The sequence below is a fragment of the Phaenicophaeus curvirostris genome, chromosome 24, assembly GCF_032191515.1.
Source record: "Phaenicophaeus curvirostris isolate KB17595 chromosome 24, BPBGC_Pcur_1.0, whole genome shotgun sequence".
NCBI classification, from domain to species: domain Eukaryota; kingdom Metazoa; phylum Chordata; class Aves; order Cuculiformes; family Cuculidae; genus Phaenicophaeus; species Phaenicophaeus curvirostris.
In genome coordinates, this window is record NC_091415.1 from 5,455,521 (window position 1) to 5,524,754 (window position 69,234).

Below are 69,234 nucleotides of genomic sequence, written 5' to 3' on the forward strand. Positions count from 1 at the left end.
GAGGAGAGGAGAGGAGAGGAGAGGAGAGGAGAGGAGAGGAGAGGAGAGGAGAGGAGAGGAGAGGAGAGGAGAGGAGAGGAGAGGAGAGGAGAGGAGAGGAGAGGAGAGGAGAGGAGAGGAGAGGAGAGGAGAGGAGAGGAGAGGAGAGGAGAGGAGAGGAGAGGAGAGGAGAGGAGAGGAGAGGAGAGGAGAGGAGAGGAGAGGAGAGGAGAGGAGAGGAGAGGAGAGGAGAGGAGAGGAGAGGAGAGGAGAGGAGAGGAGAGGAGAGGAGAGGAGAGGAGAGGAGAGGAGAGGAGAGGAGAGGAGAGGAGAGGAGAGGAGAGGAGAGGAGAGGAGAGGAGAGGAGAGGAGAGGAGAGGAGAGGAGAGGAGAGGAGAGGAGAGGAGAGGAGAGGAGAGGAGGAGACTGCAGACTGGAAACCATAAAAGCAGTTATTTTAGGTGTTGAATACTCAGACCTGAGAGCATCACCAGGGTGCAGCACTGGGGTTTGTGACACCTTGACCCAATCCTGGCCAGGTCCCAGCCAGGCACAGCTCACCTCGGAGCCAGAACATTAAACGGTGAGAGGGGAAATGCATGTGCAGGAGGGTGAGAGGGGCTTTTGGTGCAGCACTATGAGCGAAAAGCAGCTCATGGGAAGCAAACAGCTCATGATTGAGAGCTTATGTTGGCTTTTTCCCCTCAGCCCACAGGAGGATGTGAGCTTTTGCTTTGCTGCTTGTGTTTTTCCCCTCTACACAGGGATTTTCACCTCTAGCGAAAAAAAAATGAGAAAGGAGATTTGCTGGGTTTTTCTCCTTTAAATGCATTTTGAAAACATCTTTAAAGAGTTTTTTTTTCCTTCTAAACTGCAGGTAAAACCATGCAAGAGTAACCAGTGAGAGCACAGGAGAGAGGAGCAAGGGCAGGGACCCACTCAGGCTGTGCCTCCCTAATCTGGACAAGTAGTAACTTTTTCAATTGACAATTTAAAATCAAGAAGTAGAGCCTGCTCTTGCAGTTACGGTGTCCCTCTATAACTTGATGCCAAAATTTCCCTAAATTTCCCTAAATTTTGACTAAATTGTCACCTCCTATGGTTTAAAGTCACTGGGAGACTGGTAACTCCCACCAGGCTGTGCTGCCCTGATGTCTGGAGTGTTCCTCCCAGATGGGAATTGAGGATAATAAGAAGTTCTTTGGAGGTTTTTTCTTTTTTGTTGCTGTTTTTTTTCTGCTGGAAGAAAATAATTTTCACTATTTACCAGTGGGAGACATCTAAAAATTCATTTAAAACTGTAAATCCAAACCCTTTGTACACGTTTTCAAGCTTGTGGGAAAGCCTGAAGCAGCTAATAAGGTAAAGCAGCTTAATCAAAGTAATCCACACCATAAAACTATATATTTTTTAGCACTTATGAAACACTGTGCTTTTTTTGCTGACTTTCTTCCCCTCACCAGTGTGCCTATGGGGCCCCTTTCTACATCGCAGCCCAGGATCCCCAAGCAATGGGTATTACGAACTCACCTGCCTGGGCAGACCCAGCGTTCCTGCTGCGTGAGTGTTGTTTCTTAAATCATAGAATCATAGAATGACCAGGTTGGAAAAGACCCACCACATCATTCAGTCCAACCATTCCCATCAATCACTAAACCAGGTCCCTCAGCACCTCATCCACCCGTCCCTTAAACCCCTCCAGGGAAGGGGACTCAACCCCCTCCCTGGGCAGCCTCTGCCAGGGACCAATCACCCTTTCTGGGAAAAATTTTTTTCCTAATGTCCAGCCTGAACCTCCCCTGGTGGAGCTTGAGGCCATTCCATCTCGTCCTGTCCCCTGTCCCTTGGGAGAAGAGCCCAGCTCCCTCCTCTCCACAACCACCTCTCAGGGAGTTGCAGAGAGCAATGAGGTCTCCCCTCAGCCTCCTCTTCTCCAGGCTAAACACCCCCAGCTCTCTCAGCCGTTCCTCATAAGGCCTGTTCTCCAGACCCCTCACCAACTTCGTTGCTCTTCTCTGGACTCGCTCTAGAGCCTCAACATGCTTCTTGTGGGGAGGGGCCCAGAACTGAACACAGGATTCGAGGTTTGGTCTCACCAGTGCCAAGTCCAGAGGGAGAAGAACCTCCCTGGCCCTGCTGGCCACGCCGTGTCTGATCCAAGCCAAGATGCCATTGGCCTTCTTGGCCACCTGGGCCCCTGCTGGCTCATGTTCAGTCGCTGTCAACCAACACCCCCAGGTCCTTCTCCTCCAGGCAGTTTCCAGCCAGACTTCTCCTAGTCTGGAGCTGCTCAGGGTTGTTGTGCCCCAAGTGCAGGACCTGGCATTTGGCCTTGTTAAACCTCATCCCGTTGGTCTCAGCCCATGGATCCAGCCTGTTCAGATCCCTTTGGAGCCTCCCTAGCCTCCAGCAGATCCAGCTTCCACCCAGCTTAGTGTCATCCGCAAACTTGCTCAGGGTGCACTCGATGCCTTCATCCAGGTCATTGATAAAGACATTGAACAGGGCTGGACCCAGCACTGAGCCCTGGGGACACCACTTGTCACTGGCCTCCAGCTGGAGTTAACTCCATCTCCCACCACTCTCTGGGCCCTCCAGCCAACCAGTTTTCCACCCAGGAGAGTGTGCGCCTATCCAGGCCAGGGGTGACAGTTTCTGAAGCAGAATGCCTCATAAATAAATAAAAGCACTGCTTCTGATGTGTAAAAAAAACTAAATAAAACCAACCTGGTCATTGCAGTGTTTTATTTTCACCAGATTTACAGTGTTTTGTTGCAGGAGGAACAAGCGCAGGAAAGCTTTCACCCAGCATCAGATGCCCAATCTGAATTCCTTTGCTCTCTGTGATAACACAGCATCTGCCATACCAAGTTTCTGGTGTCCTTTGGGGTCTTTAGAAAGAGGAGCAGTTGCTGTGATAGCATCAAACCCCCCTAAATCCCCCCGAACCCCACCAAACGGGGGGCACAGAACAGGAAGATGACACAGTTCCTGGCCCCCAACCCCAAGGATTCCCCAGGAGCAACCTCTGAACCCCAGAAATAAGCTTTGCTTTGAAGCAATTTTCTGCTTGAAAGGAAACGAAAAGGGGAATTATTTAGCTGTAAGTGCTGGTTATTCTTTTTTATTTCTTTTCTTTATTGGCCATTATTTATTACTCCCAGGCATCACTGCAGGAAGCAGAAGGGAAGCTCAAGTGATACAGGACTTTTTCCACGATGTAGTTTTAAGAGGAGAACTGATAATATGTGTCTGAGACAGCTTTTAGCACATTTTCTTAGCTTTAATAGCCCGTTCTCCTCTCAAATTCAACTGACATAAAGACAGACTCCAGAACCTCACACAATTCCTGAGCACCAGGCAGATGCAGAGGCTGGAAAGTATTTTTCTACATCCCAAATAGCCACGTCTGGCACCACACGGCTCCGGCCAGTCCTGCTGCAGCCTCTTGCGCTGCTTGAAATTTGGGGAAACCCACTCCTGTCTTCCCCACAGCTATTTGATCTCAAGTTCTTTTAATTGCAGGCATCATCCATCACCACCTTGAAGAAAAAATACACTGATAAGACACAGCCAGGCAATATCACAATGGGAATTATCTTAGAGAGGGTTTATCCAGTAGGAATTGCAGGGAAACTGCGAAAACTCTCTGCAAAAGGAAATTTCTGCCCTCTATTTTTCCATCCTTCCTAGTGCAAGATTGAAAAGTGTAAAAATAATTCAAGTCAGGGCTCCACCACCGCCTTCAGCGCTGGGCTCAGCCTTGCAGATGCTTCAGCAGATGAAACGATGTTGGTCAGCTTTGCATCCCAAATTTTACCATGTGCCAAGATAAAAACCATGGAAGGAAGGTCTTGGCTGCTGGGTCCTCTACATCTACTTTCACTCCTCCCAAATGGCATCACCCTTGATTTTTACTGTATGAAATAAAGGAGGGAGGTGCAAGCTAGCTCACAGCACCCACTACATGCAGAAAACACAACTCCATCCTTCGATCCTGTCCTCTGCAGAGGATTTGGAGCCAGATCCTGCTCCAAGCTGGGGCAGAGCTTTGCTAAACCATGTCAACGCAGCATAGCCTACAAGAGCCTCAGTTTCCCCATACAACACACAGCTTAGAACAACACTGTCTGCCTTGGAAAAGCACTTTTGAAGTTGCCTGGTGCTATGTGGGCACCTGATGGCCATGGGAGAGGGCAAGAAATGGGTTTTGGGGACTCACAGCCAGCGAGCTGCGAGCATTGCCCTAAAAATCAATGTTTTTGAATTCAAGGGAGCAGCGGGTAGCGGCCGTCAAGGAACTTGGAGCATATGAAGTTGGGCAAACAAGGGCAGGTGTGGTGCTGGCGCTTCCCGAAAAAAGGGACCTGCGGAGAGAAATGGGAGAGATGAAGGTGTCAGGGCTCTGCCGCAACCGAAAAATTATCTAATGGGATCAAAGTCCTGAGAAAATCTCTGGCTTTTCTCAGAGGTTTAGTGGGAATATGCCTGAAATTAATTTTTGATCCCTCTGAAGCTCTCTGCTCTTTCCTTGTGCGAGCAGAAGGGGCAGCGTCATTAAATCTTGCTCCCACCATACAAAATCAATATGGGAATACAGAGTGGGATGCTCCCTCCTTAGTTGGGGATGCTGATGTTAAATCCTCACAGAGGAGGGACTGCAGCAGTGATGCGCTTCAGGCTAAGCCCAGTGCGCTGGGGTTTCTTATAAGACAGAAATCATGGCACTGGGGCAGCTCTGTGGCATTAACTTGGCTTCTCCACGCTTGGCAGAGCATTTCCAACTCAATTTGGAGCAGCGTGGTGAGTGCTTTTCTTTAAGTGAAAGGGGCAGGGAACTCAGTTCCCAGCTCCGAGTCGAGGTTTATAGCACCCATGGGGCATCGAGAGGATTTCTGGTGGTGCAGACAAGCAGGAGGTTGCTCAAAATACTTTAAAGGTTGAAACTAGCTGCATCGTGGCAGCTTGGAGACTGCTCTGATGCTGCTTGGAGCCTCATCCTCACAGCCGCCCAACACCAACCCCCTTCTCCATCCCAGGGCTTTAATGGAGCTTTTCTCCCATGTGAAGAGCTTGGTGCCCTTTCCCTGGTCCTTGTTCCCCTCTTCCAATCCCCCTGGGCATCCCCAGGCTGGTACCTTGTGGCTGAAAGGGTGGCACTCGTCCCCCTCCTGCCCCAGGGGTGTGCACATCCGCAGCCCTCGCAGCCAGAGGCTGATGGCACAGCAGGTCCCGCTGCCGCACTGCAGGTCTCGTTCGCAGGCCTGGGGAGAGGGATGATGATGGATTAGTGAGATTGGCCTGGGAAAGCATCCCTGCCCTCTTTTGGACCCCCTCCATCCAGCGGAAAACTCAGCCTATGCCAGGCTGCTGGGTGTAACCTCTTAAGAGGGATTTGAGGAAGAGGGGGTTGTTGTTCCTAGCTCTCTTCCCATTTTTGGGTTAAGCTAGTGAGGTTTTGGGGCAAGGTGCAGGTTGGCTTGGGAGGGATGGGGTCTGCAGAGTGAAGGGGGAAATCCCTCGCACACACAGTGATGATGGGAGGGACATAGGAAAAGTTTGTGGCTGCCCAACTTAGAAGCAGTGTTGGTACCAAGTCAGAGCTGCAGCACTGAGAGAAGACTTCACCGTCCAGATCCTTCATTGTGTGCACACATAGAATCATAGAATCACCAGGTTGGAAGAGACCCACAGGATCATTGAGTCCAACCATTCCTATCAATCACTAACCCATGTCCCTCAGCACCCCGTCCACCCGTCCCTTAAACCCCTCCAGGGAAGGGGACTCAACCCCCTCCCTGGGCAGCCTCTGCCAGGGACCAATGACCCTGTCTGTGAAAATTTTTTTCCTAATGTCCAGACTGAACCTCCCTGGCAGAGCTTGAGGCCATTCCCTCTCGTCCTGTCCCCTGTCACTTGGGAGAAGAGCCCAGCTCCCTCCTCTCCACAACCTCCTTTCAGGGAGTTGGAGAGAGCAATGAGGTCTCCCCTAAGCCTCCTCTTCTCCAGGCTAAACACCCCCAGCTCTCAGTTTTTCCTCATCAGGCCTGTTCTCCAGCCCCTTCACATTGTGTGTCTGAGCCTGCAAAACATGCTAAATGATGCAAATGCCAAGTGCTGTTTGTGTTGGTGGTGGTAGCAGGGAGCAAAGAATGCCAACAACTCAGCCTCTCCCACCCAAGGCAGACCAAAAATGGAAAAGAGTCACCTCTTCCCCTGGGATGGGGAAACTGAGGCACGGATGCAATGCTGTACCAGCTCACCACCACACCTGGAAGCCCATGAGGTTGTGCAGAAGAGGTGGATGGGGGCACCTTGAGCACCAAGCAGGCTCATTTTTCCTCCCCAGGCTGTATTTTCATCACTAGAGCAGTTCACCGCACCCTTGACACCTCCTCTGACCCGGTTTCCTGACATCGGGTTGGGAGCACAACAAGAACTGATAGGACTCACGCTAATCCCCACTCTGGGTTCATCCCCTCCTTGGACACCTCTCTCCTTGGGGCCCCCAGGAGCTCATACAGATGAAAAGGTATGGAATTTGCAGCTGGGTTAAAAACAGGAAGGCAACGGATAGAGCAGGGTAATTTTGGGCTGCAGCCCTCTTGTAGGGGGGAAATAAAGGGATTTTTGTAGACTTTTCCCTTTCCTGAAAGGAGTCTGATTCTCCTTGAGCATCCAAAATACCTTAGAACACCCAAATACTGTTAAAAATCAGGGATAAGGAATGAGGGACTCTCCCCTGCAAACTCCAGGGGCTGAGGCAGGCAGCCAGAGAGCTGCACATCCAACCTCTTTGCCCTGGTAGTACAAAAAGAGTCATTTAAGCCCTAGGAATAATTTCAAGAGCTGCTGGGTCTACTTGGCTCTGGATGGAAGTGAGTGCCACTGACCTGGTGTTGCAGCTCTGGGTGCAACTAGGGGTTGGGGACATCCAGCCAAATAAACCCCACAGGCTTGAAAGGAAGAGGTCTGAAAACAAGGAAAGTCTGGGAAAAGAGGAGCCAAGAACAAGCTGAAGTCAAACACAAAACGCATCAACTGGGAAGAGGTGGAGAGTCAGCTGGGATGCAAATGCTTCGTTTCAGGTTTAAACAGAAGATTTTGTGCTGGCAGGGGAAAAAGGAGGGGGTGTTAGGCAAGCCTGGCTAAAATCAACATCTGGACTCCCGCAGCACCACAAATCCTGGATTCTGTCCCCAAAACTCACTGCTCCTCTTGCTTTTAGCATCACCCTTGGGTTGGCTTTTACTCAGCAGCACGAAGCTCTTGGACACACTGAGCCCCAAAAGCCCATTAACATGACAAGGTGAGCATCGTACCCCTCTTTGCACCCCAACATCACCCCCCTCCTTTAATAATTTCTCTTAATTTGGGAGTGAGAAAGACAACCCAGGGTGCTCAAGCCCTCACCCTGACTGGGGACATGGTCTGGGGGGTGCCAGTAAAGATATATTAGTTTTTCCCTACTGGAAAACTCCCAGAAATCCCTAATTTTCCTGCATGTCGGGTCTGAGAAAAGAAGCAGAAAGAGAAGCTCATCGGAGAGACTTTACACTCATGTTGGCTGTGGGAACCGCATCCATGCATCAGGAAAAAAAAAACCAAACAAGAAATAAATTGGGGGATAAACCCCAAAGTAAACAGCGAAAGGCACTGATTCCTGCCCTATAGCCCCAAATAACAAATAAATATAGAGGTAAATAAATCAATCTCCAAGGATAGAATCGGACTTACCCCAGTGATGACAGCGCAGGGGCAAGAGGTGATGAGCAGGAGCAAGCAGAGGGTTTGGAGGAGCCGGCTCATGGTGCCAGGGTGGGATCTGTCTCCCCTGCGGCACCCAGGTCTGTGACAGCTCCACGCCTCCCACCCTATATAACCCCTACCAGCTCCACCACCTTGGTTTTTTTTTTCCTTCCCCTGGATGATCTCAGAATGAACAAATGAGACCTGAATCTCTAACGGTATAGAAGAAATATTAATAAACCACGGAAGAAGGGGGAAAAAAACCCAACACCTCTCCCACCCGCATCCACTCCCAGGGTTATTTTTCAGCTAAGCCAACACAGCTGGATTTGCCAAGTACACCTCTATATCCATATTTATCCCTGAAGGATGTACTTAAGAATTTAATTAAGAATTTGTGATTATTTAGCTAAAAGAAAACACAAGAATAAAGTTAGCCTCCTACTTCTCAGCTCGTAAGAGCACAACATGTAATGATGGGGTTCTTTGATGAATATCCTGTAGGAACAGAGACTCAGCTGCATTTATTTGTGAGAATAAAAGAAGGAGGAGAGGGAATATTATCTTTTTCAGTAACGAGGGTGTGTTTGAGTCTGAATATTACATGTAAATAAGTTGATTTATGAAGTGTATCTCCTCTATCTCAAACTGCATCTCCTAGGAGCACAAGGGATTAAGACCAGGAATTGCCGAAGTGGCTGAGAAGGCAGGGAAAACTGGAATTATTGGCTTCTTTTTTAATCTGTATGTTCTGGGAGGATGCAAGGGAAAACATACGAATGTGCTTGGGAATGAGGGGTGTCACCAGAAACACCCACCGGCCCCCATGGTTGTATCCAGGGAAAGAAATCTCTGCAGCCTCTGCAATGTCCACATGGAGCTGGGGCCGTTTGATAGCCACTGCTTTGTCCCACGCTGCCCTCTTGGGAGTCCAGCAATCTAATAATAATAATAATAATGATGATGATGATAACAACAATACGATAACAATAACAAGAAGAAGAAGAGGAAGAAGTAGAAATAGAAGAGGAAGAAGTAGAAGTAGAAGAGGAAGAAGAAGAGGGAGGAGAAGGAGAAGGAGAAGGAGAAGGAGAAGGAGAAGGAGAAGGAGAAGGAGAAGGAGAAGGAGAAGGAGAAGGAGAAGGAGAAGGAGAAGGAGAAGGAGAAGGAGAAGGAGAAGGAGAAGGAGAAGGAGAAGGAGAAGGAGAAGGAGAAGGAGAAGGAGAAGGAGAAGGAGAAGGAGAAGGAGGAGGAAACCTTTTCATGGGTCTACCTTGGATTCAGCTGAGGATCCTCAAGACCATACACCTAATGTCCTCAGCCATGCTGGCTGGGGCTGTTCAAGCAGAGATTGTGGTTCAGAACCTTTGCACAACAATGGCAGGAAACAAAAGTTCACTTCTGCCACTGAAAATAAAGCTGGGTTTGAGATTCTGATCCAGTGAGATGGATTTTTCCAGCCCTGGATTGCTACCATCCCATGGTATGGGGTTGGTAGTGAGCCTACAGGACAGCTGGGGAGGAGCTCTTGATCAGAGAAGGCAGGGATAGGATGAGGGGGTAATGGTTTTAATCTGAAAGAGGGGAGATTGAGATGAGATTTTAGGAAGAAATTCTTCACGATGATGGTGGAGAGGCCCTGACCTAGGTTGCCCAGAGCAGTGGTGGCTGCCCCATCCCTGGAGGTGTTCAAGATCAGGTTGGATGGGGCTTGGAGCAACCAGATCAAGTCGGAGGTGTCCCTGCCCATGGCAGGGGGTGGAACTGGATGGGCTTTGAGGTCCCTTCCAACCCAAGCTATTCTCCAATTCCATGATTCTATAATTCTACCAGGGTTCCCCACCAGCATTATTAATTTAGTCCCTTCTGGCTTTTCCCACTGAGGAATAAACACTCCTGAGCCTGATTTTGGAGGTGCTCCCTGCCAGGAGGAGCTGCAGCCCCAGCCTCACCAAGCAGATGGAGCATCCTTGCCAGATCTGGTCCATAGGAACAAATTAGGGACCAGGAGCAGTTGGGGGGCTCAGTCCTAGGGGGAAACATGGCCTGAAGTGATAGGCTGGGGGTTGAAATTTGGGGCTGATCAGAGCCACGCCATTTAATTGGGCTTTTCAGTTACATTTCTTTTGTAAAGTATCAGTCCGGTGCTAAATCATAGAATCACGGAATCACCGGGTTGGAAAAGACCCCCAGGATCATCGACTCCATCCATTCCTATCAATCACTAAACCATGTCCCTCAGCACCTCATCCACCCGCCTTTTAAACCCCTCCATGGATGGGGACTCCACTACCTCCCTGGGCAGCCTCTGCCAGGGACCAATCATCCTTTCTGTGAAAAATTTTTTCCTAATGTCCAGCCTGAACCTCCCCTGGTGGAGCTTGAGGCCATTCCCTCTCGTCCTGTCCCCTGTCCCTTGGGAGAAGAGCCCAGCTCCCTCCTCTCCACAACCTCCTTTCAGGGAGTTGCAGAGAGCAATGAGGTCTCCCCTCAGCCTCCTCTGCTCCAGGCTAAACACCCCCAGCTCTCTCAGCCGCTCCTCTTGTTCTCCAGCCCCTTCCCCAGCTTCGTTGCTCTTCTCTGGACTCGCTCCAGAGCCTCCACATCCTTCTTGTGGTGAGGGGCCCAGAACTGAACACAGGATTCGAGGTTTGGTCTCACCAGGGCTGAGTCCAGAGGGAGAAGAACCTCCCTGGCCCTGCTGGCCACGCCGTTTCTGATCCAAGCCAAGATGCCATTGGCCTTCGTGGCCACCTGGGCCCCTGCTGGCTCATGTTCAGTCGCTGTCAACCAACACCCCCAGGTCCTTCTCCTCCAGGCAGCTTTCTAGCCACTCTTCCCCTGGTCTGTAGCTGCACAGAGTTGTTGTGCCCCAAAATTCATTTAGTTTAATGTAGCCCAGGCATTTCCCTGCGCAGAGTCCAGCATTTCTGATGTAGCAGCTGCTCTACTGCTTTGTTCAAGTCTCCTCCATCTGATATTGAGTTAATTAATCCCAATCAATCCCCCTGAAGTCCTCCCTTCCAGAAATGCTGCAGCCAGGAATGGCCTGAGAGTGGTTATTTCAGGGGAGCTTCTTTTAGGAGATAGTGATGGAGGGATGCAGCCCCTGGCATGTTTGTGGTCTCGTCCTGTGTTTCTTCTGGGAGAAAAGAGGGGAGAAAAGTCCTAAAAAAAGGCAATATAACTCCCAGCCTTTGCTGCAGGGTGGGATGCAGTGGGGGTCCCCCTGGGCAGGTGAGATTGGGGCGCTCGGTGCTGCCCGAGAGAGCTCCCAGCTTAACAAAAGGGGAAGAAAAAGAACATAAAAAAAATCCTGCCGCACTTCACTTCCCCCATCAATAACATTTTAATTTTCTGACCTGACAAGCCAAGATCTATTGCCAGGCAAAGGGAGGAACGGTTTCAGACGGCACCTTATTAGCGTCACCGAGCTTTGCAATGCATCCACCATAAATTACCTCCCACTCTGCAGCGGTGGCGAGGCTGGGGCCAGGCTGAGCATCGCTTTCAACACCGTTCTGCACGCTGGGAATGGGATGGGGGTCTTGGCTACTGTATGCGTGGCCCTAGTCTTGGCTACGAGTCCAGCGTGGCCCTTCTTGCTCCAAATATTAGCCTCCCACCAGCGTTCCTTTGTTGTCATGTCCCTACATCCTTTGATGTGGTTCAGATGCTCTGGCTGGAGAGGGAGGACAGGGGTGTCATGATTAAAACATCACTTGAATTGCATTTTGTAAATCCTCGACAGTCCTGGGTAGAGGGAGCAAAACACAAATAAGAGAGGGGAAAAAAATCCAGGAATGGTGTTTCTCAGGGCTCTGTGCTTTGTTTAATATCTTTAGCCATGATCTAGATGAGGGAATTGAATGCTCCCACAGTCAGTTTGCAGGTGAAACCAAATTGGGTGGGAATGTCGATCTGGTGGAGAGCAGGAAAGCTCTGCAGAGGGTCCTGGACAGGCTGGATCCATGGCTGAGACCAATGGGATGGGATTCACCCAAGTGCCAGGTCCAACACTTGGGTCACAACAACCCCGTGCAGCTCCAGGCCTGGGGAAGAGAGGCTGCAAAGCTGCCTGGTAGAAACAGCCCTGGGGGTGCAGGTCAACAGCAGCTGAACATGATCCAGCAGTGGCCCAGGTGGGCAAAGAGACCACCAGCATCCTGGCTTGGATCAGCCATGGGGTGGCCAGCAGGAGCAGGGAAGGGATCGACCCCTGGACTCAGTGCTGGTGAAGCTGCACCTTGAATCCTGGGTTCAGTTTTGGGCTTCTCACTCCAAGAAGGACATTGAGGGGCTGGAGTGTGTCTGGAGAAGGGGAACAGAGCTGGGAAGGGTCTGGAGAACAGGGTGGGAGCGGCTAAGGGACCTGGTCTGCTTAATGTGGAGAAGAGGAGGCTGAGGGGAGACCTCATTGCTTTCGGCAGCTCCAGAAAGAAGGTTCAGCCAGGCAGGTGCTGTTCTCTTCTCCCAGGTGACAAGTGATAGGACAAGAGGAAATGGCCTTGAGTTGCAGCAGGGAGGTTTAGGCTGGATATTAGGAACAAGTTCTTTACTGACAGAGTGGTGAAGCCTTGGCAGAGACTGCCCAGGGCACTGGGGGAGTCTCCATCCCTGGAGGGGTTCAAAATTATGTAGATGTGGCACTTGGGAATGTGGTTTAGCATGCACGGTGAGGTCAGGCTGATGGTTGGAGCTAGTAATCTTGGAGGCCTTTTTCAACCTCAATGACTCCATGAGAATGCTGCCTGTGCAGGGATGCTCTGGGGGGCAAGGGGGTGCGTGTCCTGCACCTGCAGCTGCCCCCCAGCTTAGGGCAGGGTGCACACGTGAGCCTGCAGGGGCTGCTCCATTGCATGGAGCCTGGGAGGCTCGCAGGGATGGGGACAAGGCAGGGCGATGGGATCGATCCGGGTCTTTAAAGCAGTTTTCCCCAGGGAGGCTGAGTGGGAACCTTCACGCCATCAACCCTTAGCAAGTTTGCGGATGAAACTAATCTGGGTGGAAGCGTGGATCTGCTGGAGAACAGGGAGGTTCCAAAGGGATCCGAACAGGCTGGATCCATGGGCTGAGACCAACAGCAGGAGGGTTAACAAGGCCAAATGCCGGGTCCTGCCCTTGGGGCACAACAACCCTGAGCAGCTCCAGACTAGGAGAAGTCTGGCTGGAAACTGCCTGGAGGAGAGGGACCTGGGGGTGTTGGTTGACAGCGACTGACCATGAGCCAGCAGGGACCCAGGTGGCCAAGAAGGCCAATGGCATCTTGGCTTGGATCAGAAACAGCGTGGCCAGCAGGGCCAGGGAGGTTATCCTCCCTCTGGACTCGGCACTGGTGAGACCGCTCCTCGAATCCTGTGTTCAGTTCTGGGCCCCTCACCACAAGAAGGATGTTGAGGCTCTGGAGCGAGTCCAGAGAAGAGCAACAAAGCTGGTGAGGGGGCTGGAGAACAAGAGGAACGGCTGAGAGAGCTGGGGGTGTTTAGCCTGGAGAAGACGAGGCTGAGGGGAGACCTCATTGCTCTCTGCAACTCCCTGAAAGGAGGTTGTGGAGAGGAGGGAGCTGGGCTCTTCTCCCAAGGGACAGGGGACAGGACGAGAGGGAATGGCCTCAAGCTCTAACAGGGGAGGTTCAGGCTGGACATTAGGAAAAAAATTTCACAGAAAGGGTGATTGGGCAGTGGCAGAGGCTGCCCAGGGAGGGGGTTGAGTCCCCTTCCCTGGAGGGGTTTAAAAGACGGGTGGACGAGGTGCTGAGGGACATGGGTTAGTGATTGATGGGAATGGTTGGACTCGATGATCCTCTGGGTCTTTTCCAACCTGGTGATTCTGCGACTTTGCGATTCCGTGAGCCCTTTTGGCCCCGCGGAGCCGCCGTCCCCTCGGGTCACGTGGGTGACGCCGCCGCCCGGCAGGGCGGAAGTGCGGCCCGGCGGGATGGAGGGGACGCTGGAGCAGCACCTGGAGGAGACGTAGGGGCCGGGGGAGACACGGCGGGGGGCAGGGATGGGTCTGGCCGTGCCCTAAGGGGCCGCGGGGGCGGGGAGGGAGCCGGATTCGGCCGGGGGGTGGGAGTTCCCGCCCTCGCTGACCGCCGCTGTCCGCCTCCCCTCGCAGCATGAAGAGTCCGGCCGTGGTGGGCGTCCTCTGCACCGACTCGCAGGGCCTCAACCTGGGCTGTGAGTAACCGGGCACCGCGGGGGATGCACCCCGCTCCCCTCCCCGGTGTCCCCAGGGCCTCCCAGGCCCCACTTGCACCTCTTCCCCCGCAGCAGGAGGGGACCGGCGCCTCTCGCTGCTTCAGTCTAGATTTTGGGGTGTTTGGGGGGTTACAGGGCAGAAGATGCGTCAGGGAATGGATATCTCTGGCCCTGGGATGCTGCTTCCCCCACAGCCTGAAGGAAAGCAGAGCTTCCCTGTCACTTCAGTCCAGTTTAGGTAGTTTGGGGGGTAACAGGGGGGAAGCTGCATCAGCTCCTGGGGAGGGGAATGGACACCTGTGGCCCAGGGACACTGTTTCCCCCACAGCCAGGAGGAAAGCGGAGCCTCCTTCCTGCTTAAATCCAGGGTTTGGGGTGTTTGGGGAGGAACAGTTAGGGGAGAAGCTGCATCAGCTCATGGGGAGGGGAATGGACATCCCTGGCCTGTGGAGACCTTCCCCCATAGCCCGGAGGAAAGCGGAGCCTCCTTGTCAGTTAAGTCCAGTTTAGGTAGTTCAGGAGGTAACAGTTAGGGGAGAAGCTGTGCCAGCCCACGGGGAGGGGAATGGACACCTCTGGCCCCAGGATGCTGCTTCTCCTACAGCCAGGAGGAAAGCAGAGCCTCCTGATGCTTAAATCCAGGCTTTGAGGTGTTTTGGGGGTAACAGGGGAGAAACTGCGCCAGCCCGTGGGGAGGGGAATGGATACCTCTGAGGAGAGCAGAGCCCTCTTGCCACTTAAGTCCAGTTTAGCTGGTTTTGGGGGTAACAGGGGTAACAGAACATCTGCGTTGGCCCACAGGGAGGGGAATTACCCCATCCAGCCCAGGGGAGGCTGCTTTTCCCCCCCCCAGCGCTGTCACAGCACGCATGGTTGACCCATCATCTCCCACCTCTCGCAGGCCGAGGAACCCTCTCGGATGAGCACGCCGGCATCGTCTCCGTCCTCGCCCAGCAGGCAGCCAAGCTCACCTCCGACCCGACCGATACACCCGTGGTGTGCCTCGAGTCAGACAGCGGGTGGGTTTCCAGCCAGGGGTGCCCCTTCTTCCCAGTCTGCATTCTCCCCGGAGCCCTACAGCAGCTCTCCCCTTTTTTCAGCTAAAGTGGGAGGCATGAAGGAAGCCCCATCTGCAAAGCCACGGGGGTGAAGGCAGTCACTGCCATATGCATGGGAACTCCTTAGATTACTGGTACCTCAAGGAGCAGGAGCTGTAAAAGCAGCAGGAAACCTTTTAAATGGTGGTGGCTACTGCAGCTCTGTGCTTCTTGGGATCCTAATTAAACCCACACTGGAGCCAGTCAGCAAAGACTTCTCTACCACTACAGGAAAGCTGGGGAGTTCAGGGAGCGCAGGGCTAGGATGAGAGGAACAGTTTTAGGCTGAAAGATGGGAGATTGAGATGAGATCTTGGGAAGAAATGTTTTCCTGTGAGGGTGGGGAGGCCCTGGCCCAGGTTGCCCAGAGCAGTGGTGGCTGCCCCATCCCTGGAGGGGTTCAAGGCCAGGTTGGATGGGGCTTGGAGCCCCTGATCCAGTGGGAGGTGTCCCTGCCCATGGCAGGGGGTGGGACTGGATGGCCTTTGAGGTCCTTTCCAACCCAAACCATTCCATGATTGATGATTCTTCATGGGAGCAGGCAGAAGGGACACAGCAACTGGTCATGGAGTCTCCTTCTCTGGACATATTCAAACCCACACTCCTGTGCAGCCTGCTGGAGATGAACACACTTCAGCACAGGGACTGGACAAATTCCACGGGTCCTTTCTGTTCCCAGATTCAATGACCGGCAGGTCTAGCACAGAGTTGGTGGTTGCTGCAGCCACTGAGTGACGCCCCTCTACAGTTTCCCACCAAAGTCAGCTCCTCCTTGTCACAGCTGCTTCTTTTCTTATTCTAGGAATATCATGATCCAGAAGCATGACAGCATCACTGTAGCGGTCCACAAACTGGCATCCTGACCCTGGGGAACCTGCGCAGCGCTCCATTCCCACTTCCGTTCCAGCTACTCCTTACTGGACAACCGCTCTCCTCTATTGCTACAGCACAGAACATGCTTCTAGTATAAAACCTGGGCTGAAGGCTCTCCCTCTCCACTTAACACCTCCTGTGCGGCTAACGGGGTCTCCAACTCGCGTTCTAGCAGTTGTGTTGCTGAGGGTGAAGCGTGGGTCACTCACCAAGATGAAATGTTCGGATACTGCACGCCCTATGCTTGTGCAGCCTTTCTTTGGAGAAATCAATAAATTACCTGCAAAACAGGCCTGTTCTTCTCTTTGCTCCTACTGTCAAAACTGTTGCCTGTTGCTTTGCCTTGCTTCCAGACTTCTTCTAATCCCCTTTTCATTTGAGGCTCTGGAGCGAGTCCAGAGAAGAGCAAGAAGCTGGTGAAGGGGCTGGAGAACAGGCCTGATGAGGAACGGCTGAGAGAGCTGGGGGTGTTTAGCCTGGAGAAGAGGAGGCTGAGGGGAGACCTCATTGCTCTCTCCAACTCCCTGAGAGGAGGTTGTGGAGAGGAGGGAGCTGGGCTCTTCTCCCAAGTGACAGGGGACAGGACAAGAGGGAATGGCCTCAAGCTCCACCAGGGGAGGGTCAGGCTGGACATTAGGAAAAAAATTTTCAGGGAAAGGGTGATTGGGCACTGGCAGAGGCTGCCCAGGGAGGGGGGTTGAGTCACCTTCCCTGGAGGGGTTTAAGGGATGGGTGGACAAGGTGCTGAGGGACATGGTTTAGTGATTGATGGGAATGGTTGGACTCGATGATCCAGTGGGTCTTTTCCAACCTGGTTATTCTGATTCTATGATTTGCATTTCTCTGGAGTAGAGGAGCAGTGCACAAAAACTTGAATTAATGGAGACTCCTTCACTGGAAAAGGTACAAACTTTCCAAGGAATTTCTTCTAGTAATGTTTAGCCTCCTCTAGTTAAACGTTCTGTGCAGGAGTTACTTGCTGACTACGCCTTGGATTGAAGTTCAAACCTAAACGTGCTGCCCTGCGTAAGCTGTAAGTGGATGATGGCAACATCCTCACAAAGCCTGGCTTCTCTCCCTCTTAGAGATCAAGCATTTGAAATGGGGCAGGGAAACAATCCTGCAGAAACGTTTTCCCCTTTAAAATCTGCCATGCTCACATGCTTGTTACAGCAAGACCAGAGGAGGCCACAAAGATGATCCAAGGGTTGGAGCACCTCCTGTATGATGACAGGCTGGGAGAGTTGGGGGTGTTCAGCCTGGAGAAGAGAAGGCTGTAGAGACACCTTAGAGCAGCTTCCAGTGCTGAGAGGGGCTCCAGGAAAGCTGGGGAGGGGCTCTGGGTCAGGGAATGCAGGGATAGGATGAGGAGGAACGGTTTTCAGCTGAAAGAGGGGAGATTGAGATCTTAGGGAGAAATCCTTCATGAAGAGAGGGGAGGCCCTGGCCCAGGTTGCCCAGAGCAGTGGTGGCTGCCCCATCCCTGGAGGGGTTCAAGGCCAGGTTGGATGGGGCTTGGAGCTTCTGATCCAGTAGGAGGTGTCCCTGCCCATGGCAGGAACTGGATGGGCTTTGAGGTTCCTTCCAAGCCAAACCATCCCATGATTCTGTGGAGAGCAGCTCAGGAATATAGTTCAGTGGCAGATAGGAATGGTTGGACACGATGATCCAAGAGGTCTTTTCCAACCTGGAGATTCTATGATTCTGTGATTCAAGTCAGAGTGTTTGTTTCCTCACAGACATCTCACAGCTCCCAGTACAGATGCTGCACCAGATGCTGGTGCTGCTGGTAGCACCCCTGAGCCCCCCTTTAACCATACTGCAAAAGCAATTCCACTTCAACAAAAGATTCAGGCACGTTCCCTACTATAGGGAAGGTTCCTCCATAGGCTCCGATAACCCCCTGTCCTGGGCTCCTACAGCAGGATAGAGCATCGCTTACTCTGCCAAGGCAGCAGAGATCGGTATCACGATCCTACAATTTTCTCTGACCTCAGGAACACCGACTGGGGTGAGGGGTCATCAGAAATGGGGGGAGGAAGCGTGTGTTTACCCGTGAGTTTGTGCATATTTACAACAGAGGCATGGCGCCAACTCAAATCCTGCACAACTACCAGCTCTGCTCAAGGGCTGCAGCAGCACGGCTGCTCCTCTCCAGCTGCCGAGGGTCTTAGCTGGAAAAACCTTGAGCCTTCCAGGCTATCGCCTCCTAAACGACGCAGTTTCCCTGACCAAGGGCCGTGCAGCAGACACAGGGCAGGGGCTCTGCTCCCCTGCAGCCACCAGCAGCCCCAGGCTTGGCTTCAGACCATCATCGCCACCCATCGCTCTGCTCAACGCCCAGAGCTCTAACCCTTGCCAGGCTTCCCTTCCTCTTTCCTCCCAGCAGGATTTCTGCTCCAAGAGCCCTGGGTTTCCTGCTCCCAGCTGGGGAAGGGGAGGGACTCCTGGCCTTGGGGCCCCACAAGCCAAGCTCTGCCTCCAGGGAGAAGGAGGAGGACGTCCACACAGCGCTTGCCAGGCTCCATGTCCAAGGACAGACACCCTCGTCCTCACCGGAGGCAGATGAAGAACCAGCCTTTTGGATGCCAACTCAGCAAGGGGGGATTTAGTCTCTGGAGCAAATGAAGAGACGATTCCTCTTTGCAATCGACTGTTTTGGGGAGGATTTTCCAGCATGCAGCAGCAAGGAGGTAAGGGAAAAGTTTCAGGTTCCTCAGCTCCGACTGCTCTAGGGTCCAGCTGCTCTCTTGGGCAGGATCCTGCTGCTGCCAGAGGTGCAGGATGGATGAGAGGATGGAATGAAGCAGAGGAGGATGGGGAAGGGAGAGCTTCCCACGAGAGCTCAGATGGATACAGAGACAGGGACTTCTGGCTCAAAGCAACCGAACAATCCCCTCTAACGCAGCAGTAAAGTGCTTGTCACTTAAAATCCCTTAAAGATTCAGTGGTTATGGGAAGGAGAAAGGATATTACACCGTCTGCAGGCAGTGATAACGTGCAACTTAACAGCTGCTGCAAAAAGGTTGGTAAAAGCTTCACCCACCCTGAAGAGTTTTTGCAAGTTGAAGGTAAAATAGCGGTTCCTACCTCATTAGCAGCAAAGCCAAAGGGTTCAAAGGCAGCTGCTGCTTCCACAGAAGTGCTTTTTGCAGGTAAATTGAAACAGCAGTTGAGGAAGGTGTTAATGTGTCCTGAAATTCTTATTTCCAGGGGAAAGGAAGGAGGATGAGCCAGAGGCTCCAGCAGCCGGGAAGAGCCCCGGTGCCAAAGCTGCGGACAGAGGGTGGGCGTGGGGCGTGGTGATTCACTTCTTCTTGGTAAGCAGAGAACAAATTCCCCTAAACCCTCCTGAAGCTGGGGCAGACAGAGAGTCTGGAGCTTCACTCACACAGAGCAGAGGACAGGACAGGCTGATCCCACCAAGCTAAGGACAAAATTCATGTACCATCACCTGCTTCACCGGGGACTGAGCCAAGACATACACCTTCCATATGAAATGCCACCTAAAAACATCTCTATGATGACAATGAAGGTGCTCAACCCACCACCCAGGGCCAAAAAGCATTTTTTTTCCCCTACTCATACACAGCATCGCTGAGGTGTCAAATCCCAAAGGGAGCCTCATACCTTCTGTAAGGGTGGAATCCCATCTTGGGGCAGCCCAAGATTAGCTCTGGGATGGGTCTGCAAGGAGAGGCTGCAGGAGCAGCACACACACACTCGGTTCTGCTCTCCTGGGAGGACCAGACACCTCGGAATCTCTTACGGGCACCAATTCTCCATGCCGCAGGCTCTAACACCACACACCATCCCCAGCCAGGAAAGAAGGGAAGCACAGGAAAGCTTTCATTTCCACTCCATCCAAAGTAACTCACTGCCAATCATTAACCACCCGCTACCAGGGAGGAGGGAGGGGGTTAAAATTAAGGACATAAACTGTCCTTTGGCCCCACGGCCTGGGAACCCACTCCAGCTGATGTCCAGCCCTGCTCCACTCAACACTTCATTGACTGGTAGGGATCTTCAATAGTGCTGAGACCAGTTCAGATTATTTTTCAGTATGGAAAAATAACTCACAGAGCAAAAACAACCCTCCAAGAGTCACGCTCTGGTGTTATTTTGTTCCTTTGCTTTGGAAAAGTCAGTTTGCACACATAGCTTGTTGAGATCTGTTAAGATTAAGCCACAGTGTGGCCACCACAGGTCCACGCTGCTGATATTCCCCAAACACACATGACACCAGGTACCACGTCCAAGTCTGTTTCTCCTCAAACACAACGAAACATCCACACAAGAAAAGCAGAAGGAAAAGCTTTCTGTCCTGTCCTGATCCTTGTGGCATCTCTACAACTACCTGAAAGGAGGTTGTGGAGAGGAGGGAGCTGGGCTCTTCTCCCAAGTGACAGGGGACAGGATGAGAGGGAATGGCCTCAAGCTCCACCAGGGGAGGTTTAGGCTGGACATCAGGAAAAAAATTTTCCCAGAAAGGGTCATTGGGCACTGGCAGAGGCTGCCCAGGGAGAGGGTTGAGTCCCCTTCCCTGGAGGGGTTTAAGGGATGGGTGGATGAGGTGCTGAGGGACATGGTTTAGTGATTGATGGGAATGGTTGGACTCAATGATCCGGTGGGTCTTTTCCAACCTGGTTATTCTATGATTCCATGATCTCACCTCCATCTGCTTCCAATTCAGGTCAACGTCCTCGTGATAGGGATGCTCAAGACCTTTGGGATTTTCTTTGTGGCTTTCCAAGAGGAGGTTGGGGGCTCCTCCGAGCAAGTCAGCTGGATCGGCTCCATCATGTCCTCCTTGCGCTTCTTAGGAGGTGAGCTGCTATTCATAAGGACGGGGACAGTGCTTCGACCTCGAGCCCATTGCCTTTGATATAAGAGGCACTGAGGATGCTCTGCAGATCCCATGCCCACCAGAGTGCTGCAAGCTGGACACGCCTGGTACCCCGTGTGTCTTAGCAGGAGCATTGTCCAAGGACGGGGATGCTGCGTGTGATGCTGCCTCACTGGAGTAGGTTTATCACACACACTCAGAGCAAAGCCTCACTCCTAACACCAATATTAACACCTCTGAGCAAACCAGGTGCTGAGTAATTCATGGCAGCCAAGCACAGTGTGAATTAGAATCATAGGATCATTAAGGCTGGAAAAGACAACTAAGCTCACCCAGTCCAACTGCCAGCTCAGCCCCACTGTGCTCGCTAAACCATGTCCCCAAGTGCCAAGGTCACACACTTTTTAAACCCCTCCAGGGATGGAGAATCCAGCCTCTGCCAGGGGCAGAGGAAATTTTTCTTAACATCCAATCTAAACCTCCCCTGGTGCAGCTCAAGGCCATTTACTCCTGTCCTACCACTTGCTAGTTGGGAGAAGAGACCAACAACCACCTCACAACGTCCTTTCAGGTAGTTCCAGAGAGAGATGAGGTCTCCCCACAGCCTCAAAGGAAGCAGGCTCAGGACATGTGAAACTTTGGCTTTGATTCCTTCCTCTTCCCTGGCTCTTGAGCTCCCCGAGTACAGGGCAAGATCTCTTAGCTGCTCTCCTGAATATTAACCCACTCTGAATTTCTTATGTCTCCCTTCTTGGGTGGAACACGGGTCACTCACCAAGCCACCAGATGCTATGACCCCAGTACAAGTCCCCCAGCCCTACAGAACTTCACTTGGCATCTTCAGCCTCAGTCTTCTCCCTCCTTTCCCTTCCAGCCCCGCTTGTGGCCGTGGTCTGCAGGAGGCTGGGCGAGCGGCCGACCTCCATCATCGGGGCCAGCTTGGTCGGAGGGGGCTGCCTGCTCAGCACACAGGCCACCAGCGTCCCCTTCCTCTGCGTCTCCATGGGACTTCTCCTGGGTGAGCAGCCTGCGCCACACAGCCGGGCAGAGATTCACCTACATACGATGAGTAAAACCAGCTCCTTTAACAGTAGAATCATAGAATCGTAGAATCACCAGGTTGGAAGAGACCCACCGGATCATCGAGTCCAACCATTCCCATCAATCACTAAACCATGTCCCTCAGCACCTCATCCACCCGTCCCTTACACCCCTCCAGGGAAGGTGACTCAACCCCCTCCCTGGGCAGCCTCTGCCAGGGACCAATGACCCTTTCTGTGAAATATTTTTTCCTGATGTCCAGCCTGAACCTCCCCTGGTGGAGCTTAAGGCCATTCCCTCTCGTCCTGTCCCCTGTCCCTTGGGAGAAGAGCCCAGCTCCCTCCTCTCCGCAACCTCCTCTCAGGGAGTTGGAGAGAGCAATGAGGTCTCCCCTCAGCCTCCTCTTCTCCAGGCTAAACACCCCCAGCTCTCTCAGCCGTTCCTCATCAGGCCTGTTCTCCAGCCCCTTCCCCAGCTTCGTTGCTCTTCTCTGGACTCGCTCCAGAGCCTCCACATCCTTCTTGTGGTGAGGGGCCCAGAACTGAACACAGGATTCAAGGTTTGGTCTCACCAGTGCTGAGTCCAGAGGGAGAAGAACCTCGCTGAAAAAAGTAAAGCATCCTCAGAGCCTTTCCATGAGGTGTTGTGTGATACCCCAAAGCTGAGGAGCATAAGACACCAATCTCAAGATGCTAGACCCAACTAACCTTGCTCTTTTTCCGGACCCAGTGCAAATCTTGGCTTTTTTAAAATGCCTTACTACAAGCACATACCCTCAAAACCCCCAGATATTAAATACCACGCATGAAATCTTATCTCTTCATTGACTGCAACAGCAGAAATACCTCCACTTTCAGCGCATGAAGGACCCTGGGACAGCAGGACATCAAAGTTCTAAAGCTCAGAATAGAAGTAGTCACTTTTTGGGTGCTCAACAAAGCTGAGGAGGGAGTTTTTATAAAGGCAAGTAGTGACAGGACTAGGGGGAATGGCTTTAAATTGGAGAGGGGCAGATTTAGACGAGACAGAGGGAGGAATTTCTTCATTATGAGGGTGGGGAGGCCCTGGAACAGGTTGTCCAGAGCAGTGGTGGCTGCCCCATGCCTGGAGGGGTTCAAGGTCAGGTTGGATGGGGCTTGGAGCCCCTGATCCAGCGGGAGCTGTCCCTGCCCATCACAAAGGGATGGAACTAGATGATCTTCAAGGTCCCTTACAACTCAAACCACTCTACGATGCTATGACATCTCATTACTCCCCTTTCTGTAGGAATGGGGTTTGCCTGCCTTTACCAAGCAGCTGCAGTGATGACAGCCAAGCGCTGCAGGGCACGTCTGGCTTTCTCCAACGCCATCGCCCGCTCCGGGATGGGGCTGACATTTCTAATTGCACCGTTCACTCAACTTCTCATCGATTTTTATGGCTGGCAAGGTAAGCGCATCACCCGTTTATCCAAATTCATCAGCATGAAGAGGCTGTTGGAAGAAGGATAAGAGGAGCTTCTTAAAATTTAAAATTGGATGCACTGAGGAGCAGCTCGGCCTCTTCTAGGACAGTTTGGGGACATCTTGTTAATGATTAAACACTTAATCAGTCATTAAAATTAAGTCACAGTCAAAATACAGCTCTCAAACCAAAACCAAAATTGCAAATCCCTACTTTGACTACATGGTTTCAGGTAATATTGAAGGTCCATCACATGTAATGGATTTCTAACATGGGAAAACAAAAGAAACTCCCAAATCCCTGAGAAAGCTTTGGATTTGTTGCGTGCATCAAAGCAAAAGGGATTTTCAGATGGTAGGTGGTGGTAGGGAGCCTACAGGAGAGCTGGGGAGAGGCTCTTGTTCAGGGACTGCAGGGATAGGATGAGCTGGGAACAGCTGAAAGAGGGGAGATTGAGATGAGATCTTGGGAAGAAATGTTTTCCTGTGAGGGTGGGGAGGCCCTGGAACAGGTTGCCCAGAGCAGTGGTGGCTGCCCCATCCCTGGAGGTGTTCAAGGTCAGGTTGGATGGGGCTTGGAGCCCCTGATCCAGTGGGAGGTGTCCCTGCCCATGGCAGAGGATGGAACTAGATGGGCTTTGAGGTCCCTTCCAACCCAAACCATTCCATGATTGATGGTTCTATGATTCATGACTACAAACCAAACCCTGTTCTAGAAAGACCATTTCCTACTGCTCCTTCCTTCCCATACCATGAAAAAGCATCTTCTGTCTTCCCTTAGGTACCCTCCTGATTTTTGGAGGCATCATGTTCAACCTTGTGCCCTCCAGCATGCTGCTGCGCCCCATCAGCACCCAACCACCTCCACGCTCCTCTGCCAAAAATCACAACCATGAGTCTCTAAAAGCAAAGAAGGATTCGGAAACTGTCACCGGATGCTTAGATGAAACTACCAACAGGGAAATACAGCTCTGCAGCGCACAGGACCTTTCCACCACAGAGGGACGCCTGATGTCCTATGTCTCTGGTCCAGCAAACACATCTGCTCTGGAAGAGCTTGAGAAATCACCTGTAGCCAGCTGCTTGCCAGGAACAGGCACCAAGGCCAAGAGAAGCCACACGCCCCTTCCAGCAACAGAAAAAGAGAATTCACAGCCCCTCGTTGACTTCTCCCCACTGAAGGATCCCATTTTCTGCATTTTCACGTGGTCTTTTTTGTTCAGCCACTTGGCCTACTTCGTGCCCATGTTCCACCTGGTAGCAAGAGCCAGGACGCTGGGCATAAGCAGTATGGATGCCTCGTACCTCATTTCAGTGGCTGGTAGGCAAAAGACTCTTTTAAACCCATTTATAGTTACAATGATCCCAAAATAGGAAAGAAAAGCAATAGAAATCTTGCCAAGAAATGGTTCCAAAGATGTCCTAGAATAAATCTGCATGGAAGAGGTTCAGCTCACAGCCCTTATCCCTCTCCTGTATATATAGCGTTGCCTTCTGTACATGCACAAAGTCACTCGCACATAGTGGGTGGTTCTCTCAGCCTAAGCTAGATGATCCCTCATCCTCACTGCACCAAACAAACAGGTTTCCAATTACATAGGTGCTATCTGTCCTCCTAAAGCCTTCCCCCCACGAGCCCCTGCTTTGCTTAATCCCACAAGCCACAGAAATGCAGAGTCACTCGCATTCAAAGACCTTCAGTTTGCCCCAGGAATGTGTGCAGAGAGAGAAAAATTCAATATTAGGGATGGAAAAAAAACACATTAATTTGGATCCAGGATTTGGCACATTTACCTAAAAGGGAGGGGTAAAAAACAACCCCCAAAGAAATAAAAGAAGCCTGATTATAAGCAGGGATTAACACTGAAGTTGCATTGGGTTAAGAAAGAAGTTCCAGCCTTAGTTATCACAAAATATTTTATTGTACGAAACCAAATTCCACTTCTATAGTGCTGCAAAATATTTTGGAATGACATACGCTGTCAAGGAAGGAGAGCAGCAATTAATCTAATATTCTGAATTAAGAGTGGGAGGGAAACAGTGGTCAGCGAGATACGAGCTGACAGCAAGCACTCCTCTGATCTTTAGTTCATAAAAACGTATCCAGAAATGGAAAAACCAAGTATCAAAAGTTTGCTCAGCCTTTTAAAAAAAATGCTGGGCTTCTGTCCCTTGCTTCTTTATAAAAATTAAAATGTCCTAGGCATATTTCTTCTTAATATTCTGCTTTTTCTCTGTCTTGGAAAAGAAATCAAGCAGCAACCTTATCTCCTCTGTTTTTACTGAAGGGCATTTCAGAGTTTATCACAACCCATAATTGAATTTTTACAGACCTTTCAGTGCACCTGCAGGGGCTTGGCAACAGTAGGCACCATGGTGAAGGGGAAAAAACCCCATGAATTTTACAACAGCCTGAAAATGCCTTCCTGTAACTTCCCAGTGTTTCAACTCTTTGTGGGCTTGCTCTCCCAGGGAGCAGCAGGTGGAATTGGGATGCGTTTGAGAGCAACACAGTGCAAAAGAGCAAAACTAAATGAATTCAAGTTCACTTTGAGGCTCTGGCAAACTCCTCTTCCCCCAGGCATCACGGAGATGGTCAGCCAACTGCTCTCAGGCTGGGTCGCTGACCAGAACTGGACCAAGAAGTATCACTACCACGTGGCTTACCTTGTCCTCGGCGGCATCACTAACCTGCTCTGCCCGCTGGCCACCACCTTCCCGCTGCTCATGACCTACGCGGTGGCCTTCGCTGTGTTCTGCGGTGGGTTCATGGCGCTGATCCTCCCTGTGCTGGTAAGTAGGATATTTCATTGAAAAAAAAAAACAATTTAGCATGTGGCATTTCCAAGTGTATTCCAAAATGATCCAAAACCGCTTCATAAAGCTGAATTCATCCAGAATCCAGTCATCCAGAGGGACCTGAATAGGCTGGAGAAGCGAGCCTGTGAGAACTTCAAGAGATTGAACAAGGCCAAGTGCAAGGTCCTACAGCTGGGTTGGGGTAATCCACGGTTACAATACAGTATGGGGGATGGCGTGATTGAGAGCAGCTCTACAGAGAAGGGGCTGGGGTGCTGGTCAGTGAGAAGCTCGACATGAGCCAGCAATGTGCGCTCGCAGCCCAGAAACCAACCGTGTCCTGGGCTGCGAGGGAGGGGATTCTGCCCCTCTGTTCCTCTCTTGTGAGACCTCATCTGGAGGATTGTGTCCAGTTCTGGAATCCTCAACATAAGAAGGAGATGGAGCTGTTGGAACAGTCCAGAGGAGGCTACAAGGAAGATCAGAGGGCTGGAGCACCTCCTGTACGAGGATAGGCTGAGAGAGTTGGGGTTGTTCAGCCTGGAGAAGAGAAAGCTCCAAGGAGATCTTACAGAGATCTTCCAGTACCTGAAGGGGCTACAAGAAAGCTGGGGAGGGACTGTTCACAAAGGTTTGGAGTGACAGGACTAGGGGCAATGGGGATAAACTGGAGAGGGGCAGATTTAGACTAGACATAAGGAGGAATTTCTTCACCATGAGAGTGGTGAGGCCCTGGAACAGGCTGCCCAGAGCAGTGGTGGCTGCTCCATCCCTGGAGGGGTTCAAGGCCAGGTTGGATGGGGCTTGGGCAGCCTGATCTAGTGAGAGGTGTCCCTGCCCATGGCAGCGGGGTTGGAAGTAGATGATCTTTAAGGTCCCTTCTAACCCAAACTATTCTATGATACTATGAGTAACCCTGGGCTGTTGCAGCCCTGCACAAGAGGGCTCTCCCCTCCAGCCTTCCCAGACTGAGCCACTGGAGATCTCCCACATCTCCTCTCTCTCTCGTTTACTGGTACCCATAGCCAAGATGCAACAGAAGCACTGGGCATTTATTGCAGATGTTTCATCACCTTGCCTTGCTAATTGCCTTCCACCTTCCTGAAGGAGACTGGTCCAGCTCATAGGAAATGAATGGACTCATTCTGGTCCCCATCACACTGAGGCAGAGGGTTGTGCACATCTCCTCCCAACCCCACAACTCTTCAAACGCACAGGCCACTTACAGCAGGATCTGGACAGGAAGGCACCATCTCAATTTGGCATTTCTTTCTGGGAAGGAATTCAGAGTTTAAAACACCTTCATGAAAGTCTCAGCAGTGTTACTAATTTCAGGAGATGCCCAAGCAACTGGAAGGCAGGAAAGTATCTCGCATCCCAGTAATTTTCTTGCTGGCCTTAAGGAGGCGAGTGGATTCCAGGCTGGATCAGACCTAGAATCATAGAACGTTCTGAGTTGGAAGGGACCCCCAAGGATCACCAAGTCCAACACCTGCCCCTGCACAGGACAACCCCAACATTCATACCGTGAGTCTGAAGGCATTGGCCAAATGCTTCTGGAATATTGTCAGGCTCTGTGCCATGACTGCTTCTCTGGGAGCTGTTCCAGTGCTTCACCACCCTCTGGCTGAATAGCCTTTTCCTAATGTCCAACCCAACCCTCCCCAGTACATCTTCCGGCCAGTGCCTCGGGTCACCAAAGAGAAGAGCTCAGCACCTGCTCCTCCTCCTTCCCTCGTGAGGAAGCTGTAGACCATGATGAGGTCTCTTCTCAGCCTCCTCTTCTCCAGGATGAACAAACTTTAGTTGCTCCTCCTATGGCTTCCCCTCTAAACCTTCCACCAGTTTTGTGACCCTCCTCAAAGGACCTGGAGGTGCCAAGTCCTTTCAAAACTGCAGCTGAAGAGGAAACTCCCCAGAAAAAAAGAAATCTGTGCGTGTGCGTTCACATGAGCTCCATCCATAATCATCCATTTGGTTTTACAAACAGGTAGACCTCGTGGGTGTACAAAAACTCCACAGCTACCTGGGGTTTGCTGCCTTCTTTGCTGGGATAGCAGCCGTCGGTGGACCTCCTCTAGCAGGTAACTCTCATATTGTATAAAATAGACACCCAGTGATAAAACACGTTGCTGGTTCCCTCTCCTATCCACATCCATCCAAGGACGGGGTTTGCATCCAAGTGGGGAAAAAAAAACCAAACAAACAACCCCATATCTCAGAAATTTCTCTTTATATGCAGGCAATATTGAGCTTGTGAATTTGCAGAACCCAATGAGCAGCTTGGAAAAAAACTGAGTGGAAAAAAGGTGGCTAAATCCCACGGATGTATTTTAACTCTGACCACAGCATCAGAGTAACAACTAAATTGCCATGGATTTTACCCCCAGTGGGACATTTTAATACTGAACTTGGAGCACAGGGACTGGAGGGAAGGCAAGGAGAGGGAGGTAAAGCAGGACAGGCTCAGCAGCAGCCTCACCAAACAGACTCACTGAAACACAAGGAGAAGGCTCGGTAATCTCTTGTTTTGAAGCAGATTACACAGCTCAGCCACAAGAGCTGCTGGGCCCAAAGATAAGGAGGATGAAAAGCCTTTCCTCTCCTCCATCTGCCAGGAAACCAAGGCAGGTTTGAGTATCTGGCAGATTTCAAGGGCTTAGAAGCAAGTCTCCAGCCTTTGCTCGCAGGCTTTTCCTTTCCCTGCTCACGCTTTAGCCAAACCTCAGAGCGGGAAACTGGATCTGAGCTCTTCCCAGGTCCTCACAATTGAAGCAAACTAGAATAAGCTGCAAGGTCAAATATCAGCAGAATGACGTCCTGTCACTCACCTTCCAGACGTACCCTGAATCAAACCTGGCAACTTCCTCTTCAGTTCTTGCTCCTGCCCTCCACTCTCAGCTGCCCCACACCTGCAGAGGCGCTTTTTGCTCCGAGCTGCCAAGGATTCTGTAAATGCAGCTCTGTGCAAAGTTTTTGCAAAGCCACTGTACCGTGAGCATGTGAAATAATTGATTTCCCTAATCATAGAATCATAGAATCACCAGGTTGGAAGAGACCCACTGGATCATCGAGTCCAATCATTCCCATCAATCACTAAACCATGTCCCTTAGCACCTCATCCACCCGTCCCTTAAACCCCTCCAGGGAAGGGGACTCAGCCCCCTCCCTGGGCAGCCTCTGCCAGTGCCCAATGACCCTTTCTGTGAATAATTTTTTCCTAATGTCCAGCCTAAACCTCCCCTGGTGGAGCTTGAGGCCATTCCCTCTCGTCCTGTCCCCTGTCACTAGGTAGAAGAGCCCAGCTCCCTCCTCTCCACAACCTCCTTTCAGGGAGTTGGAGAGAGCAATGAGGTCTCCCCTCAGCCTCCTCTTCTCCAGGCTAAACACCCCCAGCTCTCTCAGCCGTTCCTCATCAGGCCTGTTCTCCAGCCCCCTCACCAGCTTTGTTGCTCTTCTCTGGACTCGCTCCAGAGCCTCAACATCCTTCTTGTGGTGAGGGGCCCACAACTGAACACAGGATTCGAGGTTTGGTCTCACCAGTGCTGAGTCCAGAGGGAGAAGAACCTCCCTGGCCCTGCTGGCCACGCCGTGTCTGATCCAAGCCAAGATGCCATTGGCCTTCTTGGCCACCTGGGCCCCTGCTGGCTCATGTTCAGTCGGCTGTCAACCAACAATCAATGTTTCTAGTTAGCAAAACTGTATATGGATGCGAATTTGAGCAACTAAAGCTTACCCTGTCACGGTGAAACATAGCCCATATCGGGTAAGATCTCTTCTGCTGATACAAGATCGATGTCCACCAGAAAGCAATCCCTGCACAACCATCACAGTAAATTCCCTGATGCAGTAACACACAGTATGAAAACAGCTAAATAAATTTGGCTCTCTTATCCATGCATCATCCCTGCTAAGATAGCAGTTACACTTTTATCTGCTTCCAATATATTTTTGCTAATGGGAAGCCTCTTGCTTTCCGAAAGCGCTAACCACTCACCGCGCAAACACTTCTGGATTCTGTAAAGCAAGCAGGTTCCCTGCAAAAAGCTTTCCACAGAAATCTGTCTTCTTAATAACTGATGGGATAAATAAAGGCCAAATAAAGCCAAGAAGCAAAACTCTCACTGATCCATCTCACTGTAGGGCAGACCGAGGGGGAAAGACTTTCAGAGTTAAGCATTGAGGTTTGTGATCCAAGAAAAACCTACAATTTTCTCTTTGAATACAGCTGTATTAAGCGTGAAAACATATGACAGCAGCTACTGATTAACTCTGTGTGTCCAAAAGCATCTGCTCCTAGCAGGATACAGAACAGGATTTAAAGGCTACGTGAGACACTGAAGTTTAGCACCTCCGCCTGCTGCTGACCTCCCTAAACCCACTCAAGTATTTTTATGCTGTGAAACCCAAGGCACAATGAGAACCACAGAGGTTAAAACCACTTATTTTGCATACAAGAACAAAGCCTAATCGCAATGCAATGAAAAGGTGACTTACCTGCAAATCAGTTTAATGAAAAGCCCTTAAATCCGGAGGCAGCTGGCCCGACACAAAGCCCAGGGTGAAAAGTCTGAAGGCTTCTTCATAGCTCCAGGTCTGCCAGCACTGCTGGATGCTCCTGCCATGCTGAAAAAAAAGCCAAAACCAAACCAGAACAAATGTTATTTTGGCACGTTGCAAGTGAGCTAAGCAGAGAAGAGTATATTTTATTTATTATATATATTTATTTCCATAAAGATTAAAAACCAGTAACTCAAACTGTAAAAGAAATAAAACAACCCATATTGCTCAGGATTACCAACCAAACTCCAGCAAGCAGCACACAAAAACTCCAGCTTCAGCAGATCTGAGTGGTGAAAGTGGAGAGGATGGAGGCATTTGGAAGCTGTGCTCGCACATGCATTTAGATGCTTCCATCTAAATTCTACCTGCATCTTCACACTCAGAATTGCTGCTTGGATATCAGGAATAAACCCGATTTCTGAGTTCAAGTTGGCAGCACAATTAAACAGCCTGACCACAGCCCGCAGCATGAGTATGTGCCGTGGCTGTTTAGTCTGGGCTGCTTCAGTGCCAGGAATTTACCGGCACTGCTTACAAAACCACTGCTTAGCTGGAGTTTGCACACCACAAGCTTCCAATTCAGCTTTCTGCAGCAGGAATGATTTCTTCTGGATGAGGATGGGACACTGTTTAAAAGGCTGGGATGTCAAGCAGCGGAAGGTGACCACAGTGCGGCCAGCAAGGAGGCAACGCTGGTCTTTCAGCAGCAAAAAAAAGCCCAGAAAAAAAATAACAAAACATCCTGAGGGTTATTTCAAAGATAATTTAAATAAATCAGATCTCAATGGGAGCCCAACAGAGCTCACTGTCCTGTACATCTTCTAAACGACTTTGTCAGCAACCCTCCTCCCATCCAAATCTCAGAGATGTTCAGACAGTAAAAACAGATCCCACCTTGAGAACAAACCACTCCACAAAAACAAAAGGGTCACGAGAGAGCCACCCACATCACTGCGCCCAGCGCCGTGGGATCCTCCTGTCGGACAGCAAGCTCTATCTTTGCCGTGACTCACACGATATCCCTGAGAAAAAAAAACAGAGCTGAAACTCCCCCTGAGAAAGGCACGAAGCCACAGAAACTGAAACCTGGGTAGAGCAAAGCAGCCCGCAGCCTTTCCTCTGTTTCATAAACCCTTCCTGCAGGCGCGTAAACCTACAGCAAGGAAAGCGTTAGAAGCTCTGCTTTGCCACAGAGCCCGAGATTCTACCAGCACCGTCTCCTTCCCTGCTTGGAGCCGTGGCCTTCGTAGATACCAGCAGCAGCAACGCTGAGACCGGGCTCTCAGGGCCTTTATCATTCCCCTTCCTAACCAGAACTGGTTTTAAAAATTCCCAGTTTAGGGTGGGTTGACCACTTGTGTCCATCCACGGATGTCACCAGAGGAACCATGTTTTATACCAGCAGTAGATCTGGCTGAGCTGCTAACCCCGCTCTGACATCCAACCACACCAGGTCAGATTTGGGAGCACATTCAGGTTTTTATTATGTGCAGCAGCAACTCCCATTACTTTGTATATTTTTGATTCAAATTATCCACCTTTAAAATCATGGCCTAGACATGAGAATCATAGAATCACCAGGTTGGAAGAGACCCACAGGATCATTGAGTCCAACCATTCCCATCAATCACTAACCCATGTCACTCAGCACCTCGTCCACCTGTCCCTCAAACCCCTCCAGGGAAGGTGACTCAACCCCCTCCCTGGGCAGCCTCTGCCACTGCCCAATCACCCTTTCTGGGAAAAATGTTTTCCTAATGTCCAGCCTGAACCTCCCCTGGTGGAGCTTGAGGCCATTCCCTCTCGTCCTGTCCCCTGTCCCTTGGGAGAAAAGCCCAGCTCCCTCCTCTCCACAACCTCCTTTCAGGGAGTTGGAGAGAGCAATGAGGTCTCCCCTCAGCCTCCTCTTCTCCAGGCTAAACACCCCCAGCTCTCTCAGCCGTTCCTAAACAAATCCCTTTGAGATCATTTTAAAAGGCGACCTGCCGCCTCACAGATTCCCAAGTCCTTATGGAATTTTGATTTTCCTTTGAAGTGCTCTCAAAGCTACTTTTAAACAAGCTCACTTCAACCTCCTGGCCTGGGATCTCTCATTGTAGACAAGTTGATAGGAATGGTTGGAATTGGATAGGAATTGATAGGAACGGTTGGACTCGATGATCCGGTGGGTCTCTTCCAACCTGGTTATTCTATGATTCTAAGTTGCATTAAATTGGGTCTGCTCACAAGAAGGCAAGGCTGGAGAATCCAGAGTTTGCAGTCCAGATGTTGCAGACTCATCTCAGTGATCCAAAGGGACCTTCCAGCAGCAGCTACTTTTGGCCTATTTATTTACACAGGAAAAAGTAGTCAGGGATTAAATTCAATCAAATTAAAATCCACATCCTCTACAAGGATCAGAGAAGTTACCTCTGTGAAGAAAGACTACGAGTTTGTCTGTTACAGGGCTGGGAATGGTCTCCCCCCTCTGTGCATCGGCTCCCAGCAGCAGGCACACGAGGAGTTAAGATACTTTAAAGAAAATATCTGAGGAAGTCTTAAATGAGAGTGCACATCTTTTGCCTCCCACCCACCTCCCAAAATGATTTTTGCAGTGCGAAAAATCCAACAGCTTTAATAACAATCTTTTCTCATGCAGGGTGGCTGTATGACTACACCCAGACATATGTCTGCTCCTTCCTCTTCGCTGGAGCCTGTGCTCTCATCTCACCTATTTCTTTCTTCTTTGAGCCTTCGGCCCAGAAATGGAAGCTAAAAAAAGCCAACCTGAACAGCGGCTCCGGGCTTGGCTGAAGCGATTCTGCGGCAGGAATTTTCATGGATGTTCTTTGATTGCATCCATGGTTAGAAAGCAATTGCCAACACAGACCTTCTGTACCAGGAAATATAAACAGCAGCAAAAATGAAAATAGGGATTTTTAGATGATAAATTCACAGTTTGTACATTGAGATACTTCTCCTGTGATTAAAGCCGGTTGAGAAATACGTTCCATAAAGCATTATTTGATGGGAAAAAAATCAGGTCCCATGGACCGCTTTGACTTTGCTCCTCAGTTGTGTTTTTCTGTACGTCAGATTTATCCCAGCTCAGTATTAGATGCAGAGCTGCCCCTCCAGCTTCCCCACGCTCCCCGAGAGAGCAAAGCTGACTCACCTCTTGGGCTGAGGCAGCCAGGACCTCAAAAGTGCCAAAGCACAGCGGGAGATGTTAGCTTATTCTATTCAGACATGAAGAATTCACCCCAGGGAGGATGCAAGGACAGAGACGGTACAGAGGAATAAGGATTAAACTTCTGTGAGGATACGGAGAACAGCAATTCCATAGAAAATTCCTTTTCAGCCAGAAGGATGCTGCACTGTGGCCACTCATTCCCCTGGGCATGGTGTTCCTTGTCACAGCACAGAGCACCTGGAAACAAACCCAATTCTAGTTAAAGCCAATTCCACAATTCTGCAAACTTAAAGCCCATACCCGTATCTCAAAGACTCCTCTTCCCTTCTCCCCCCCACCCTCAAATCATCCAGCGACTCCCTGGGATTCAATGAACACACAAAGGCAGCTCCCAGAGCCAGGCAGTTGGTATTCAACCAACATCTTATAGATTTAATTTGGATAGGCAGGATGTAGCACAGTTGCTTTGACTTTCTTTCCAGTAGGGAGGTGGCAATTTTTTGCATTCTCATATTTTTGGAATCATTACGTGGATCTAGGATCACACATAGGTTTGACACACAACCATCCAAGCCACTGGCACCACCCTATCTTTTTATCCACCCTTTCTTTTTTTCCCCAATATTAAACCACAGCAGAATTGTTTCCCCTATAGAAACATTCCTTTAAACTGCCAAATGGGTTATTTCAAGCATAATATTAAGTGTTCTATTTTAGATGATTGAATCATAGAATGGTTTGAGTTGGAAGGGATCTTAAAGATCACCTAATTCCAACCCCCCTGCCATGGGCAGGGACACCTCCCACTGGATCAGGGGCTCCAAGCCCCATCCAACCTGGCCTTGAACACCTCCAGGAACAGGGCAGCCACAACTTCTCTGGACAACCTGCTCCAGGTTACAGAACAGTACAGAGGTGCTAACAAGCTAAAACATTACTTCAAGCATGAAAGTTCCCTTGCAGATAATGGGTCAAATTCAGCAGTTACAGGACACCGAAGAAACCAGGTATGCTCTAAATAAGGGGAATATTTAGACTAAATTTGCAGCGCTACGAAGTGGTTAATTTTTCACATGCGGATTCACAGCTGTTCTAAACATTTGCAAAAATCCACAGGTCACTTTATGCCCTAACAACGGCATCAAACCCAGTTCAGTGGTGCCAATCATAGAATCATAGAATAACCAGGTTGGAAGAGACCCACTGGATCATCGAGTCCAACTATTCACATCAATCACTAAACCATGTCCCTCAGCACCTCGTCCACCCGTCCCTTAAACCCCTCCAGGGAAGGGGACTCAACCCCCTCCCTGGGCAGCCTCTGCCACTGCCCAATGACCCTTTCTGGGAAATATTTTTTCCTAATGTCCAGCCTGAACCTCCCCTGGTGGAGCTTGAGGCCATTCCCTCTCATCCTGTCCCCTGTCACTTGGGAGAAGAGCCCAGCTCCCTCCTCTCCACAACCTCCTTTCAGGGAGTTGGAGAGAGCAATGAGGTCTCCCCTCAGCCTCCTCTTCTCCAGGCTAAACAACCTCAGCTCTCTCAGCCATTCCTCTTGTTTTCCAGCCCCCTCACCAGCTTCGTTGCTCTTCTCTGGACTCGCTCCAGAGCCTCAACATCCTTCTTGTGGTGAGGGGCCCAGAACCGAACACAGGATTCGAGGAGCGGTCTCCCCAGTGCCCAACCCAGAGGGAGAAGAACCTCCCTGGACCTGCTGTCAGTACCGAAACCCATGAAAGGATCTCTAGTGGGTTGCCTTTGGAGCAACCAGGGTTTAATGGTGACTGTTTAAGTTGCATTTAAGGCACTGGGAGCTCAAGATGGACAAGCAGGCACTGTGTATCAAAGAATCATAGAACAGTTTGGGCTGGAAGACATCCTAAAGCCCAGCTCCAAGCCCACTGTCATGGGCAGAGACACCTCCCACTGGATCAGGATGCTCAAAGCCCTGTAAAGTGCCTCAAGCCAGTCCCACACTAAGCCTTTAGCCAGACCTTCTCCAGCAGGGCTGAAGCTTTCACTTGCAAATTCAAGTTTTCACCTGTTGAAACACATTCTCATTCCTCACTTTCCTACCAAACAAATTACAGACTACCAAGAGCACTGGTTTCCTGCTGTGCTAGGACTATTAGGAACATTTGGCTTCAGCTTTTCTAATGCAAAAGCTTCAAAACCCCCTCTTATTCTGCAGTTCTCACGCATATTTGAGCTTGAAAGGTTTGGTAATGCTTTTTGTTATCTAACAGCAGAGACCCAGCAACCAAAGCAAGGAGGGGATGAAGAAGAGCCAACACACCACACCCTCTTCCTGCTGCTCTACACGATTTAGAGCACCAATCCTTATGCTCTAATCTCCTCCTCTCCCTGTAAATAAAGCCACTCTGCTCAACAACGACCTCCTTTCAACACAAGTCCTGCAACATTTTCACCTCTTTTGCCACAAAGAATGAACTTGCAGCAGGATGTCAGGTCCCAACCTCGCAGCCCATCTGCTCCAGCAAATGGGCTCCTTTCAAAACCCCCAGGTTTTCAAGGAAAAGAGTCCTCCCCTATCCCCTCCATCACAGTAGCACATGCCACCAATCCCTTACTGATAAAAATGGGTCTCCCAAGTGCTTATAGAATCATAGAATCACCAGATTGGAAGAGACCCACTGGATCATCGAGTCCAACCATTCCCATCAAACACTAAACCATGTCCCTCAGCACCTCGTCCACCCGTCCCTTAAACCCCTCCAGGGAAGGGGACTCAACCCCCTCCCTGGGCAGCCTCTGCCACCGCCCAATGACCCTTTCTGGGAAAAATTTTTCCCTAATGTTCAGCCTAAACCTGCCCTGGTGGAGCTTGAGGCCATTCCCTCTTGTCCTGTCCCCTGTCACTCGGGAGAAGAGCCCAGCTCCCTCCTCTCCACAACCTCCTTTCAGGGAGTTGGAGAGAGCAATGAGGTCTCCCCTCAGCCTCCTCTTCTCCAGGATAAACATCTCCAGCTCTCTCCACTGCTCCTCTTGTTCTCCAGCCCCTTCCCCAGCTTCATTGCTCTTCTCTGGACTCGCTCCAGAGCCTCAACATCTTTCTTGTGGTGAGGGGCCCAGAACTGAACACTTGTACCCTTTTTTTCCATCTGCAAATGAGCAAACAGCTCCAGAGCCCCCCTTTCCCACGGCAGACTCGCCCACCAGCCTTTGTGTGCCTTTATGGGCACCACCAGCCTTTATGTGCCCCAAAAATAACTCAGCAGAGGCTAAGTAGCTCACTAGCCCCCATGACCTCTTATCTATCAAAAAAGGTTGAGGAAAACAGTCCCCATAGTAAGAAATTCCTCCCAGCTGCCCTGCACAGTCCTACCATCAGGCTGGGAGGTGGGAGAAGAGTCTTCACGCTTTGTCTTTGGAACCGAGCAGGCTCAGGATAGCCTCCAGTGGTCAGACGCTTCTCTCCTCTCACATCTTCTGCTGGGAAGGCAAACGCAGAACAGATGGTTTAGTTCTCCTCACAGCTCTGGAAACTAAAGCCATTTATTTACTTGCAAAATACACACAATGCATGCATTAGAGAAACAAACAGCAACATCTGCCTGGAGAAAAATTTTTTTTTTTTCTTTCCCATCCCATTGAAGTCATCTTGCAAACAACTTCCTAAAGCCAGTTTTGCATAGTAAAGAGCATCACGTGCTGTTTGGATAAAGGCAAAAGCAGGGTTTGCTGGGACACAAATGAGTTTAAAAGCTGTAATCTCTCAGGCTGCCCAGCAAATCCCCTTCCTGCCTGCTCCCCTCATCAATGGCACAAGGAGAGAAAATGAGCAGCAATGGTTTAAAATCATCTTCTGGGTGGAAAGTGCTTTGCTTGGATGTGGCGTCCTCCCCAGTCCCACCTCCTGGTCCTGGGAAGGCGGCAGCCCAGCAGTAGAGGACTGGATTCCCTCAAGCTTTCCAACCCACAACTACCTCTTAGGCATTCTCTCTGCACTTGTATTGGAAAAAAATTACTAACAACCTCCTGAAGACCTTCCCAAGGAAATAATTAAGCTTGCAACAAAGAAAAAAAAAACCTTGCAAAACTAATGTCAACCTCCAGTCACGTGGTGTAACGTTCTCCTGCCCAAAACTCATCTTTTGTGTGCGTGATGCCTGGGGTATCGTGCTACAGCAGCTTGTGCTGCAACTGGATCTTGGTGAGAAATCAGGTTTGGATGCATTTTGTAATCATAGAATGGTTTGGGTTGGAAGGGACCTCAAAGCCCAGGCAGTTCCCACCCCCTGCCATGGGCAGGGACACCTCCCACTGGATCCAGTTCCTCCAAGCCCCATCAACCTGGCCTTGAACACCTCCAGGGATGGGGCAGCCACAGCTTCTCTGGGCAACCTGGGCCAGGGCCTCCTCATTCTCATTGTGAAGAATTTCTTCCCAACGTCTAATCTAAATCTTCCCCCTTCCAGTTGAAAGCCATTCCCCCTCACTCTATCCCTGCTCTCCCTGATCAAGAGCCCCTCCTCAGCTTTCCTGCTGCCCTTTGCCATACTGGGAGGAACCAATTTTAACAAAGATGACCTTGGTTTAAAAACCTTCCTAAAATTCATGCCAGGAAGATGGTGCAGAGAAAGCAAACGCTACAGATCTCTCCCAAGATCCAGTGCCTTGCTTGCTACCACGTTCCCTGGAGAAGCATCTCAGTGACAAAAGGCTTTTACGAGAAGCCCATGGAAACAGCCTCCAGTTTGCACTGTATCCCAACAGAAATCTGGTACAACACCCCACATGCCTTTGAAAAAAACCCACAACTTCATTTAGATAAAACATGTTCTGAGTACCAATGGATGGGGGACTGCATCCTTGAATCCTGAGGAATTTCAGCACTGCAAGATTACAAAAGCGAGAAGAAAACAAGGACCTGGCTTTCCCAACACAACATCCCAGCACGTGCTGCTGCAGTGAAGGATCAGTGACTCCTGGGTTTGTTTCCTCCAAACAACTTGGCTGCCAAGGCTACCATCCTTCCCAGGATTCCAGGAGGGGGGGAAACGTTTTTGTGTCCTTATTCCATGATTTATTCCCAGGTACAACCCTGTAAGGCAGCTCCAGGAGCCACAGCTCAAGCTGAAAAGGGAGCCAGCAGGGCACTGGGACTTCACCGCCTTCTCAACCCTGCCCAGAAGAGCCTGGTCACCCTGCATCGCCCGCTGGGAGCCGCTTCCAGCACCCATGCCAGGTAGTTTGGCAGGACTGATTTACAAAGCAAGCACCTGCTACATCTTAATCTCCACTTCAATTGATTTTACATAAGCCACAGTGAAAAGCTGCTAAGACTCAGCTCAGGTCTCTCAAAGCTACGGAAGTTAGTGCAATTGGAGAAGGCAGCAACAATAAGTCCTTAAGTCACGCTGAAATGATTTTATATTATTATTTTATACAGTCATCTCACACCTCCCAGAGCCCCGGCTGTCAGCTGTGGGCTCCCCGTCTTCATTCTCTATTTGTGGAAGCTGCTCTGGATCACTAAAAGTCAGGGGAGGGGGTTTAAAACATGGATTTAGCTATTCCTCAGGTAAGGATGGGACACAACCTGCAACCCTGCTCGTGCTCTCCATGGCCAGCCTCCCTTCTCAATAAAAAAAAATCATTCACTAATAGCCAAGGCTGGGACCTTCCCCCCCCCGCACCTCTCGGATGCTGACGACTGATAAACCCAGGCGCTAAACACAAGAGAAATTTGATCCTGATGTAATAAGCAATGATCCTTATCTTGCAATAAAACCCCCTCCAAGGGCTGGAATCCTTTCAGCTGTTTCTCTGACGTTCACGAGCTCTGGGTGAGCCCAGAGAGATGTCTGGGAATCACACAGCTGCTCCAATGCCCGAGACCGGGATGAGGGGTTGGAAAGTTTTGGGTTTAAGCCATCACCTGGGATCTCACCTTGACCCTTGGTGGCTTTACACACAAAACCACTGCCAGGCTCCCACCTCCGGCGATACTGTGAGAAACACCGGCTTTGCAGAACGCTCATTAACCACAGGCTGGGGGGGGGAAATAATTCACATAATTCAGGCTTTAAAGGAGAACAAGAAGCTTTTTGATGGCTGTGGCAGGCACAGCTCTGGGTTCTGGGTGGTGGCACACCCCAAATGAGGTGCCCCACCTACCGACGCTCCTGAGGTTTCTGCTTTTACCTTAAGCCACAGGAAGAAAACAAAAAGCAATTTAAAATAGCTGGGTAAGGATATGACAACAGAGCCTTCCAGCACAGGAAACAAGGCTGTTCTTCCTCTGCCAGATATCGCATGTGGTTTCGGCTGTTTACTTGCCCTTATGCACGCTGATAACAGGAATGCTTGGTGCTTTATTTGGTGCTTGTTTCCCTCCCTGCCTGGAATCCATCCTGCAGCTGGATCTCTCGGATCAGCTGCCTTCGCGATGCAGAGTATTATTAGGCTGGAATTCAGCAAAGCCTGAATTAATAAGTTTCACTTCCATGGAGATGAAAGCCTCCATAGGAGGTGGGAGCATTTTTTTTCTTTAAATCTTCAAAGGCAGCTAACGATTTTCGTTGAAGTCGATAGAATTTATTAGCTACCTTAATGAAAAAAACAAACACTAAACCAGATGTTTGAAAACCCAGAAGTTTTAGCTTTAGCCAAGAGATCCTCACAGAAAAGCTCGCAAGCTTGCAGTAATCACAAAGGAGATGGGAGCACTTGCTCACAGCCACAAACACTTTCATTCAGTAATTCATGGGCCAAAGTCTCCGTTTCCAAAGTGACACAGACTTTGCCTCCTAAGTCATCACCAAGCTCTGCAAAACCTTCCCCTACAGATATTTCTCACGTGGGCAGGATAGGGCAGGGATTGCACTCTGGCTCAGGAGAGGCAAAGTCAACACCCCAGTGACTAACAGAACATCAATAAATTGATTTCTAATCCCTCAAACCTCCTGTCAGGTGGGGAAATGGAGCTACAGCCAAGCCAGCCAAGATAAGAATCATAGAATCATAGCATAATCAGGTTGGAAGAGACCCACAGGATCATTGAGTCCAACCATTCCCATCAATCACTAAACCATGTCCCTCAGCGCCTCGTCCACTCGTCCCTTAAACCCCTCCAGGGAAGGGGACTCAACCCCCTCCCTGGGCAGCCTCTGCCAGGGACCAATGACCCTTGCTGTGAAAAATTTTTCCTAATGTCCAGCCTGAACCTCCCCTGGTGGAGCTTGAGGCCATTCCCTCTCGTCCTGTCCCCTGTCCCTTGGGAGAAGAGCCCAGCTCCCTCCTCTCCACAACCTCCTCTCAGGGAGTTGGAGAGAGCAATGAGGTCTCCCCTTATCATCTTGAGATCATCTTGCAGAACTAGGTACGAATGTCAAGGCTGGGAGATTAGTAGATACAATATCTGTTCCCCACAACTAAACTATGGCTCATCCGCTCATCTGTAGACCATGTGCACAAATAACCCATCCTGATCCCAGGACAATACACACCAGCTCCAACCCAAAGGCAGAGGAGCTGGGCTGGAGGTAGCAACCTGTTCACCCACAGCAACACCATTGTGTTTGTCAGCATCCATACCTCAATTCTTCAACCACAATTAATCAATACATCCCTGGAGAGGGATTCAAAGGATTCACAAAACCGGAGATCTCTGAGTCAGCCCATAGACATTCTCTGCTCCTGCTAGAAGCACCTCAAGGAGGGGGATTGGAACTGAATAATCTTTACGGCCCCTTCCAACCCAAACCATTCTGTTTCTGTAAGTCCATCGGTAGATGAACAAATCAGATGAACACCAGCAGAGTCTCATTCATCTGTCCCAAGTAACCCACCACAGCGAGTGCAGCTGACCGAGTCCTTCTACAACTTACTCAGCTTGAAGAGTTCACTTCACCCAGTTCTCAAGCCAGCTATAACTCAATGCAGGCACACAGGCTACTTGACAATAACTGAAGGAGACACAACAGGAATCACAAAGCCACCAGCCCAAGAGACACTTCCTTCCCACTTCTCCCCTTGGTCTTTCTGCAGATGCTTTAACCGATCGACTTGCACCAAAAACCAGGACGGGTGGTGAGAGCGTATCCTCAAAAAGCATTTGCCATTTCATCGCAGCGTGAGGCGAACGTAAGCTCATTATTAGCAAAGAGCAGAATCTGGGCCATCTGATGTTTTAAGCTTACTTATTAATTCACTGCGGCTGGTAAGAGCACAACTCTAAAAAAAACGTGTGAATTCAAATGATCGGTTCCCCATCCAATCCACTCACATCACTTTCGACTGCAGTGCAGTTAATTAAATGGCTTTCTCTATAAATCTACTTTCCCCAGAAGTCTCATTAGCCAAATTAAAATGATGCACACAGAGCACTTAACCCTTCCAAGAGCCTGGTTTTAACAAAAGTCTGGCTTTACCTGGCAGCTGAAGCATCCCTCTAACCAATTCAGATGGCAGAGGGGCATGAAAAACAACGTGTTATTACAGAGCAACCAGAGGAGAAATCATCCCACGCCACATCCCACAATACCTCTAAGTCTCCGGAATAAATGCATAAGGTAAAGGAGGCAGGGAACAATCTCCTGGTTAAATACACAGTGAGATCTGAGTCAGAGCTCCCCTGAAACAGCCACTGCCAGCCCCGTTCGCCCTAACACATCAAGTCAAAGCACACCCAAAAAGTGGGAGAGTGCCCAAGTCCTGAAACACGTGCTTGTCAGAAACCCCTGCTTTATTCAGGTTACCGGATCGCTCATCCCAGCTGGCATCAACCACCCAGTCAAGTTACAGAGGTTGAAACGTGCCTCTCGGTAGAAGCCCCCAACCTTTTGAACACCACTTCAAACCACACTGGATTCAGAGGTCATATCCCGACAGAACACGAAATACATTGCAGAAGTCTGAATTTTAACTGCAAACACCGATTTCTAGAAGAAAAGGTATCCCATGACCCTTCCCCCACCACCACCACCTTATCAGCAATATCTACAATTGCTCCCATTTACAACAAACAGCTTAACTTAAACGCTTACACCAGCATCCCATAAACACAGACAGCTCTGCTCAATAATTGGCTTGGCCTTCCATATCAACACACACAATTCAAGAGACAGTATTCTGGGTTACAGCAGCATTAATTGAAGCAGTTCATGAAGTCAATATAACAGCTCTAGCTTGGGAAGCTGGAAACCTGCTGGCACCTTGCCCCAAGTAGACACAACAACCCCACGTTCATTAACAGGAGCCCCAAAGCAAACACAGAAGATACATCAAAGACCTTGCTCCTTCGCTCCCATCCCCAGAGCGGACGAAGCAGCATGTTAACCAAAGCAAACACATCAGTAAAAGTCAGCAGAGTGGAGAATCGAGGTGGGGGGGGAAGCAAATAACAAAACCATCTTTTACATTACAATTCAGTTCCACCTCTTCAACCCCCTTACCTTGTTTAGGATTTACACAGCTCTCTGCCCCGGGAACAGACACTTTGCAGAGCACAACCACAGCATCCTTCGGTTGAAAGGCACCAGCAGCCTAGCAAAGGTCCTGCCCGGCTGCAGGACAGCACTAGGTTCGTTATCCACATGAGGTTAAAGGATGTCAAGGCAATCAGGGCAAGTTGGCACTTCAAGGTGTCTTCGGCTGCGTGTCACATGGATTCTAACAGAGCAGCAAGCATGACATGAGAGGTTTCTGCAGCCAACGATGCAGCGCTCTTCGCTTCCTCTCGACGTCTGCAGTTGTCACAAGTGGCCCGAAGTCTCCTGCAGCACACACGGAGTCGGACTCCTGCACTGGAACAGCCTTCCACAGCTCAGGAGCCCCCGAGACAGGAGAACGCAGCAACCACAGCACACAACATTTTCAGGCCGCCTCCTTTTTTTTTTTTTTTTTCCTCCTCTCACCATCTGTACTACACAGGGAGGCAACTGCAAGCGAACATGCAGTCGGACCTGGGACGCGATCAGGGTGCATGCACATCCGAGGCGTGTGGAACCATTTGCTTCAAAACCGGTCAAAATAAGGCACTGAGACACCAACGCAAAGGTTTTAAATTACCGACTCTAGAGCTCAGGAACTCTTCATCCATTCAGCACTAAAACCCATCACTGCATAACTGCTGCACAGCCCCTGGAGGTGGAGGAGCGCCTCGCGTGTGTCAGGAAAGGCTTTATTAACAGCATTTAAACACTCTTAACGACTCATTTTTCTCTTTTTCTTTTGGCAATTTGGTGCAAAGGTTTACGTGCAAGATTCAAAGCAATTTCAAACTTTTTTTTCTTCAAAATTAAAAAAAAAATAATCGGAACTAAAGCCAAACGCGCTGGGTGAACAAAATAAATCAGAAACTTAAAATTCAGGAACTCCAGCTCTTCGAACCAGCGAAGCCCCGGGACTTGGACACCGTTCTGAGACTCAGGGTGGTGCTTCCCTGCTTCTTGCATGCCAGCAGCAGCACCGCTTCCTCGTCAAGGTGAGGAGTAAAGCAGCCAGCGACCCCCTCGTTCCCTGCGCGCAAAGTGGGTGCCACAGCAAGGCAATCAACTAGATTTCTTCCGAGAGCTGGTACACCAGGCTGGTCAACGCGAAAAGTGTCGGTTCTCCCTGCTTCTTGCTCAAGACCCACAAACTATCAGATCAAACATCGAGCAGCCGCAGCAAGTAAACCCCTCCGCTGCAAACAAAGGGGGTCAAACGTTTGTCGTCAATTCACTTCCAGGCAGAAAACCCATTTTCTTCAAAAGAAACAATTTATTTAGAATGAAACAAAATCAGCTCAACTGTGAGCGCATGTTTGAGTGACAGCTACTTTTAAGCTGTGTGAGCCATAAAAAGGGTATTCCTTTACTTTTCCAGCAATCTTGTGTACACAGCACAAAGCAAAGAGGTCATTTTTTTTTTCCACTTAAAACACGGGCATTGGCATCACAATAGCAGATACACAACTTTTTTTTTTTTTTTTAAAGCTGCCATTTTAGTAAAATGCACAAATACTAAACAGATAAATTTTCTTCCATCAAGAGGCCCATGTAGATTCCACATAAGCCACAGCTTCTCTTCCCAAAGGTCCATTAGAGCTTGGTATCCCATGCGGTTGTCCTCTGCAGTCCACCAGCTTTGCTTGCAGGAGGAAAGAAAATGTTATTTCAATACAATTGTATACAACAGATTTGATTTCTTTTTTTCTCCCTTCCCTACATTATACAGATGAACATAAAGAGCTACAAGGCCTTTCTGAATATTCTACTCGGACTTCAAAAAGCACCAATACCACCCACGGGCACAAAACCTTGAACTGAAGTCACTTTCTATGTATAGATGCATAACAAGTTGAGCAGGGCTTCTGTTTGGACCAAAGTTAAACTAGGCTTACAGGACTGATGATTATTCAACTTTCAGTAACAGTTAATAGGGACACATCAAAATAATGAACCAGGAGAAAAACCAACTGAATTGTCAATAATTCGGTTGACTTTCCTCAAAGAATAATACCTGATGGCAACTTATCAACAAAAACATGAAATGTAGTGTTACCCATTTCTCTCCTGTTCTCATTTTTGCTGCATAATTCTAACAGCAGACAGCTCCGTTATCAAATAAAAGGTCAACTCAAAGACACACCTAATATAATTTAAAACTGTTACCATTCAAGTAATGTTTCTCATCCATCACACAATCAAAACTGCACGAAGTTGAATACTCAGCTAACCGTTCTCTGAACCATACAGTCTGCTTTAAGCCTAATACAAACATCACCACACCATTCCATTTATAAATCATTGGGATATCTGTCCTTTTGTGATATCTGCAGCAAGTAATACAAAAAGGGGAAGACAAAGGGGAAAGAACCCCAAAAGCTCTATAGTCACGCAGCAATAATTTCCTCCGCTCTCATTTCCTCTCGACAGGCACACAACATTGCTTTTCTTAAAGCCAGGAACTACAATTTTCCAAGCCATTTTCCCTGAGTCCTCAGAGTTTTTGAACCTGTCTTTACAATTTTGACTCACTCCTCCTCCCTATTAATACTTAAAGACCTTTCACGTCAGTTACCATCAACCAGAAGGTTCCTCGAGCCATGCAAGAAATCAAAACTCTCTTCTCCACCCTCCACAGGGGGCTGAGCGAGTTGCCAATCCTTTACCATCCGTGCCAAAGAAAAGCCAAAAGGCAGAGGGGAAAGTTCATCTGCCTGGCACATTAACACCATTCGCTCTCTCCCATGATGATACGGATGCATTAGAGGTTGTAACCCCGGAGGCTGGAACCTCTGGAGTTGAGGGTAACCTCAGTGCTGGCAGCCCCAGGGAAGAGTAGACTGGTCACTAGATGGGAGCAAACAAAGCCACTGGCTGGCAGCCAAGGAAGTTGCGTGAAGTTTGCATTTAAGAAAATACAAACAAATTATGGTCTTAAACAAAAGCATGAGTCATTTGAGGTTCTTTCCCCAAAGCATAAAGCACAACTAAGAAATGATGCAGGAAAAGGACATCCTTTTCCCCCCCGCTAATTCAACAAAAGAATGAAATGCAAGAACATCAGCTGCACACAATGTTCGGAGAAATACTGAGCTCTGGCTAGAGCAACGCAATGCCAAACACACCACGAGCGCTGGTCTGCTCTATACAAAAGTGGTACGACACACAGACTTCTAACACATTCAGCCCTGGCCAAGACGACTTTTGGTGGACACCTACTCCAATGGTGCACGCTTGGGAACCCAAGAGAAGAGCGCAGCCTACCGAGCTGTACCAGCCTCGATGGCAGCATGGGAACTTAAGTGCTGGCAACAAAAATGTTACCAGTCAACTAGGTTTTAACATTAAGAACGCTCCAAGGGTGTTAAAATCCTTGCTTACAAAACAGAGCAGCAACCACAAACAAACCAGATTTAAAGAAGCAGGTACCAGAAATAAGGAACCAGAAAACCTGGAGTCAAATACAGCCTCCCCTGTTCCTTACTACCCTTTGGCAGAGCACAACTGTGACTCATAAAGCCCGTGGCAGGTGTAACCGCGGCTGATTTACCAGGAAAAACAGAACTGCACCTAGGATGCTCTTTCCAAAAGGATTCCCACACCAGGTCTGATTTGACAAGCCTTGTTGACTCCAAGTTTTACGGGTTTTAACACCAGGTGCCTGCTGCATATCAGCGTAACAACCACTGCTCTCAGCAGTTTAAGTGTTGGACACAAATGACATTAGTGCTTTTTTTCTGGGACAGATTTGAATTCCCAGTGATTCAAGTTTCTTTCCCTTAGAACTCTGTGCTTGCAAGTGATTCACATCAGCTGCAAGGAGAAAGCTCACTCCACTCGAGGTAAGTTCACAGCAGCACTGGTTACCCGCTAACACACAGCAGACACCTGCCTGCATTAATACAGACCTTCCTTGCCATGAGTAGTAAATACGCTGTATCTGCTAAAACATAACAGTATTTGTGTTATTGGTGTAATTTTAAAAGAATTCTCATTGTTAATAGTAAGATGAACAGCTGAGCTCTGCTATCTCAAAGTTACATTTGCGCTGAAGGACAACAACCCAGAAATCCTAGATTTCACCCCCAAACATTTAAGAGCATTAAATGAGGCTTGTACGTTTCCACTTAGAAACAAAAGTAGCTAGAAAACCAAAATATGTTTTCATATGCTGCCACATTCAAGTTCTTGCTTCACTGTGATGCTTGGGACACCACATCTACTCATTCCCATCAGTTAAAGGGAATCAAACCCCACTTCAAAGCACTCTCTGATGAGTGGTTCAGTAAAGTGGTATGAGAGAAATCCATATTTTTATGACAGCAAATCTCTAGCACATACAGTCGCCCTTTGGAACTGCTATGCCCAGAAAATACATTCAGGACATTTCCTCCTTCATGTACTGTTCTGCATTTTGAACTCAATTTTTGTGTCACGCAAGTAGAAACAGAAATCAACTTATCCCTGCATCAGCTGCCCAAAGAATGGGCTGGAGCATTGACTGACTGAGTGAAGCAGCTTTTACACTGCCCAAGTCTCTGAAAACATGGCTAAGTGCAAGACTACATCCTGAGTTTAAGTGCATAATTACAATTTGGGGGCCTGTAAATAGATACAGTCAGATTTACACTTCAGTTTAGAAGGCAGCTGCAACAGCCTTTCTGGTTTTTAAACAAAACAGCAGGGATTTTGATCCCTTCTTCCCTCCTCAATGCCTGGATTAGCAAGGTGGCCAAGCCAGGTGGAGCAACATGCCCAATGAGGGGGGAAAAAAGTGTAAGAAAATGAACTAAGTTCTTTGAAAAACAAACTGTTATCTCTAACAATCGCAGGAATAAGAGCTCAAACCTCAGCATTTCAGAGTACTTCCAATACTTCTCCAAGATGCTAAAAGTTTATTCCAGTTGCCTGTAAAATTAAAAACCTCATGTAATGCCCACTGTACCTGAAAAGTCCCTAGCAGACAGCAGTTTCTTGCTATTAACAAAGAGGTAAAACGTTAATGAGAACTTTTATGTAATTAAATTATCACAGAATTACAACCATCTCTGGAGAGAAGCACGCTTGCTCAGAGCTTGCGCTGTGGAAGCAGAACGAACTGTACCTGCAACTCCTTGAAAAAAGGCAGCAAAACCAAAAACCCACAATAACCTAAGGTGATTCTGAAAGCACCTCCTTGTCTCTTGCATACCAGCATAAGCACAAGACATTCATGGTTTGTAACAAAGCCCTCAGCTCTTTACCAAACATTGTCACTGCTACAAACCCAAAGTGCACACATGGGATACAACAGAACTTGGAGAATGAGGAGGAATACACCTGTTTCAAAAAGCATACTCAGTGCATGCATTTGGAGGGGCTGGATGAAATTCTCAAACACCCAATCAAGGCATTCACTGTCCGGCGGTGCCCGCGAGCAGGTGCTGGCCACCCAAAAGCCATCAACCTCGAGCCACGCAACTCAGAGGGAAAGCATTCAGGCTCCTGAGGAAAGGGATGGCATGTGCCCAGGGGCCACCGGCCTGAGGCCATCACAAAATTTCAAGGACTTGAAAAACGAAGCTGACACCAGACCACTGGTGAGCATGTGGTTTTCCAATTAAACTACTGAGTGCTTTAAATCTGGTCTCGTAGGTTTGTAACTCTATCGAGGAGGAGCTATTGAACTTGCTTTAAAAAACATGAAATGAAAAAAGGACACGAATCAAAATTAAGAAGATGGGAGTTCGCTCTTTTCCCCCTTCCCCAGTTTTTGGGTTTTTTCTCTCTTTTTGGGGATTTTTTCTCTTTTTTTCCATAAATCAAAGCAGGCCTCGCCTCCATGCTATCCCCAAGGAAAGGAGATTCTCCAAACATCCTATTCCCGCTACTGGCTAACCAACCTCTCTGGCTTCTAACTTTATAGAAAAATGTAGTAACAGAAAAAAACGGGCAGGGAAAGTCACCTACAAACAAAGATCTAATTTAAAATAATGACAGGGCTGGCTAAGGCTGTATCCCATAGCACCTGGCACACGCTGGAGGGGCTGTGTGGAGGAGTAGGCAGGGTTGGGTACAGAACACGAGGGCCTTAGGACGCCCCACGGACAATGATCATGACCAGATAGTCATCCTCTGATTTGGCCAGCGCCTTGGCCGTGGAGTCCAGGAACTGCTGGGAGAAATCGCAGGGCGGAAAGGCGTGCAGGACCCCGCTGTTCTCCTTGTCTTTGTTACCCCCCACAGGGAGGCTGATCACCCCAGCAGCCTGCTTTTGCTTTAGATAGGATACCAGATTCCTGAGGGGCCTCTGGGTGGAGGTGGTGGCAGCCTCGCTAGCTCCGGCTGCGGAGCGGTTGTCTGATGTGCCAGGCACAGCCAAAAGGATGGCGTAGCCATTGGGCCCCGCCACTTTGATGCGCCGATTGACCTCGTCCAGCTTGGGCTGGTCCAGACGAAGACGTTGGGTGATCTTGAGCTGAGCTACTTTCCCACCAGTCGCTCCCTCCACGAGAAGGCTGCTGGCAACACTGAGGTCCCCCTGAAGCAGATGCATGTTGGATGGAAAGTTGCTGTTCTTCAGCAGCAGCATTCCCTGCCAAGCCAAGCACAGCTTGGGGGCTCCTGCAGCCTGTGACGCTCCGTCCTGCTGCTGTTTCTGCGGAGGAGGTTTGAGGCGGGAGCCTCCGCCGCCTCCTTCCATAGCGCGCTCATCCTTTTTGGCTGAACTTTTGCACTCCTGCACGGCGGCTGCTGCAGAAGCACGATGCTTCCGCTCCCGTTCGGCAGAATTCTTGCGGTCACGTTTTTCGTTCTGACCCCGCTCCAGGCTGCCCCTTCGCGATTCCCGGACAGGCGAGGGTCGCTCCAACAGGAGCAAGCGGGAGGACGAGCGCTCAGGGTCACTACTGTAACGCTCCCTCCCTCCAAGGAGCTCGGGGCTGCGGTCCGGTGGAGAAGTGGTGGCTAAACAGTGACGCTTCCGGGAGGAAGAAGAGCGCTCGCTGTCTGGAGAACGGTCCAAGTGCCGGCCTCCATCCTCTGCCAGTCTCCGTTTCCTAGGCTGATCCCTACTACTACTGCCCAGCTCCCTCTCCCCTCGGTCCCGCTCCAAGGACCAACCATCCCGGCGGCGCTCTAGGCTTTCCAGTGGGTCATAGGCAGCTGCCCGGTTACTCCTATCCCGCACAGGGGGTGGAGGGGGCACCCACTCCGTCTCAGGATAAAGGTCTCTGTCGCGATCTCTATACAGCAACGGTGGCGTCCTGTCCCGGGCCCCCCGAAGGGGATCAGGTGGGGCTCCCCGGTGAGCCCCGAAAGCTGCCGCCTCCGCCACGAGCTCGTAATGAGCAGGGGGTGGCAGGGGCAGCGGCTGCAGGTAGGGCTGCTGGTACCGATGCTCAGTGTCAGCAAAGTCAACGCGAAGCCGGCGATCCGGCCCCCCCAAAGGAAAACCACGCATGTGGGTGCACGCCGCCTGCGCCGCGTCCAAGCTCTCATACTGTATATAAGCCCAGGAATCACCTTTGCGGTAATCGATAGTGCGAATGGTGCCAAACCGATCAAACTCCCGGGCCAGGGCAGCAAGTGGCACCCAAGGGCCAAGGCCGCCCACCCAGAGCCTCGTAGTCGGAGTGGCTTTACCATACCCAATCTTAATGGGATTGCGCAGAAGCACCTTTCCTGACATGGCTAGCTTGGCCCGGTGCGCCATGTCCAGGTTTTCAAATTTAAGAAAACCATAGGTGCTGGTCTGCCCACGCCCCGGCCTCTTGATGTCCACCTCAGTGATGACCCCAAAACGGTCAAAAGCTCGGCGTAAATCTGACTCGCTGACAGTGATGTCCAGGTTACCCAGGAACAACGTGCGGTTGGCTCTCTGGTCATCCTCAGGACTAATCTCCTCCTCGCCGGCAGCTCCGGCACCCCCTCCTCCTCCACGAAATCCCCCCGCGGCCGCCACGCCGGCCACCCGCTCTAGCCCGTAGGCCGGCCGCACTCGCGCTTCGTAAAAACCCCCGTAGTCCCTCTCCCTCTCCAGCTCCCTGGGGAGAGGGGGCGGAGGCGGCAAGCGGCCCAGGGCGAGCTGCTGCAGCCGGTAGTCTCGATAACCCAGGGCCCCGCCGCTTCCAGCGGGCGACAGAGCCCGCTGCGTCGCCCCAGCCGCAGGGTGTCGAACAGCCGCCGCCGCCGCCGCCACCCCGACGGCTGCCGTGCCGTACGGAGACTCCTTGTCCAGCAACGCTGGGGAACGGCTGCTTCGCCGCCGGCCGCTCCCCCCGCCGCTCCCCACGTAGACGGCTTCGATCTTCAGCGGGCGGTCGTAGAGCACGAGGCGGCCGCGGGCGTGCTTGGCGGCGCGGGCGTCCTCGGGCCGGCGGAAGTTCACGAAAGCCACGCGCTCGTCGGTAGCTCCGGTACCGGGCGGGAGGCGGCTGATTTTCACGCTGACGTCTCCGAAGCGTTTAAACTCGTGGAAGAGCCCGTCCTCCACCGCCTCGTCGCTCAGCGCCGAGCCCAGCTCGCTGATTTTCAACGTCTTGTACTCGCCGCCGCCCGACTCGGACGACGGGGCCGCGGCTCGGGACTCGCCCCCGCGGCCGCTCCGCGATGCCTCCGCCGCCTTCCCGCCGTACCCGTGCCGGCCTCCCCCGCCGCCCGCCGCCGCCCCGGCCTCGTACTCGCGGCTCCCGGCCCGGCTGGCCTTGTCCGGGTGGGGGCCGCGCCGGGAGCCGCCGCTGTTGCTCTCGGTGGAGGCGGCGGCCGCTTTCCCGCCGTTGGAGCCGCTGGGTTTCTTGCTGCTCCGCTCGCCGCGCGCCGCCGAGGAGGAGGAGGACGACGCCGAATCCTCGCCGCCGCCTCCCCCGCCGCCCCGCGAACGCTTGGCTTTGGCCGGCGAGCGCTCCTTGCCCTTCATGGCGGCGCGGCGGCCTCACCGACGGACCCACCGCCGCGCCTCACGCACCCGCCGCCATCTTGGAAGCCGCGGCGGACGCGGGGCGCGCCCCCCCGGCGCCCATTGGCTGCGCGCGGACGGCCCGCCGCTCTCATTGGCCGGCGGCCGCCTGGGGCCGCGCCCCTCGGAGGAAGTCCCGCCCCCGCGCCCCCCGCCGCGCCCTCCGATTGGCTGGGGGGGCTGTCCGTCGCGCGGCCGGCCCCGCGCGCGCTGGCCCCGTCCCTCCGCTTCCCCGCCGCGCTCGCTCATTGGGCGGTTAGAAAGGGCGCGGCGTTCTCATTGGCCGAGCGGCCCCGTCCGTCACGGCGCGGGGAGGGTGAGTCCTGCTTCTGATTGGCTCTCTCACCCTGCCAATCGCGCTGCTCCCGCCCCGCCGGCCGAGCCGCCTGGCTCCGCTCTGATTGGCTGAAGCCGCGGAGGCGCTAGCCCCGCCCTCTCGCTTCCCATTGGGCGAGAACGAACAGCGCCGGGGCTCCTGATTGGCTGCTTGCGGCGCGCGGATAGGCTGAGGCGGGGATCAGTCAGGCGGGATCGGGCTCTGATTGGCTGCGGCGGTGAAGGGGGCGGAACCCGGAAGCGCTGGCGGCGCTGCGGCTTGGGGCGGAGGGTTTAAGGTTGGGGGGGGGGGCCGGTCGCGGCGCCGCATCCCGGAATTGGGGATCAGCGGGGAGAAGGAAGCGGGGGGGGGGAGGGGTGCTCCCCCTATTCCCTGCTCCCGTGAGACCCCACCTGGAGTCCTGTGTCCAGGTCTGGAGTCCTCAGCGTAAGGAGATGGAGCTCTTGGAGCGAGTCCGGAGGCCACGGAGATGAGCTGGAGATGGGCTGGAGAAGCTCTGCTAGTAGGACAGGCTGAGAGAGCTCAGCCTGGAGAGGAGAAGGCTCCAAGGAGGCCATAGAGCAGCATCCAGTGCGGAAAGGGGCTCCAGGAAAGCTGGGGAGGGCTTTTTTAGAACAGCATGGGGTGATGGAATGAGGGGAAATGGCTTGAAATTGGAAGGGGGAAGATTTAGACTAGGCAGCTTGAATGTTTTCCTTTCCTCCTCTGTTCTTCTCCCTGGTGAATCATAGAACTGTGGCATGGTTTGGGTTGGAAGAGACCTCAAAGCCCACCCAATTCCACCCCTGCCATGGGCAGGGACACCTCCAACTGGGTCAGGTTGCTCTAAGCCGCATCCAACCTGGCCTTGAACCCCTCCAGGGATGGGGCAGCCACCGCTGCTCTGGGCAACTTGGGCCAGGGCCTCATCGTGAAGAATTTCTTCCTAATGTCAAATTACATTTTCCCTCTTCCAATTTAAAACAATTCCCCCTTGTCCTATCACACTGTGTCCTGGTAAAAGGCCCTTTCCCAGCTTTCCTGTAGCCCCTTTCAGTACTGGAAGCTGCTCTAAGGTCTCCCTGGAGCCTTCTCCAGGCTGAACAACGCTAACTCTCACAGCAAAGGTGCTCCAGCCCTCGGATCATCTTCATAGCCTCCTCTGGACCTGTTTCAGCAGTTCCATATCCTTCTATTGTTAATTCCCAAACTAGACACAGTTCTCCAGGTGGAGTCTCGGGAGGGTGGAGGGGCAGAATCCCCTCCCTCCCCTTGCTGGCCACACTTCTTTTGATGCAGCCCAGGATACAGTTGGCTTGGAGCGCACATTGCCAGCTCATTTTGAGCTTCTCATCCATGAGCCACTCTGCTCCTCCTTGTTCCTCCTGCTCTGCCTGCGTGTGGTGTAGACAGGGAAGATCCAAAGAGTGAGGAAGGGGTGCACAGGTACTGCCCCCTGCACCCCACTCTCTCATAAATCACCCCTCAAACCCTAATTTCACTCCCGTAGGGCTCTGCTGGAGAATTATCCCTTCCTTCTGCTTGGTTAATATTGAAATCCAGCAGTACCTGAGACGAGGGAAAACCTACAGGAGGAAGAACTTCATTTATGCCAGCAAGGCTAAGGTCTCCCCTGAGCTGTGTTGTGTAATCACAGCCTAAGTGATTTGAAATCAGGAGAGCAGAAAGCACAATGTTCCCTTGCTGTGCCTCTGAGTGAAATGTCCCCGCGCCTCTGTGTCACCCCAAGGAAATAGGATCGGTCCCCAGGAACGGCTTTAATCTGACAGAGGGAGAATTGAATCAGACTTTTTAATAGCAGTCCATTAGACTGCATTTCTCCCCGTCATATCATCTCCTTCTGACAGAGATGGTACACAGAGGCTCCTGAAATTGTGGGTGGCTTTTCAGTGGTGGGTAAATAGCTGATCTCTAAATATAGTCTGCAGAGTGATAGAAATTGTGTTTGAAATATATCTCGAGCTTCTGAAAATGAGATCCTCCTCGGTAACAACACTGTGTTAACCTAACAGGCGTATCGGAGAGATACACAACGACATGGGAGCGCAGCTCATGCGGAGGTAATTGTTGTAAAGTACATGGAAGACAGAGATTATACAATTAGGTGGATGTGGATCATCCAGATGAAAGGACACAAAGGTGTGTGAGGAAGGGGCGGCATCCCCAGCACAGAGGAGCCTCGGCTGAGCAAGACACAGAGTCTGTCAGACAGGCTTATTGCAGCCGCTGCTCTTGTCTGGGTTGAGCTGCTTTCTGGGGGGATACGACTGAAGGGTGAAGCTCAGCCACTGTTGTTTCCCCCTAGAAAAGTTGCTGTTCTCTGCCAATGTCACCATTTTACAGAAATATCTCACTTCCAGGGCCAGGTTTCTGGAGGCTGGGATGGGACTGATTGAGGAAGGAGGTCCAGAAGTTCCCAGTTTACAATTGAAAAAAAAAACCAAACCACTATTTCATTCTGGGACAGATGCACCAACATACCCCTCCCTGCCAGCCACCCTCCCGTGTGTCCCATGGCATCTGCCACAGCATCACTCCCCAGCTAGGTAAGAAAAAAGCAGGCAGGAAAAACCTGTTTTGCCACGTTTCACCTTCATCTTTGAGGTTACATTTGGTAAAGCCTGGCACAGCTTCGTTGGCTTGACAGACAATGCATCACGTTAAGTAAAGACTTCTATCCACCAAGGTCCCAGCCGCTTCCTCCCGCTGCCTGGGGTTGGGAGGGAGAGGCAGAAATTAAAATTCTTCAGTTGATGAGTCACGGCGTAAAAGACACCTTGGGGGAGCACTGGGCCACATCGCCACAGGGACGGGCCTTCCTGAGGACATTTAATCTGATTTCAGCCCTCCTGACCCACTCCTTCCAAGGGAGGACTCTTCTCTTCCTGGATTTTTCCATCTCTGTTGTCGACGTGGATCTCTGCAGCGCCCAGTTCAGTGGCACTGGTGCCTTTTGGAGTGGGTTTTGGCACCAGGAAAAGGCAACGCCACAGCAGAAAGGAGCCCTAGAGAGGATTGTGTTTTGTCAGGCCATGAGAAATGATCTGGCATAAGCAGGAATCTCCCCCCAGGCTCAATAAAGAGCGCTCTGTCTGTGCTTATATGTACGTGTATGAATAATTAAGGTGCCAGATGGCCCTTGAGCCCCTGGCCTAGATATAAATGTCTAATTACATTTGTTTGTGGGAGTTGGGCATCCAGGTCCCTCTGCAGAGCTGGGCTTATCCTAGTGGACACTTGGGTGTTGTCAAACCAAAGAAACTTGACATTATCCTGCAAAACCCCTTTCTCCAGGGGTTTTAGTGCGCGTCTTCTTTTCAAACCCTCGCTGGTGATGAGGGAAGGAACAGGTCAGTCTGACAGAGGAGGAGAAGCAAAGAAAGACGTCATTGCTCTCTCCAACTCCCTGAAAGGAGGGAGAGGAGGGAGCTGGGCTCTTCTCCCAAGGGACAGGGGACAGGACGAGAGGGAATGGCCTCAAGCTCCACCTGGGAGGTTTAGGCTGGACATTAGGAAAAAATATTTCACAGAAATGGTCATTGGGCAGTGGCAGAGGCTGCCCAGGGAGGGGGTTGAGTCACCTTCCCTGGAGGGGTTTAAGGGGCGAGTGGACGAGGTGCTGAGGGACATGGTTTAGTGTTTGATAGGAATGGTTGGACTCGATGATCCGGTGGGTCTCTTCCAACCTGGTTATTCTGTGATTCTATGATTGTATGAAAGGTTGCTGGCAGGATCCCAAAGCTCTGACAGTGGCAGAAGGCTCGCAAGCATCTCGACTGGGGAGGTGTTTGTTGTTTGCAGTTTTGCATTCAGGCAAGCTGCTTTTCTTCCTGGAGATGCGCTCGTCTCCCAGTTGGCCATTAGAGACATCGAAATACATTAGCTTCACTTAGGCGAGGCCACAAGGGCTCTCCCAGGACGGGAGCTGCCAGCCCAGACCTGAGCCGTCGCGCACTCTGACACGAAGAGGAGGCAAAAGCTTCTCTGCAACAGTGGCTGCAATTCTAAGGACAATCTCTTGCCTTCACCAGTAGAAAAAAAAAAAACCCTGGAGAACATCCACCCTGCGGGATGCTGGTGAGGTTTGGCAGGGAACCGCAAGGCAGCTTGCAGCACCTCGAGGAAAGCTGGGAGAGAGCGGATTTCTTCCTGCAGCTGGGAAGAGTGTTTGATAGGAATGGTTTAGTGTTTGATAGGAATGGCTGGACGTGATGATCCAGTGGGTCTCTTCCAACCTGGTTATTCTATGATTCTATGAAAGCAGAGTCCAGTGCTCACAGGCAACGTGGAGATGGGGGTCAAGTTCAAGACCCCTCACCCTGCACCTCGGCTGGAGTTAACTGCTGCCTAAAGCCAGGCTCCCTTTGCCTTGGTTTAGCTCCGCTCAACACCATCCCCAGGGGCTTTGGGAAACAGTTTTGCAGCCCTTCTCCAAGCAGGGTGGTCCACGCACCCCATTGTGTCCTAGGAGCATCCTTGGAGCATCATCCTGCTACGTGCCAGCCTCCTGCTCTGGGGACCCTGGGGCTCTGCCCTCTCCTCCTGGCTGGCAGAGCCTGTCCCCTGCCTGTCCTCCTGCCTGCAGATGGCAGCGACAACCCAGCATTTGCCGGGGCCTGATCCTGCCTGCTGCTGCAGCCCTGCCCGGGGCCAGAGCAGTGCCCTCTGCCCCTCTGCAGCCCCTCCTAACCCCCTCCCACTGCTTTTTCTCCTCTGTACCATCTCTTTTCCTTTGCTGTGCAGGGAGTGCTCGAGTTTAATAAGTAATGAAGGAATTTATGGAGCCATTAGCACAGTAATTGTTTGCTTTCCACCTAATATTCAGAGATTAATGGAAAAGGAAAAATAAACCCCCAAAGTACAGGGAGGATTAAGGCAGGATCGCGGATCCAGGATCACATTGCAGGTCCACATCCTTCGCCAAAGCCCTGTGTCCTGTGGGTGGATGGTGAATCTCTAATTACAAAGATTTCAGTACCCAGGGACCCTCTGTGCTCTATCCCCAGCTTCCCTTCCTGGGACCTGCTAAGGAGGACCCTGCTCAGGACAGTGATGTCTGGGTAGGATGGAGGCACCTGGATATGGATCCCCATCCCTGGTTCCTCCTTCTGAAACAGGGAAGTTTCAGAAGAAACAGGCATCCACGGGCTTCAGGTGGTTTGGCTCACGGCTGTCTCTGGTCCATCTGCCCCCTGCAAGCTGGTTCCTTTGCCTTCCACTCACTACCTGTGCGCAGAGGAGCCCAATTTTACATCCTACTCCACTTAGAGATCCCTTCACAGTGAGGCAGCAATCGGGTCCATCATCACCCTGTCCCCTGGTTCTTCTCTCTGAGAACAGGGAGAAGGATGACGATGTCCTCCCAGAGCAGAACAGCCTGGAAGGACTCTGGCTGGCTGTGCTCCTGCTGAGCAGAGTCAAGACTTGCCACGTAACCACAGGACCCCAAAAGGACCAAAACACCAGAGATGGGGCTTGGTCTCAGCCAGAGCTTTTGGGTGGCTTTGATGGAGGAGGATTCGCCTTGGAGAGGGAGAGAGGGAGGGAATGTGGCAGGAGACCTCCCATCGCTGCTTGGAGCTGTAAGATCATTGCCAAATGAGATGGCTTTGTGGGATGAGCGGCACTTGCTCCAGGAGGGAGAGGGCAAGAGCTGCTGTGAAAAGCCCGTGCCCAGGTCCCTGCAGCTGCACCCTGCGCCCTTTCCCCATGTCCCAGCAGGGAGGAAAGCAAGGACATGGCCTGCAGCAAAAGATGTTTCTCGACCATTTGTGCAAGCAGCCAGGAAGGGAGAAGGTGAACAGGAGACTGAGGGGCCTGGGGAGATGGCCCCATCTGTCAGCCACCTCCCAGGCACCTCATGCCTCATTTCCACTCCCTAAAAATCCATACTTCACTCTTCTGCTGTGTCAAACGTGGTCACCAGCAGTCCCCAGTCTCTCTTTAGACTTCAGGGTGGCTTGTGTCATGTCTCACAGCGCTTCCCTGTGACGTGCTCCAGCCGCAGTGGGAGCGGATAACAGCATGCTGTGCTGCACATCCTCCCCTGTCCCATCAGGGCATCTTTCCTACAGCCCCAGAGGAGAAAAGACCGAGTCTTCACGACATCTTCCCTCCCTTTCAACACTTTCCCAAGTCAGAAAGGCATCGTGCTGAAGCGCATCACCCCTGCGGCAGGCGAGGAGCCCAGAAGTCACCAAGGTCCCCTCTGCTCTGAGGGCACACGTGCTAACCACAAACCTTTGGGGGCTGTTCCTAGTTATCCCCCTTCCTCACCTTACCACCCCTGCCAGGAACGGGTAGTCCAACACTGTTTTCTATTCCCTGTCACCCACATGCAAATTGCCATCTCCTCCCAATTAGCTCCAGTGCCTCAGTTTCCCCACACTGTGGGTGTTCAGAGAGGGGTTTTTCTGTGCCAGGCGGGTGGGGATGGACGATGGCCCCACCAAGCACCTCCCAACTCAGATACTCCATCGCACATTCATCATGTCTTCATGTCCCTAGCGGGAGGGGAAAATGGCAATTAAAATAAATCAAAGGCTGGCAGTTCCATTTGTTGTCTGGAGGGGAGCAGTTACAATCTGGACGGGGTGGGAACTCAAGGCAGGAGACAATCAATAAAGTCCGCAGGTCTGTAAGGAGACACTCACCAACCTTCAGTTGGGGCCCCAAAGTCAAACCCCTGCCTGACTTTGCCATCAAAGCAACCCTGGGCTCCAGGAAGGAATGTGTGACTTGAATTCCCTCGAGCTCTTGGGTTTCCAAGCTGACAGCCTGGGCGAGGCTTTGCTGCTCAAGGAGACCCTTCTCCATGCTGTAACGTGATCCTCCGCACCATATCAGAGTGGTAAATAATTCATGGGCTCTGGCTTGTCATAGAATCATGGAATGATTTGGGTTAGAAAGGCCCTTAAAGCACTTCCAGCTCCACTCCCTGCCATGGGCAGGGACACCTCCCACTGGATCAGGGGCTCCAAGCCCCATCCAACCTGGTCTTGAACACCTCCAGGGATGGGGCAGCCACAGCTTCTCTGGGCAATTTGGACAATCTTGCAGCTCCTGGGGCACATCTGGGAGTTGGGCAACGAGGGCTGCCCTGGTACAGGGGTCTTTAGCCCAGAATACTCCTAGAAATAAGAGTATCTTCTAACTCCTAAAGCACTGGGGGTGGGAAAACACTTTGGGATCTCAATGCCAATGGACCAGCTGGTGTGAGGGCTGCTCCCAGCCACCCTGGTGCTTTACATCTGCTGAGCACCAGCTCTGTGGTGGCTTTGTACTCTTCCTCCTGCTTTGTACCTGCCACTCATGTCTATCCTCTGGCTGGTCCCTCAGCAATTCCTTTCTCCAGAAGGACTCAGTCCAACACCTCCTTGCTCACTCCCAGCCTTCATGGGGACAAAGCCCTATGTCGGGCTGTTCTCACTCAGGCAGAAGCACCAGCACAGGTTCTTCCAAAATGAGGAAAACCACGTTGGATGAGGTGTTGGCACTTCAAACCTGCCACACACGGGCTTGGTGAGAGCCCACGGGGTCTCCACAGGTTTGTGTTACCAGCCCTACCCCATCAGCAGGAGCCCTGGATTTGGGCTGCTGGTAGACCTTAATGGAAAAGCATCTTGTTTTGAGATCCAAAAGGCTCAATGTGTGGCTTTATGCAGTGCAGGGGCAGCTCACAGGTGCAAGATGGTGGCTAAGAGCAAGCCCACAGCCTTCTGCCCCAAGCATGGTGTGGGATCTCCTCCATCTCCATCCCATGAACCTCCTTCCCCTCTAAGGTGTGCTATATGCTATGTGTCTTTATCAAAAACCACTCCGTACATTTGGTGCCTGGAGCTCCCTCAGCCATGGATTATGAATTCTTGCTAAATATATATTTAAGGGAGTCATGGGGATATTTTTAAATGACCCCTGAAGCTATTTCTGCTTAATTTCCATCACTTTTCCTCCGTGTCTCTCCCTGGTCTTCTCCTCCACAGAGGACAAGAGCTTATTTCCATCTCTCCTGTCTGGGAGGTGAGGTGCCTGCCTGGCTGAAGACAAAAAAAGCCCAGTCCATAAAAGAGCACACATGGCTGAGCAAGAACAGCAGCTGGGGTCCACCCCCACCACACACTTCTGCCTTCACAGTGCTGCTAATCGCAGCCAAGGAGGAATATTCCCCTCTGCAGCCCTACCTGGGCACCCAACAGGGCTTGTAGCACCATCATCTTGAATGAGATTAAACCTGTGCAGTCAGAACAAAATTTCTCTCTACAACTACCTGCAAGGAGGTTGTGGAGAGGAGGGTGCTGGCCTCTTCTCCCAAGGGGCAGGGGACAGGATGAGAGGGAATGGCCTCAAGCTCCACCTGGGGTTGTTCACGCTGGACATCAGGGAAAAATTTTTCACAGAAAGGGTCACTGGGCACTGGCAGAGGCTGCCCAGGGAGGGGGTTGAGTCACCTTCCCTGGAGGGGTTTAAGGGACGGGTGGACGAGGTGCTGAGGGACATGGGTTAGTGATTGATGGGAATGGTTGGACTCAATGATCCGCTGGGTCTCTTCCAGCCTGGTGATTCTATGATGTATGATTCTAAGATCTGCTTATGGATCTGATGCCTTGGGCCAACAGGCTCAGAAGTGAAGGCGCATCCCCATGGCATTTAGCTTCTGCAAGGAAACAGCGGGTCCATCCATGGCCCCCAAACCATCTTGCTTTCCACCCTGGGGCCAAGCTTTACCTCTCCATTTTCCACTCTGACATCCATCCTGGTGCCTCCTTGCTGTGAGCCACACACAGACCCACAGATGGAAGAGGTTGTTTTCCAAGGCAGCCCTCAGGGGAAGGGCAACACACCTGCGTGTGCACCAGGAGAGAACCTAAACACTGACAGGAGAGAAATACAAATGAGCAAAATCCTCAGTTCTTTGCTGCTGATGAGAAAGTGGTTCATTAGGTTAACCCTTTCATCTCCACTGCAGTCTCCCACTTCGTCCTCTTCCCGCTGGTGCCCTTGAGAAGCCGTCATCGTTCATCTTGGCCCATTGGCTCATTTGTCTTTCCTGCAGGTGTGACTTGCCCTTCAGGCTCTGCCCCTCGCCCTTACCATCCGTCCTTTCACAGATGATTAACCTCTGGCACTAATATCCCTCCCACAGTCATCTTCCCCCATAGCAGATCCCCCTCCTCTTCCCAGCTGCTTTGGTCTGGGTGTTTCTTAGGTGGTTGTGGAGGTTTTGTTTGGTTCCATCGAGTGGGAAGCACCACGGCTGCCTGCTGGCTTCCAGCAGAAAAGGGGAAAATGTTCCTTGAATCTTGTCTGTGGCTTTCCATCCCTGCCGTCTCCCTTCAGTTTCCTCACCTGCAACCCACCTTTAGGGTGTTTGGGTTTTGTTCACACTTTCCAGGCTGTTCAGACACCTCCAAGCTTTGCAAAGTGCTGACTCACTGGAATCCCCCAGAAAATACAAACAAGAGCGCGTAGCAAACCTGAAAATGGGGGGCCAAGGCAGGGAATGGATCCCTGCTGCGGTCCCAATTCCCAGGGATCTCCCCTAGCCCCTCTGGGGCAGGTTTTTTAACCCATATCTGCACCAGCCTGGGTGAGCAATCCCAGAATTTCACCAGTAAGATTTAACCATCAGGTTCCCACCTGGATTTCCCACCCAGGCTCCTCCAAACTGTCCCACGAGGCAGCTGAAGGAGCAAACATACATCTCAAACATACAGGAGCGATCACATCTTGGAGCCTGGAGACACTCAGAGCTTCCATTTTGCCCTAAATCCCTCTAGAAAGCTCGAAGAGACTCCAATTGCTTTTTCCTGGTGCTTAGTGACCCCAAGGTAAAGGCTGCGAATAATCCAGTTACCATCTGGGATGCAATAACCACCACCGATACTCACGATGCATTCACAGCAAACTAAATAGTGTGAGCTGGTGCAGCCCATTCCTCCCTGGGCACCTGCTACACATTCAGGGGTTGGCAGGGAGGTTGTTTCTCACACCTCAGTCAAACTCAGGCTGGAGCTGCTGCAAATACTTGTCTGCTTGATGGTAAAAACCTCCCCAGATTCTGGCTGGTAGGTGGGACAGAGGAACGGAGGACAGGGGAAAGTGCCTGGCTTACTGTAAAAAATCTCAGTCCTTTGCAAGTCCTGTTACACACTCAGTCCTGGAGATGCTCCCTCAACTCCTGCATCTGTATTTCAGCACAGGACAGACCCGAGATCCTTCTCTGTTTGCAGCTCAGCAGCATGGATGTGATACACTGAGACCAAGCACAGATGGGGGTGAGATGCCCTGCGACGTCTCTGAGAGAGGGAACATGACTCCAGAAGATCGCAAAGACATGGAGAGGAGACCTCCCAGCTTCAGAAAACGTTGCACCGAGTGCAAAAAGCCAAGTACCACAAATCACACACCAGATCTAACCGCCTTCCTCATCATTACATGGATGGCCACAAAGCCCTCGGTGCTCCTGCTGGGGCTGGGACAGCCCTGGACCATGCCCTCAGACCAATCAGGCTGCCTGCCAGGAGCTTCTGTGAAGGCAAACTGCTTGCAGATGTTCTTGGTGCAGATCCAGGACACCTCAAGCTGCTGCAAGCCAGACTTGGGCACACGATGCAGATGCAGAGCAGATCCCATTCCTGGCTCCTACTGTGCTTAAAGCAACACAGATGCAGGAGGCTTGTGAGAAGCCAAGCAATGGAAAGGCAGAGGGAGAAAAATGGCCAGAGAAATGGTTTTGTTCATCTTTACTCAGTTTTAACTGAGGGAAAGCACTTATCCAGCAATGGAGAGAGGGGCTGAGGTAGGCGAAGTTCAGGGGAAACCTGTTGGAGTGGAAGGTGACTGCGGGGAAGCTGCTGAGCAGAAGATAAAGACCAAAGGAACTGCAGCTCCTACGCTATTCCAGGCTAAATTCCTTCCTCTTCTTAACCCGCTCCTTGGGAACATTCCAGCGATCACAGTGCCCGTTAATCCCTTCCTAAAGAAGAGGAAGAGGGAGTTGGGCTCTTCTCCCAAGTGACAGGGGACAGAACGAGAGGGAATGGCCTCAAGCTCCGCCAGGGGAGGTTCAGGCTGAACATTAGGAAAAAATTTTTCACAGAAAGGGTCATTGGTCCCTGGCAGAGGCTGCCCAGGGAGGGGGTTGAGTCCCCTTCCCTGGAGGGGTTTAAGGGACGGGTGGATGAGGCGCTGAGGGACATGGTTTAGTGATTGATGGGAATGGTTGGACTCGATGATCCAGTGGGTCTTTTCCAACCTGGTGATTCTGTGATTCTATGATTCTAAAGCCCCCTGCAAGCTGTGCTCCCCAGACTCCGCACCTCCAGCCAAGATTTCATCAAGCTTCCAGCTCTTTCCTATCTTGAGGTCTTCCTCCATCTCAGGGCACCTCCTGGCTCTTCCCTTCCACCTGAAACCAGAGCCTGCTCAGGTTTTAGCCACACAGGTCCCATTTTATGCCCATCAAGCCCCTCGCACAGTGAGGTCCTGCCCAGGCTGAAGCTTCCAGAGCTAAAACCCATCAGTGCCCTCTTGGCTGTGCTGGTCAGCAGGGGTGGAGGAGGCAGATCTGAGCTGAAACCATCACCAGAACCCAGTGGTAAATGCGGAGGACGACCAGGCAAGCATTGAAACACTGTAGTTTCCTACCCAAGAATTAACCCAGCATGGCTCTCTGCGCTGACAGAGAGAGCCAGGCAGCCAGACCCAGCCTGGGCAGGCATTGCAGAAGCAAACACACCTTGGATTGCCAACCACCACCATCCCTGCCTGCAGGAGCGAAGCAACCCTGAGATGGGAGGGAAACACCTACAACAACTGTGCTGACCCCCCTAATTTCCAGAACAAACAGGGCATGCTCTTATCTTTCAAGATGCGGTGATTTTCTTGTAATTACCCATATCCCCTCTGCACAGAACAAATCCATCCTGGTTGTGCAAAGGGTTTTCATAACAGGTTGCATGGCCCTAGGTGATTGCTCTGAAAAGCTCCCCCCCCCCACCATGGAGCTGTGCTCTCCGTGCCTGTTCCCTCCACAGTAATAAATGCTAATAACAAGGCTTAATACCATGCAGCATTTTATGGCCTGTCGAATGCACAGAGTCAAAGTTACTGAACACAATGGGCTCTTCTAGCCATAAAAATAAACATAATCCAAGGAAAAAAAGACAAAGCAGCCTTTTGGAAATGGGCAAAGCATGCTGGCAGCCTTAATTTGGGAGAGCAAAACTGAGTCTGGGAGCTAAGCAACGTGCCTAAGGCTGATTTGCTCCTCTCCCACCCATGTCCATGAGCTTGATGGACTTCCTTATGCCAAATGTGCCTGCATCATTCCCATCTTCCCCCCAGCGATTTTCTCCCCGGTTCGGCTAATCAGACCCTCCCAGCCCCTGCCAGTTGCCCTCATTCCCAGCCTGGTTGCGTGGCTCTGCTGCAGCTGGGGGGTCTTGGGGAGCAACACGGTGCTGGAGCAGCACGAAGCAGCTCAGGGTGATGATTAGCAGAGCTGGTAGCCAGCTAGGATGCACTGGTCCACATTTCTATCAGGCCAGGCAAAACCCACCTACTTGCATCCACCGTGGGGGAAATTTGGAGGGAGAATCCAGCAAAATGCATCTCCCAGAACCTTGGAAAGATGCTGATCCCATGGAAATGCAGTTAGCAATGGGGAGGGGAAGTGGGATGGGATGTGGGTGCCTGCTGGGGTGGTGGGCAGCTGCAGGGGGGATGGTTTTGTCTCGCAGGCTGGAGAACAGGAGGGTAAAACCAGCAAGAAAGTGTGGGGAGGGAAGCCAGGAGCAAAGGTGATAAGGCTCACTAGGAAATTTCTCTTTTTCCACTTCTTCCTAGTGAGGTTTTGAGAAGGATGGGCGTGGACCATGGCCCCAAGAAACAGGAAGGCAGGAGAACTTTGCTCAGCAGCTCCTTACCCACTGTGGAAGTTTGGGATCCTCCTTTGCTCCTCTTTTAGGATCATCCAGCAGCAATGAGGGACCAAAGTGCTTCAGAGGCACGTGAGCCAGCCTGAAATACACTTTCACGTCAGCTCCCCTTTGCTCCTGCCCAGCCTGTTGCCCTCAGCCAGCTGAGGCAATGCTGTCTCTGCAGCACAGACAATGGGATTAGCATTGATTTGCCAAGAACAGCATCCTTGGTGTGGGCTCCACATGCTTCCCTGAGCGGCAGAGAGCACCCACCACCCCCGTGGCTCCCTCACAGCCTCCATATCCACACCTCTTCCTCCCCCCCAAACACCAGCAGATCCTTTTGTCAAGTGTCTGGGACTCCTGTTGCCCATAAGGGGGTACAAAAGTAGGTCCTCATGCAAATATACTGTGCAGCTCTGAGAGCTGAGCCCAGCCGTGTGCATCGACTCCCTCCTGCTAGCTTGGCTTTTTGGGCACTGCTGCTGGAGGATAAAGCTCTTGTCTTATACAAGAGAGAGAGAGAGGCATCCTTGGGACCAAAGAATGCTCTTTTATCTCCAAAAAGCTCTCTGGCTCCAGTAACAGCTCTGCAACTGAAGAGGAAAATGGGGAGAGGGGGTGAGTGTGCAAACACGATGATTCCCAGTGCATGTGCTGCATTTTGGGAGATGCCTGCAGCCCAGATAATACCTGCATTTAAATTGTTTTTCATAGAAATCCAGTCCCCATTGCAGTATCCAGAGCTGACGGGGAATGGAAGCAGCAGCAGGGTTGCTGGGAGCAGCACAACGAACGCAGCTCTGCCAGGCTCCCCCCTGCCATGCCCAGACCGTGCAGTCCCCAGTGATTTCAAAGCGATGCTGGGGAACAGAGGCACTTGCCCATTTTTAATGATGCATGTTCCCCATCGGCTCCACGTCAAATGGGAAGCCTTTAAAGTCAGGCTCTCTTTGATTAGACAATAGATCCCAAGAGATAAATGCTTCTCCTCCTCTTTCTCCCCTCTCCACTTTCCTCCTTACCCCTCCTGCCCCCAAAGAGCTACATTTAGAAGCAAAAAAACCCCATGAAATGCAAGTAAGGGGTAGTGGATGCTGCCCGAGAGCAGAGCAGCAGCCTCACGGCCGTGCACATTTAACCCATGGTGTCTTCTGATGGGTTTTGGCAGAGGATACTGGACAATCATAGAATCACCAGGTTGGAAGAGACCCACTGGATCATTGAGTCCAACCATTCCCATCAATCACTAAACCATGTCCCTCAGCACCTCGTCCACCCGTCCCTTAAACCCCTCCGGGGAAGGTGACTGAACCCCCTCCCTGGGCAGCCTCTGCCAGTGCCCAGTGACCCTTTCTGTGAAACATGAGGGGGCTCCTTGCTGTCCACCCCCCATTTGTACCCATCATTTAGTGGGACAGGGGACCCCTCAGTCTGCCACACAGACCCAACGCATTTGCCCCCCTGTCATGGTCACAACCAAGACCAGAGAAGAGAACCCGCGCCTCTTCCAGCTTCTTGCCTCCCAAGTGCTGCTCTGGAGAGGTTGTTTGAGTTCAGCTGCAGCCTCTTAAAAGGCCATTTCTCCCCCTAAACCCCAGCTCTGCCAAGCTCATAAGCTCACACTGGCTTTCAACACACCAGTCAGCACCAAGGACACATTTAAACCAGTTACGGGAATGTGACGTCCTTCTCTGAGACGGACAGGTGCTCGGGAAGCATGAAGAACTCCAAGCTCCAGCTGACTCTCAATTATTCTGCTCAGAAATCACTCCATGGTATTTTTATTTGAGTCGTTAATGTCCCATTAGAAGCATCCCGTTAAGCAGAGCTGGCTGTCAGGGAGCTGGGCAGATTCCAGGCTGGAAGGAACTATGGCTCTCCCCTTATGGTAAGTTTTCCAAAACCCACTAGTTATGTCCCTAAATAGTTCCCTTCTACAAACAGCAAGATGGTGTCAGCTGCTTTTTTTTTCTTTAAAGAAACAGCATAAAATAACAAAAGAGCTCCAAATAGCAGTTATAAATGCAAAGCAGAGGCTGGAGCTTGGGTGTCCCATGGAGAGGGACCGGGGGCAGGGGGGAGGGCTGCAGGGAAAAGGGGAACACGTTCAAAGGGGACGATGCCAACGCTCACAGTGCAAGGTGCCACCACAAGTTGCAAAGCTGCTTGGACACAGTTGACCTTCTCTTGACTTGCACACCAGAGGAAAATGGTGTTTACTGCAGCTGGAATCTACCAGAGCATCCTTACAGCAAGCTGCTGGTAGGGCTTTTTCCTTCTTCCCCAAGCCAACCCCCCTCATAGTCCGCACGCACAGGAGAGGGAAACAATGTTCTACTGCAAACAGGGTGGTGTTTCCCACCAGAGCTTAAACACAACAGGTTTGTAATCTATCTATCTCCCCCTCCCTCCATGCTCTGCTCACCTCTGCCCAACCATCCCCTCTTCCCATCGGGGCTGGGAACAAAGCTGCACAAGTTGTGGAGAGGAGGGAGCTGGGCTCTTCTCCCAAGTGACAGGGGACAGGACGAGAGGGAATGGCCTCAAAATTTTTCACAGCAAGGGTCATTGGTCCCTGGCAGAGGCTGCCCAGGGAGGGGGTTGAGTCACCTTCCCTGGAGGGGTTTAAGGGACGGGTGGACGAGGCGCTGAGGGACATGGTTTAGTGTTTGATGGGAATGGTTGGACTCGATGGTCCAGTGGGTCTCTTCCAACCTGGTGATTCTATGATTCTATGATTCCATGATTCCATGATTCTGTGATTCTAAGTCATCCTCTCCCAAAGGAGGGCCACAAAGTCCTGCGGAGAATTTAGCCAGGTTACTGAAATAAAGCCAGGAGATACTTGGAGTGCTGCAATTTGATTTGGTTTTTTTATTCTCCTGCAGGTTGTTCCACAAATACCATTTTCTGTGAGCAGAAAGCAAAGACGAGGACTGGCTTACCTTGGAGAAAAACAAAAGGCTGATGATGGAGCAGCCTGGGCGCTGGGCAGCGATAAGTGGTAATTCATTTCCATGTGTTTCTTGCAGCCACACACAAAAATCCCCCACCTTGAACTCCTGGCAGGGTTAAGAGTGTGGCCTCAGCACATGATCCCCAAGCCCACGGCCACAGGGGACTCCCTGGGACATTCCTGCTACGGCGTGACACCATGCCCAGGTACCTCACGAGGATGCATCCTGCATCCCAGCTGAGCAGGTGCCCCCAGATCCAGCAGCCTCACAGGTGTTGGGGTTTTGGTTCTCCACTAACCATGCCAATCATGGCCAAAGCTATGATCCAAAAGCAGAACCAAGAGCCTCAGGCACCAAAATCCCTCTAGCAGCACCCCCTTGACTCCATGGGGAGAGAGACGATTTCCAAGACTACATGAAAACAAGGAGCTGGGCTGAAATATGGGGGTTTTTCCCTTTTATTTTTCCCAGAACAAGGAAAACAGACCATTTTCTGAGTGCGGAACAAGTCTGCCTAAATCCACCATGAACATAGATAAAAGCCCATCGTGTCGGCTGTTTCCAATCCTGGAAAATAACCCGTTGGACAGGAGCTGTTCCAGGCATGCTGAGTGCAGACCGGGGATGGGAGAACAGCTATTAATGAAAGTGGAAGTGGTTTTCAATTTAAAAAAGCCAATGACAACTGTTTTTAGATCAAAGGAAGCCTTTTCACAGAAAGCACTCTGCTTGGGCAGAAACATTAATCAATCAGGCTGAAAAACGCTGCAGTGAAAATCATTTTGTTTGTTACAAGTTCTCAGCTTGGATTTTGCTCAGAGGACGTGAGGTTTTAAACATCCCTTTCTTGTTTAATGAAAATGCCT

At 51.1% G+C, this 69,234-nt stretch overlaps 4 protein-coding genes across 4 annotated transcripts; 2 read left to right on the plus strand and 2 right to left on the minus strand.

Annotated features, from left to right (window-relative positions):
* Positions 1-3,372: 3,372 nt before the first annotated feature.
* On the minus strand, positions 3,373-7,873 carry PROK1 (prokineticin 1). The gene is made up of 3 exons (XM_069875816.1): positions 7,717-7,873; positions 5,118-5,243; positions 3,373-4,346 (listed from the first exon to the last, which is right to left on the minus strand). Exons 1-3 carry the CDS (start codon positions 7,786-7,788, stop codon positions 4,248-4,250), a joined length of 297 nt encoding a protein of 98 aa, XP_069731917.1. The 5' UTR covers positions 7,789-7,873; the 3' UTR covers positions 3,373-4,247.
* Positions 7,874-13,624: 5,751 nt separating this feature from the next.
* On the plus strand, positions 13,625-16,189 carry LAMTOR5 (late endosomal/lysosomal adaptor, MAPK and MTOR activator 5). Its single transcript, XM_069875817.1, has 4 exons — positions 13,625-13,700; positions 13,846-13,907; positions 14,830-14,947; positions 15,828-16,189. The coding sequence occupies exons 1-4, from the start codon at positions 13,666-13,668 to the stop codon at positions 15,886-15,888; spliced, it is 276 nt and encodes a 91-aa protein (XP_069731918.1). The 5' UTR covers positions 13,625-13,665; the 3' UTR covers positions 15,889-16,189.
* A 2,188-nt stretch (positions 16,190-18,377) lies between these two features.
* SLC16A4 (solute carrier family 16 member 4) lies at positions 18,378-33,574 on the plus strand. Its single transcript, XM_069875773.1, has 9 exons — positions 18,378-18,591; positions 19,112-19,218; positions 20,592-20,724; positions 21,619-21,762; positions 23,052-23,213; positions 24,009-24,548; positions 25,809-26,020; positions 28,017-28,110; positions 33,228-33,574. The coding sequence occupies exons 1-9, from the start codon at positions 18,576-18,578 to the stop codon at positions 33,380-33,382; spliced, it is 1,563 nt and encodes a 520-aa protein (XP_069731874.1). The 5' UTR covers positions 18,378-18,575; the 3' UTR covers positions 33,383-33,574.
* A 10,895-nt stretch (positions 33,575-44,469) lies between these two features.
* Positions 44,470-52,182, minus strand: RBM15 (RNA binding motif protein 15). Its single transcript, XM_069875743.1, has one exon. It carries the CDS (start codon positions 52,110-52,112, stop codon positions 49,287-49,289), a length of 2,826 nt encoding a protein of 941 aa, XP_069731844.1. The 5' UTR covers positions 52,113-52,182; the 3' UTR covers positions 44,470-49,286.
* Positions 52,183-69,234: the final 17,052 nt, after the last annotated feature.

Excerpts from the sequence above, each read along its gene's own strand:
- PROK1 (XM_069875816.1), bottom strand. The coding sequence starts at position 7,788 with ATGAGCCGGCTCCTCCAAACCCTCTGCTTGCTCCTGCTCATCACCTCT. Across the intron at positions 5,244-7,716 it reads CCTGCGCTGTCATCACTGGG|GCCTGCGAACGAGACCTGCA; the intron begins GTAAGTCCGATT and ends CCCTCTCCCCAG. Across the intron at positions 4,347-5,117 it reads GCCACCCTTTCAGCCACAAG|GTCCCTTTTTTCGGGAAGCG; the intron begins GTACCAGCCTGG and ends TTCTCTCCGCAG.
- LAMTOR5 (XM_069875817.1), top strand. The coding sequence starts at position 13,666 with ATGGAGGGGACGCTGGAGCAGCACCTGGAGGAGAC. Across the intron at positions 13,701-13,845 it reads GAGCAGCACCTGGAGGAGAC|CATGAAGAGTCCGGCCGTGG; the intron begins GTAGGGGCCGGG and ends CTCCCCTCGCAG. Across the intron at positions 14,948-15,827 it reads TGCCTCGAGTCAGACAGCGG|GAATATCATGATCCAGAAGC; the intron begins GTGGGTTTCCAG and ends TTCTTATTCTAG.
- RBM15 (XM_069875743.1), bottom strand. The coding sequence starts at position 52,112 with ATGAAGGGCAAGGAGCGCTCGCCGGCCAAAGCCAAGCGTTCGCGGGGC.
- SLC16A4 (XM_069875773.1), top strand. Across the intron at positions 20,725-21,618 it reads CTCCTTGCGCTTCTTAGGAG|CCCCGCTTGTGGCCGTGGTC; the intron begins GTGAGCTGCTAT and ends TTTCCCTTCCAG. Across the intron at positions 23,214-24,008 it reads CGATTTTTATGGCTGGCAAG|GTACCCTCCTGATTTTTGGA; the intron begins GTAAGCGCATCA and ends GTCTTCCCTTAG.